Below are 72,089 nucleotides of genomic sequence, written 5' to 3'. Positions count from 1 at the left end.
ACACTAGGTCTGCTTCCCACAATTCATCAAAAGTGACATTTAAGTGTTTCTACCAGCTTGTAGCTACAGCAGCTTCTGTCCCACGAAACTTTATCTTATCTATGACGTTTTACGTTTACCTGTCTCTCCAGATTTTGGTCAGTGGTTTGCCAGTTTCCATCCCTGTGTTGGGAAGATCCCCTGAAGAAGGAAATGGCAACCCACTCTAGTATTCTTGCCTGGGAAATTCCATGGACAGAGGAGCCTGACAGGCTATAGTCCATGGGCTGCAGATCCACACATGACTACAACTAACACTTTCAATTTTCATTTTGCCCTGTAACCTCAATTCTTTGATAAGCCCACGATAAGTCACTGACTTTCAGATTTTTTCCCCATCATTTTTCTTATAAGGGTAAGAATGACAACTTCTAATTTCCTTACATGTCAGAGTTGAAACTGGAAATCTGAATACATCTTTAAATAAATATTTTTATTTTATAATATTAGTATCTCTTTTTCAGAATTTATCTCTTAATCCAAAACTAAAATGTCCCTAATATCAAATAAAGAGACATTTCTCAGAATGTCCCTTTTATCTTTTTCTTTTTTTGTTGTTTTTTGAGATTCAATCTCATCCAAAGGAAATACTATGTCTATACTTGATTCTTTCATATGTCTCTACTACAATTTCATATGACAATCTTCTCAATAATGCATATTTAAATTTAAAAGAACCTGGAGCTGTATTTTAAATCACATACAAAATTACTCCAATATTGGTTGCAGACTAAAATGTGAAAGCTAAAACAAACTAGCCTCGACGTTAATACAAAGCAAAATATATCATTGTAGTATAAAAATAACGAGATTTGTTAAAATTAAGAACTTCGGTTCACTAAAACAAATTATTAAGAGAATGAAAAATAAGACAAAACGGAGAGAAATAACCTCAATATACAGGTATCAACAAGCTCATATCCAGAACATATGAAGAATTCCTATTAAATGAGAAAGAGGTCATTCAACTGTTAATGTTAATACTTCCTAAAAGAGAGAATATCAAAGTGGCCAATAAATATAAATAAAAAGATCCTCAAAAAATTAGTTTTCAGAAGGTAGTGGGGCCGGGGCTGGGGCAGGTGTTGGGGGGTCCAGGCAGTGGCGGGCGGTGGCCATGAGGAGTCCCGAGTCCTCTGGGCTGAGAGTTCTCCTCTCTCCCCTGCCGCGGAGGCCGTGAGGGCGCCAGGACCCGAGCTGCGTAACATCGCGATGGCTGCCCAAGGAGAACCCCAAGTTCAGTTCAAACTTGTTTTGGTCGGTGATGGTGGTACTGGAAAAACTACATTCGTGAAGCATCATCTGACTGGTGAATTTGAGAAGAAGCATGTAGCTACCTTGGGTGTTGAGGTCCATCCTCTTGTGTTCCATACCAACAGAGGACCTATTAAGTTCAATGTATGGGACACAGCTGGTCAGGAGAAATTTGGTGGACTGAGAGATGGCTATCATATACAAGCTCATTGTGCCATTATAATGTTTGACGTAACATCAAGAGTTACTTACAAGAATGTGCCTAACTGGCATAGAGATCTGGTAGGAGTGTGTGAGAACATCCCAATTGTGTTATGTGGCAACAAAGTGGATATTAAGGACAGAAAGGTTAAGGCAAAGTCAATTGTCTTCCACCAAAAGAAGAATCTTCAGTACTATGACATTTCTGCCAAAAGTAACCACAACTTTGAAAAGCCCTTCCTCAGGTTTGCTAGAAAACTGACTGGAGTTTGTCGCCATGCCTGCTCTTGCCCCGCCAGAGGTGGTCATGGACCCAGTCTTGGCAGCACAGTACCAGCACGATTTAGAGGTTGCTCAGACAACTGCTCTCCCGGATGAAGATGATGACCTGTGAGAAAGTGAAGCTGGGGCCCAGCGTCAGAAGTCTAGTTTTATAGGCAACTGTCCTGTGATGTCAGTGGTGCAGCGTGTTTGCCACTTTATTATATAGCTAAGCAGAACATGTGCTTAATCTTTGGATGCTGAAGGAGATGGATGGGCTTTGGAGTGAATGTGGCAGTTTTAAATATCTAAAAAAAAAAATTAGTTTTCAGAGGACTACAAATTAAAACTACTCCATATCCACCAAAATAGGTAAATTTAAAAATATCAAAAGACAAGAGGGGAAGGTGTAGAGCAAATTGAACTTTTCCTGGTATTAGCTCTGGGAAAATATCTACCTTTTCCAACAAAAGCCAAACATCATCTTTCACCTACCAATTTCAATGAAAAACAACTTATTACTGATACACCCAACAACCTATATGAATCTAACAAACTTAATGTTGAGCCAGACACAAGAGTATGTGATGTATCAGCCTATTTACAGGAAGTTCAAAAAGAAACTAAAATGGTGGTAAAATCAGGATGGTGGTGTGTGTAGGGGGGAGAGCACTGTCTGGTTAGGGACAGGAGGGAATCTTCAAGGAAGACTATAATGTTTTGTATCTTGATTAGGGTAGTGGTTACATGAGTGAATCAATGTATAAAACTATATCAACTGTATCTTCACAATATGAGCACTTTATTTTGGGTAAATTACATCTCAATTTAAAAAAAAAACACATTCTCACTTCCAATCAACTGAAATCAATATAGGGTTGAGATCTTTGCTCCTCGAACAATCAATTTTTCTGTCCTGCTGCACAGACCAAATAGAAATATTATCTTCAAAATATAAAGCATATTTTTCTTTAAAGTTTAAATGTTAATATTTAAAGTTTAACTGCTAATATCATTTTCCATAATAATAACATTAAGGTTCCTTTTGATTGCTCATGTTGTAAAAAACTGAATCTACCTTCTGCCAAGTTATACAGAACCATCTACTCCATTTATTTATTTAATTACTTCATCAAATATTAAGAAGTGGCAGTGTGACACTAGTCAAAGATCTAAAGCAAACACATTTCTAGGTTGAATGGAAGTTTCTGCTGCAATGTAGTTCTCCAACTAAAATGTCTAATTTGGTGGTCCCTTCATTGACTAGTGACAAGTACTTTAATTATGAACAAAAGATCATAACTACCAGTTAACCCTTTGTATATAGTTTTCCTTAAGTTTTCAGAATATTTGCTTAGTACTAGTCAGTGAATTCCAGCTAAACAATTCAGCAATAATGTAGCAAACCAGGAATATAGAGATATTGAACAAAGGGAAGTTTACATTAGTTTAACAGAAATACAGTCTGTACACAATATCAATTTTCATCTTGGGCATTTGTATTAATAATGACGGATCAGCCATTTGGGAGTGATTATAGCAGAAAGCTCCTTCTATTAGGAATCTGGCACCAACACTATTTAATTACAGAGCACTGGCTGAAGCTTTTAACTTCCTTCTACATACAAAGTAAAGTGTTATTTCCAAAGTTATTCCATTCTATTGCTTAGAGAAAGTTCCACAATAACTTCTTAATGTACTATATAATGACTTCCCCATAGTAGTCACTTATATAGGTGCACTTATTAGAAATTTAATCAGCTTTTCATTTTATGCATGGATGAGTGCTTTGCTAACTATGAGGAAAAGAGAGCCATTTTGCTATATGTGGCAGTGGTGCAGTGACAAAGAATTCACCTGCCAATGCAGGAGATTCAAGAGGTGCAGGTTTGATCCTTGGGTTGGGAATATCTCCTAGAGTAGAAAATGGCAACCCACTTCAGTATTCTTGCATGGAAAATTCCATAGACAGAGGAGACTTGTGAGCTACAGTCCATGGGGTCACAAAGAGTTGGACATGACTGAGCATGCACGCACCCCCTACTTTGAGAAAACATCGTAGCTGCTGGGTGGGGCTTCTCCTTAAACTACTAGTGCAGCTCTGGAATCCTCATTACTTCTCTTTCATGTCCCTAGGCCTAGACTTGTATTAAATCACCAAATATTAGGGAGCAAGCTAGCCAGCCTTATAGTGGTCATAGATCACTGTTATAATTTACATAACAAATGAAAACCTCTTTAATAAAATGTGGTTTTCTGTTCCCCCATTCCCAGTAAAAGAAAGAAAAAGAAGACATCATGGTATGCATTAGATTTCTCCATTCTCTCTCCCCTTTTCATATATAGCATGAAAATATTTTATATTTTGATTAGCATAGAGACTGACTACATTATGCTCATTGCTTGGTGTCTGGTTATAAAACTCCTCATCTAAACCAGTAATTTCTTCTCTGCTGCTGCTGCTCCTAAGTCGCTTCAGCCGTGTCTGACTCTCAACCTCATGGACTGTAGCCTCCCAGGTTCCTCTGTCCATTGGATTCTCCAAGCAAGAATACTGGAGTGGGTTGCCATGCTCATCTCCAGGGGATATTCCCAATCTAAGGATGGAACCTACCTCTCTTATGTCTCCTGCACTGACAAGTAGGTTCTTTACCATTAGTTCCACCTGCAAAGCCCCCTAATTTCCTCTCAATCCTATACAAAAAACTGTACCGTGGAAAGTGGTGAGGGCTCTGTTACATAATTAGATCCAGCTTGTCCAAACATAAAAGATACAAAAAACAAAACTACAAACTGTTAAATAAAATATTTTCTACTTTTGTTAAAAAACAGATATAGCTTTACAACAAATTTTTTTCATGGGGTAAAGGAACAGGAAAATTAATAGCACAATTTCAAAATTGGTTTTATTGCTTGACAAATAGCATGATAAAGACAGGGAGCCTGGAAGTGAGCAGCACAACTCCACAGGCCCCCCAGAACACCGCCCCTGTCCCTGCTGAAGGGAACAATACGAAGCAGCTGGACTGTGGGCCTCTCAGGAGAGCTTGGCCTCCAGAGCTCAAGCTTGCACCTCTCTATTCTCTAATCAAAGCACAAAACTTTCGTTTGCTTTTGAATCACTCAGTCTTTTTCTACTGGCACAGTGATACCAGGCAGGAAGCCCCCACTTGGAGATCCTAAGCACCCATTCTGTCCTAAAGTTGCAGGGGATCACTCTGCGGGGTCATCATACTCAAGGGAAGAGGCTCTTGAGCCCCAGCCTTCACAGAAACAACCTGGGGCAACAGACTCCCCTTGAGTATGCATGTGAACCTCTCTCCGACCTGAAGCTTCTCTTCCAGAACAAAACCCAAGTGTGACCAGGGATACTCAGGCCACAGCAGTGAGTCTCAATGTCAGGGGACACTTGCCTACAGGTAAAAGACCTAGATACCTTCACTTTAAGGAAAATATGACATATGACCATTATTCTGTTATTATTTGGGCCATGTATCTTAAATTGTCTGATGTCCTTTGTCTCCAAAAGATAAGACAAAAAAGTGGTCGCTCAGGGATACAGTAAGTTCTGGCTGAGGCCTCGGGACCATCACACATATCTAAAGGCAGCTGGGGGAAAGTCGCGCCGCTCCACTGGGGTGATGACAACGTCTACACTCAACAGGAAGCACTTACAGAAAACAACCTGTGCCCCTCAGCGCCCCGCAAGAATGAGGAGCAGGGCAAAAGGCAGAAGGGGGATTTGTCACTAGGAAAGCCCATTAATAATACCCAGAAAATAAAAATAGAACGTGAGTGAGAAAATAAAGTCTAACCTTTTTCTCTCTTCCTGTTGGCTTAGTCTGGTTTCATTTGCTCACAGGAAGCCGTGTGCAGAGGCCTCGCACCCAGCACTTCAGATCAGAGTTCTCAGAGCGCAATGGCGACCCCTGACACCTCAGTTCAAGATGGCCGCAGTGGGCGGTGCTCAGAGGTGCTGCGCCTGCGCCGCCGGGAGCCTCGGCAGCCAATAGCACGCCCGGACCAATCTGCAGGAACTCCGCCCCTCCCTGCTAACAAGGCGATCACACCAGTCAGTCCTCAAGGAAATCAACCCTGAATGTTCTCTGGAAGGACTGAAGCTGAAGCTCCAATACTTTGGCCACCTGATGCTAAGTGTCGACTCATTAGAAAAGACCCTGATGCTGGGAAAGATTGAGCGCAGGAGGAGAAGGGATGAGGGGATGAGATGGTTGGATGGCATCACCCTGCTGACAAGACCCCTGTAAAGGATCCCCGCAGCAGCCTCTTAGGGAGAGCACATATTGTAAAGCAGGGGCTTGAGTCTCCATTCCTTGATCAAAAGAGGAAGCTTTCCTTTGTCTGGAAGAAAAGAAAGAGAGGAAGAAAGGCAGGAAGGGAGAAAAAAGAAAAGAAAAAGTAATATGTTTTCTCTTTATGCCACCTGCTGCCTGCATGCTAAGTCACTTCAGTCGTGTCAGACTCTTTGCTACCCTATGGATTGTAGCCTGCCAGGCTCCTCTGTGCATGGAGTTCTAAACTGAAGTGGATTGCTGTGCCCTTCTGACCCAGGGATCGAAACCGCATCTCTTGTATCTCCTGCATTGTCAGGTGGGTTCTTTACCACTAGCGCCACCTGAGAAGCCCATGCTATCAGGTACATTCTTGGACTTTTCTGCCCACATGATGAGCTCAGATCCTACCTCCAAGACTCTTTTTAAAAACTCTTGGAAGAAGTCTGAGTCTGAGGCAAGGTTTTAATTGAGACTTTTCAGAATTTTCTGTGTTCTACAACTGAATATGATGATGGCACGTCCCCTGCCTCCAGTTCTCCCCACTCCACCATCCAGTTTTCCCCCTTGGTTCTTCCCACCCCAGTATCACTTCACACTTGAGGGGTCTCCAATGCCCACAAGGCACCCTCACAGCTAGGATCCATAGACATCTCTGCTAACAGCTGTCTCTCTAACCCTAGGTTCTAGAGAGGAAGACGTCCACTGTAAGCAGGTCAACAGGAAGAGAGACTTCAGGAAAGAGCTCCCATAGGGATGAAGAATGGGCTCAGGGATTGTAGAACAGACAATCCAGAGTCCCAGGTACCATGGTATGGTTTAGAAGGTGGAACACCATCTCTGGGTGGTCACATCCCCTTGGCCCTATGGGCTGTGACACAGAAAATGGCAGCTTCTGCATTTGCTGGAGTAGACACCCCTCTTGTCCAACTCTAAGAGTTGTGTTGATCCCAGTACTACTGGACTGGGACTTCCCTGGTGGTCCAGGGGCTATGACTGTGCCCCCAGTGCAGGGAATCCAGATTCAGTCCCTGGTCAGGGACCTAGATCCCACATGCTGCCACTGAATTCACAGGCTGCAACTAAAAGTTCGCATGTTCCGACTAAAACTCCCACATTCTGCATCTAAAACCATCCTACTTGAGGTAGTTTAAGAAGATCCCACATGCCACAGCAAGGATAGAAGATCCTGAGTGCTGCAACTAAGACCCGGCACAGGCCAATAAGTAAATGCATACATAAACAAGAGAATGGCTATCTTAAAAACGTACTACTGGAATGACGAAATTTAGGAGGTTCAACAGGGTATTAGGATGTAAAAATACTAACTGTGTACAAAACATCAATGTTGTAAAGAAAAGGCAGAACATTGACAAGAATACTCAGTGAATAGAAAACAATCCTATGACCGATGCTTGCAGGCCATCACGTCTGGTCCTGGACAGAACACAAAGCATGCGGGTTTTGTATTAAGGTCCTCCTACCTCTCTTCGTCCCTTCTTCCCTCTCTCAGGATGAGGAACCTGTTCAAAACCTGGTGCAGTGTTGTCCTACTCAGAATTTCCTCAAAGAGGTAACCTTACTCTTTTTTCCTTTCCTCCTCACCCCTGGAAACACCCTGGGTCTTTAAAGAATGTGATGTCAGCTCAGTGAAAGGGAAAAGGCAAGGTACTCCCTTCCACAGCGTTCTCTCAGAGGAGTTTTTATAGACAATACTCACTGGAAGAAATGAGTCTTTTGTTGGTGGAGATCTGGTATTAGAGGAAAATTTGTTGAAGAGACTGTTTGGGTCAATGCATTTTGTGCATAGCTACCTCAGTGGAAGTTAGGGATAATATCAAAATCACAATGGTGCATTTTGGAAAATATGATGAAGATAATAGGACTGTGAAGATATATTTTTTAAACTAGGAATATTAAAAGTACTATCACGTTGCATAAATTATGCTGGTGATGGAGGAGAAGATGGAAAGACAGATGTATGAAAATAATGTGTACAATTTCTACTAGGAAATAAACAGAGAAAACATCATTATAATTTCTTCAGCGTGGAAAAAAACAACTAAAATCTTAGGTGTCTCCTTCCTAAGAAAAAAATAGCAAGTGTTTCTTCAGACTCTTTTCAGACATTTAAATCTTAAGGGTCTATTCCAGATTTTCATTTTTCTATTTTACAACCTAGGAATGACTTTTTAGAGATGCTATTAATGACTCCATTCTCTTTCACTAATATGAAATTATAATTATTTCATTGGAAATCACTACTATATATTATTTTATATTTTATTTCTTCCATAATTTTGTTCATATATTAGTCTCATACAGTACCTACCTTACAAGACATTATAAGATAGGAAATTACCAAGAGAGATTTAATGTAGAAATAACAATGGTATATGGTGTCCCTACCTATTCATTTGTGCTTACATAACTTTGGAGGTGCTCAAAGGGTTCCACAAATATTGAGTCATTAAAGCTTAGTACTCCTGTGAGGTGCACTTGGCTATTATCATTATAGTTTATTATTATTCAGACAAATCAAGTGTCCCCTGGAGTGCTGCTGAATGGCTCCTGCAGAAAGCGTTGGCTTTTTAATATTCAGTATCTGAGAGTTCACATTTCAGCTTTGTAAAATTAGCTCATTTTTCCTAGGATTGTCTCTTGTGAATTACTGGCCATTATCCACTTTGGATAGTGGAAAGTAGCATAGCAGAAATAGGGCTCACCCAGCTTTTAGCAAGCCTTCTAGGTGAAAGGCCATCTTGCTTCCTTCCAGAAATACTGGGTAGAGATGAAGTAGTTGAGAGATGCAAAGTAATCAGTGCATGGTTTGCTTCCCAACACCATTTCTCGTGAAGAGAGAAATAGAGCTAGTAGCACCTGGAGATAGTATCACCTGTTCTATGCAGCCCAGGCCACAGATCTGTGGTTTGCTTTTTGGGTTTTTTGTTTGTTTTTTGTCACCACATCCCTTGCCTTGATTTACTTTCTTCCTGTCTCCATACCCCTAAGAACTGAACGACATGCTCTGATTCATCTCTGTGTTCATTTCAAATGTACCTGGTGTTTGGCAGAGATGCTTTGCACTTGTCTTTGAGAGAGGAGTGCTTTCAGAGATATACGATGGTAAACCACCCTCAACCAGCCCTGATTTCTCTACAGTAATGCCTGGAGCCTGGAAGACCACAAAAGCCCTGGCTGCCCACAGCTGCCCCTGGAAATCCCCACACTTTCCCTAGAGCCCCGATTACCTGTCTGCCACTTACTGCTTAAAAGTTACCCACTTTCATCCATTCAGGAGAAGGTGTTTTTAAGAGCATGAGCTCCTCTTCTCCATTCTCTGATCATTGAATAAAAGCCTGTCTAGCTTGCATCAAACTCAGTTTTATTATTGACAATATGAACCTGAGGAGATTAGAACTCTCTGACCAAGCCAGAGGGCTTCAGTTCAGCTAGAACTCTAAGAGAGGGGCTGTCTAGTTTGGTAACAATAGGTCAGATCCCACAGGTTTGGGCTCAGTCCTGTAAGACCACCCCTACTTTAGACACCAATTGAAATCCAGGTTGTGATCTGTACTTCTGACTCATGGGCTTTAAACTGGTTCCCATGACTGCTTCCCTGAATTTAGTAATTTGCTAGAATGGCTCACGGAGCTCAGGGAAACATTTACCTATGTTTACCAGCTTATTTGGGCTTCCCAGGCTTCCCAGGTGGTGCTAGTGGTAAAGAACCCACAGGCAAATGCATGAGATGTAAGAGACGCAGGTTTGATCCCTGGGTTGGGAAGATCCCCTGGATCTTGGGAACCCACTGAGAATCCCCATGGACAGGGGATACTGGCAGGCTAGTCCATAGCATCACAGAGTTGGACCCAACTGAAGCACGCATGCACACATACTTTCCAAAAGCACAGCTCCTTGAGGGGGCAGAGTAAGTTCTAGACCTCTGGTCTTCTAACAACCAGCCCGATACCCTAACCCAATTTCCCAAAGTGTGATATGTTTGTGAACAGTGGAACAGGACAGTGTTTCTCTATACATCAGTAGATTTAAATTCAATGACTGTATAATTTTAAAACAATACGATTTCTCCACCAAACTGTGATATCATGGAAATTATTGGTTATGAGAAGGCTAGCACAGATAGAATCTGTGGCTGAGGGTCAGTGGTGTCAATAACAAGTTAATCAGTCAATTGAAGAAAGAAACAGAAAATTTTGAGACAAATTGAAGATTATAACTCGGGTAGCATCTCAGAAAGCTCTGAGAAGCTTATACCCATTAGAAGTTAAGGCACAGTTAAATAACTTTTTGAGGCAGAGGCTGCTGCTGCTAAGTCGCTTCAGTCATGTCTGACTCTGTGTGACCCCATAGACGGCAGCCCACCAGGCTCCACCATCCCTGGGATTCTCCAGGCAAGAATACTGGAGTGGGTTGCCATTGCCTTCTCCGTTTGAGGCAGAGAGCCCTACATTAAATGTTGTATTGACAATTTACACAATCCTGATCTGAGCTAAGCATCATCTTGGCCCCTCATAAGATCAAGAAGAAATGTTATCTTTTAAGGAATTGTCTTGATGGTGTTAGGAGAATGTTGCTCATTTTGGTGGGCAGACATTTCTGCTGATGAGGAGGTTCGGTTGATGCATAATGCACATGATGCAGAGTGGGAGAGAAGAGGCCAACGGGCAGAGAAAATTTTTTGTGTGTAGTTTTCTTGTCTTGCCATAAAATATGAATTCTATTTCATAGAGGGAACGAAGACAATTGTGTAAAGTTCAAGAGACCTACTGTGTACCATTTTCACAGGCTTTGTTTAAAGTGGGGGCTATGGTGTAAAGGACAGTTAGAGGAAAAGGATGAAGAGAAGAAGGAGTGGTAACTCTAGCTTTAATTTTTGGGTTTTTTACTTGCTTATTTCCTGATTTAAAAGTATTCATTTGTATAACTCACCATTTTCCTTTTCCAATGAAGTTATACTAATGCTAAAGGTAGAGTAGGAAATGATGAAAAAGTGCACTGCTTTGAAGATGATCTCCGTCTGGCAGGTTCCTTAACTGTGAGTCCCAAGATTTCTTATTCCAGGTATTGGTGTTCACTTCTTGCAAAACCCTTACAGAAGGTCTGCGGCATAATGGGCCTGGGTGTGGGGATTCACAAGTGAATTCCCAAGGGATACTCCCAACTCAGCACGGTCTTCAGCGACCTTTCCTTCTCTTGTGTGTGTTACTCACTCAGTCTTGTCCGAGAATGTAACCCATCAGGCTTATCAATCCATAGGATTCTGCAGGCAAGAATACTGGAGTGGGTTGCCATGTCCTTCTTCAGGGAATCTTCTTGACCCAGGGATTGAACCCAGGCCTCCTGCATTGCAGACAGATTCTTTACCATCTGAGCTACCAGGGAAGCCCCAAATGAAGGATCTATCCATTTCTAAAGTTCTTCCTTTCTTTATGTAGATCCAAGTTTTTGGCCCGTACCTTCTCTTTGAAGAAATCATTTGAACATTTCTTGCAAGGCAGTTCCTATCGGCAACAAATTCTCTCAGTGTGTGTTTGTTCGAGCAAGTCTTTATCTTTTGTTCATCACCTTCAAAGTTGATTTCTAATTCACGGTTACTTCATAATCTGAAAGAGCTCCTGTCATTTAGTCTGGGTTCCATGCAATAGAAAAGAGGAACTTATCCTTCAAAAACTACTCATGAATCTCATATACAGTGCTTCCACTTACATATTATTGACCTAGATTTAGTCATATGCCACATCTAGCCACGGCAGGCTGGTAAAGGCAGCATTCTTTCTACTTGTTGGCAAATGCAAGCTTGTATGCTCAGTCATGTCCGACTCTTTGCAGCTTCATGGACTGTAACCTGCCAGATTCCTCTGTCCATGGGATTTTCCAGTCAAGATTACTGGAGTGGGTTGTTATCTCCTCCTCCAGGGGATCTTCCCTACTCAGGGATCGAATCCACATCTCGTGTTTTTTTGCATTGCAGGTATATTCTTTATGGACTGAGACATTGGGGAAGCCTCACTTGTCAACAAGGGACTGACCTAAAACTCAGAGCTCTATAAAAGAGGAGAGTGGATATTCTGAGGCAACAAGATGTCTCCAACAGAGGAGAGTGACATTATTTCTGTTAGGAAATATGCCATTAGAATCATGAGTCCCAGTAGATAGATGACTAGTGCATAAGGAAGCCATTCACACAAAGGGCAGCTAATTTATTAGTACTTTAGCTGCTCTGTTCTTTGAGCACACATAAATCCAAGTACTATAATCACTTCTACTGTGTCAGCACGATTCACCTACATTATGCTGTTTGTATATAATTCATAAATGACATATTTGTTTCAGCAAGCATACTTCATATAAAGGTTGGCTAAACAGTATCAAGTTAATTTCCATAATCTTGAGTTATCTAGAAAGATTTTTGCTCCATGAAATTCACTACTATGGAAAATGAAACATTAAACTGTCTTCATTTAGAAAATAGATTTTATAACAGGTATGCTTTATGTTCTATATTGCACTGAATAAAATGAAAATGTAGAACCTAAGTTTAAGAGACATATTAAATATCTCTATTGCAAAGATAATATAGATTGTCTATATGGTACATTTTAATTTTCTCTCAAAGTAATCATTAGTGATTATAAAATTAAGTGTATATAGTTCTTCTTTTTTCTGTAATTAAATAGCATCAATTATATAATGAAAATAAGAAAGATAGTCACACAGTACGACTCAGAATTGTACCAGAGAAAGATATCTGAAGGGTTGGGAATATCCTCTAGAGAAGGGAAAGACTACCCACTCCAGTATTCTGGCCTAGAGAATTTCATGGACTGTATAGTCCATGGGGTCACAAAGAATTAGACGTGACTGAGTGACTTTCACTTCACTTCACTTCATAAATAAAGTTGAGGAGGAAGAAATTTTCCTCTACCCATCTAGGTTCTCTCGACTTAAAAAAAGTACACAATGTAGGCTTCCCTGGTGGTTCAGGGAATCCACCTGCCAATGCAGGATATGCAAGTTTGATCCCTGGTCTGGGAAGATCCCACATGCCAAGGAGCAGCTAAGCCCGTGTGCCACAACCACTGAGCCTGCAAGCTCTGGAGTCTGTGTTCTCCAGCAGGAGAAGCCACTGCAATGAGAAGCCTGCTTACCACAACTACAGAGTATCTCCCGCTTGCTGTAACTAGAGAAAAGCCCACACAAAACACAGACCAGTACAGCCAAAAAACAAAAACAAAACCCCAACACCCCCTCCCCCAAATCAATAAAACGTAACGTGCAGGTTGTGAGTTAAGTTTTATTGGGTGCATAATGAGGACTAAAGCCTGGGAAACAGCACCTCAGATAGCTCTGAGAAACTGCTCCAAAGAAGCAAGGGGGAAGGTCAGTATATATCAGATTTTGGTGATGGGGGAATACATGCAATCAAGCATGTATTTTTCCAGAAGATTTCTGCTAGTCTCATGAAGCTTTTGCAAGTAATGACAAACAGTTCTCACCATGAAAAGGGGTTTAGTACTTTTCTATATATTGGGGCAATAAAAGAATTAGACTCATAAATTAGCTCCTGAAAAAAAAAAATCTAACTATCTAAAGACCTGTTGTCAGTCCCCACCGCACCCCTTTCCCAAGCAGAGTTCCTCATTTCTGCTCTCCACTCTGAACTCCTTTCAGGGGTTGTGGAAAGTCAGCAGCTGCAGCAGCACATGATTTAATCATTGTGGAGGTAAATGGCAAGTGCCCGTGAGTGAGTGAGTGAAGTCGCTCAGTTGTGTCCGACTCTTTGTGACCCCATGGACAGTAGCCCACCAGAGCGGCTCCTCCACCCATGGAATTTTCTAGGCAAGAGTACTGGAGTGGGTTGCCATTTTCTTCTCCAGGCAAGTGCCCATGGCAAGTGCCAATTTATACTTAACAGTTCTTCTGGCTGGTCTAAGAAATTAAACTGACATGAGACAGATTAACAGGAGAAAATCAAACAAAATTTAGTAACATGTATACACAGGGGAGATGTAGAAAACTGAGTAACTCTGCAAAATGGCCACAGTCTTCACCTTAAATGCCATCCTCAATGAAAGACAAAAAATGAAGCTGAGTGTAGAGAGAATCAGCTATGGAAGGTTACCAGGAAAAGTATAGTAAACAGGTTAAGTTGGTTTTTTTTTCCCGATTTAAGTCATTGCCTTCTTCTGGGACAAAAGTTTCTAGAAGTTTCATCATCTTCTTTCAGGCACATAGAGGGAGACCCTCTTAAAAATGGAAATTTCTCTTAAAAATGTAAATCAATGTTTTTTAAAAAGGGTAATTCATGTTTAGTTTTCAGAGCCCCTCTTTTGTCTGCTGTTTCTCAGAAAATAACTAGTTTAAAACAATATGCTAAAGAGACCTATCTTAGGGTGGTAAAGTTCTGCTCCGCTCCAGTGTTGGTCCTTTATTGGACTGGAACCTGGTGGTCCGGGGTCGACGATAAGAAAGTGAAAGAAGGAAAGAGGCTAATATTCCCTGGGTTACGCAGCCGGCTTTTGTGCTCCAGGGAATCAGCCAGAAAGAGAGAGATAGAGAGAGAGAGAGAGAGAGAGACAGAGAGATAGACAGAGAAAGAAAGAAAGACACGGGGACCCAAGCTCTGATGGAGCAAAGGTGTTTTAATCAACATGGTGTGGGCATATATACTGTCTTACAAGGTAGTTATTCTCAGCAAAGATAAAGATTAAAATTTCAGACTTACAAAACACAAGGCGATCCCTGTTAAAGAGAGAAGAGGGTACTTATCACCATAATGAGAAACTAACAAAGGAAATGCCTGGATTCCTCAGCCCCGGAAAGGCAAAGGCGTGCCTCTCCTCTTAATTCCTGAATATTCAGGAATTAATAAGGGCCAAAGGTTTCCAGACAGATCCAAAATAGCACACAGGAAGCCTCCTGTTACATGCTTCCTGACACTCCAGGATCTAGAGCAGGTCTTCACTGCCTTAGGATTCTAGACTCCTAAGAGACTGCTAGAAACAGAACAACAACCTGTTTAGGACTTGAACATAAAGTGAGAAGTAAACTTTCATTTTATTGAAAAATTACTGATTTATTGGGATTATTTGACATAGCAGTTAGCTTACCATAACTAATTTGACTACTAGTAGTAAACCCAAAAGCCAGAATCCTATTTTTCTATTCCCTAAAAAAAAAAAAAGGAAAAAAAGCGCCTTTATGGTAATTCTTTAATGTCTAAATCAGGGATCAGACAAGTTTGTCTTAAAAGGCCAAAGAGTAAATATTTTAGGATTTGTAGTTCAAATGTTCCTTGTTGCATCACAATGGACTATGCTGTTGTGTGAAAGACAATTCATGAAGATATGGGCAAGGGTTTGTTCTAATAAAACTTTATTTACAATAACAGGCAGCCGGTCTATGGATTAACTTTTCTGACCCCTGATCTAGATCATTAAACTCTCTGGATTTATTTTGGTGAACAATGTGAGGCACGACTTTTAACTTTTTCCCCCCAAATGAACAGTAAACCACTGTGACACTATTTATTAGATAATATGTCTTTACCTACCAGTAGGTAAGGGACTTTGAGGTAAAGGACTTTTATGAACCTGTATTGAGTTCCTAAAAACAATTTTTCTAAGTCTGGGTCAATAATAGGCTGTTTTGATTTCTATAGTTTTAAAGTATGATCTGAAAGTTTGTATGGCAAGCTCACACTTTTTGCTTATTTTTCAAAAATTTCTTGGCTCCTGCTGCTGCTGCTAAGTTGCTTCAGCCATGTCCAACTCTGTGCAACCCCAGAGACGGCAGCCCACCAGGCTTCCCTGTCCCTGGGATTCTCTAGGCAAGAATACGGGAGTGGGTTACCATTTCCTTCTCCATTTCTTGGCTAGTCTTGACTGTCTATTCTTCCATCTGAGTCTTAATGTTAGCTTGTCAAGTTCCATGAAAACTTTTGTCAGGATTTTGGTTAGAATAATACAGATGAATATATATGTTATTTGTTCTAGTTAGAATTCCATTTAGTCCTGGATACAGCCAACTGGCCTGGCTAAACATCTGCAGTTCAACTGTAAACCTCTTAGAGTGAACTGTCCAAAAACTTAAATGTGTAGTTTGTTAAACAAGTCAAAGTGGTACTTTGCTGCTGGGATTTGGTCTACAGCTCTAGATAAACTAAATAAAAATGATTACCACTGAGAGCAAGTGTCCTTGAATATTGTATTTCTACAATTGGAAAGTGAAAAGAGGATTTGAACAAACCTATCAGCATTTAAAATCATGTTTCCTCAAAATGTGTGTGTTAGTCACTCAGTCATGTCCAAATCTTTGTGACCTCTATGGACTGTAGCCTGCCAAGGCTCCTCTACCCACGGGATTCTCCAGGCAAGAATACTGGAGATGGTAGCCATTCCCTTCCCCTGCAGATCATCCCAACTCAGGGATCAAACCCGGGTCTCCTGCATTGCAGGCAGATTCTTTACCATCTGAGCCCAGGAAGCCTCAAAACAAATGTTTTAAATGACTCATTGTATATATTCATTTTGAACTCCTTGTAAATCACTGTGTCTACATCCAGTACTGATGTATAAGAAGATTGTCCTCAAAAATCGTTTTTATCTTCATATTACTTAGAACTAAGATTTTATATATATACATATACTTATTTATATAATATCTATATCTTTCTCTTTAATAAGTCATAAAATGATAAAAGCAGATGTAAGTTGAAACCCAGAGTTGATTCAAGGGAAAATGTGAATACTACTATGGTCTATTCTAATGTCACATGCTTCCTGTCAGAGTTAATATGATTAACAAAGGTATTAGTTCATTCATCATTTCCTTCAAGTACAGGACTTCCCAACAGTTTCCCTCCACAGTGTTCTTAGGAAATATTTGCTCAGTTCATCAGGACAAGCTAACAAGAATGCTTACAACCTGGGGCAAGCAGCCCCAGGCCACTGGCTGCTAGTAAGCTGACACCTGTAACACATCTGCGGTGCACTGATTGGACAGCTATGCTTAGACTCTCCTGGTCTCCCTTACCCTGTACCCATCCTCCCAGTCCCCCAAAAGGCTATCGCTGTACTCCAACTCTCTTCTCAAACACAGTACTGAGTTAAACACTGAAGAACAGGAGGATGAAGTGTCCAAGAGATAAAGGCAGGGATCCACTGTATTCATGGCCACTAAACTGTCTTTCTTTGAAGTTGGCACTGTATTACTTTCATCTTTGTATCCCCTATAGTACCAAATTCAGTGACTTATATGTAGTTGTTGCTCAAAATCTACTGAATTAAAACTTTGGGTACCCACTACTACATCAGTTTTAGACTTCCAATGCTAAGCATCATACTTATGTCTTTAGACAGACTCTAAAATATATGGTAAATATTTTTGATAAAAAGGAAATTATGATACTATTAACACAATACATTTGCCTTTGATAAATCTTAAAATGATAAAAGTAGATATAACTGAAAACCAAGAGTAAAAGGCATCAAAAGCAATGCATTGCTTTCCTGACATTAATAAGTTATTTTCTGGGTGAAAGTTCAAGTCAAAATTAAAATACCAATTGATCTAAGTTTTGGTTTTCTTAACTGTAAAATGAAAAACAGCAATAATAGATGACATCATAAGGCTGTAGGAATTACATAAAATAATGCATAAAGAATGCTCATTAAGTGCATTGACAGAAATAGCTCTTAACATTTTAGCTATTTGAAGATCAACTTTACTTCATTAAACACATTGGCTCCTGAGGTAACTTTTCAGTCTATCACATTTATATTTCTTTACAAGTATTCAATCAACACAAACATTATGTTGCAGAAACCAGTACTTGAGAAGCCAAGCACCACACTTGGAGTTGGAGAACTCAGGTTTATTACACCGGCGGGCAAAGCTCCGAGCCCCGGACAAAGGGGTTACAGAGTTTTTATACACGGACAGGCATGATTAAGTGGGTTTGTGGGTTTGCAGGGGCTGGGTGATTGCAAAGAACAGGACAAGGGCAAGTGAGATAAGCTCCAGTTTCTAGTATTGTCAGGCCCCATTTTCTGAGACCTACATGATCCAGACTTTGCAAAGAGCAAGCTGCATTACAGAGGCAGAAGGAGCAAGAGGTTATGTAAAATTTTAACTTTTCCTCTTCAATTATAGAGTACCACTAATTAAAGAAAATGTCTGTAAATGTGTGACTTTTGTGTGTAAACTGCACAATTTTTCCCTAATGTAAATAAATAGCACAATATACTTTTTCCATTTTTTCTTCTGTAAGAGCCATAAGCTTTCTCTTTAAAATTCAAATAGTAAAAAAATAAAAAAATAAAATTCAAATAGTATCAAAATAAGACTATTTAAATGAGTCCATGTGGCCTTTCATACAACCTTCTTCATTCATTAAAATGACAGTTTGACTTACAGTAGAAGACTGTATGAAGAATAAACTGACTTTAATACCACAGCAAAGTTTGATGCCCTCTCTTGAGTCAAGTCACAGATAATGACACATACTATATATATGTTTTCAAACTATTACAAATGAAAGATCTTGAAAATATTAAAACTTAAAAAAATTCTGTAAAAATCTGTTATTTCAAGGTTTTCTTTCATTGGCAAGTATTTGAGTGCTAAGTAATTGGAGTGGTAGATGAATGAGTACTGCAGCAGTTAATATAATAGGCAAAAATACCTCTTCTCATTGTATGTATACAGACAATAAGCAAATCAGTAAATATGTATAGTATTTCACACAGAGATAGATGCTATGCAAGCAAGTAGAAGGCATGGAAAAAAGAATGGGAATTCCATGCTTCAGGGGTGTTGCAAGCGCCTCTACCTTTTTAAACCTATGCACAGCTTATCAAAGAGTCAGCTAGTATTTTAGGAAGGAAAAGATGTCGAAGAAGGCAATGCTTTTAACATTGTGATAAGCAACATGAATATTCAAAATGTAATTTTAGGAAATTCCATATTACTTAACTCAAAAAACACAAGATTATCCATAAGAACAAAATTAAAATTAACATATAAACAAGAGTGTAACTTAAAAAAATTATACTTTATATGTGAACAAATAACTTCTGGAATAAAAGACTCTATCTCAAATTCATGAAAGCTTACATTTGAGTGAAAAGTGAAAGTGTTGTCACTCAGTCCTGTCCGACACTTCGCAACCCGGTGGACTGTAGTTGGCCAGGCTCCTCTGTCCATGGGATTTTCTGGGCAAGAATACTGGAGTGGGTTGCCAATCCCTTCTCCAGGGGATCTTCCCAATCCAGGGATCAAACTCGGGTCTCCTGCATTGCAGAACGATTACCTTATTTAAAGAAATCTGACTTTAAGCTCATTCTTGACTTTTTATAGGTTTTTACAGATAGCATTTGTTTTTATTCTGAAGTTATTGACAAATTATTAAGACAAAAAGGTCAGTTTTATTTAGAGAGTGCACCCTTTAAGAATTAAATATCTGAAACAGATTTGGTATTAGAATTCTAGGTAGTTCTAATCTCTTTGTGGAAATTTAAAAAAAATGTTATTATCAATATATTCTATTAGAATCTGAAACTCATTAAATGAAAATAAATGTTCAACTGTTCATTACAAAATCACTTTAAGATACATTTCCCAAACTTTTAAAAAAAGTTTCCTTTGAAGACTAACCATTTGAAATATATTTTCCCTTGTCATTTTCAAAGCTATTTTTAAAATATAAACATAAATTTAAGGTTTTACTTGCCCAGTTATGAAATATATTTCAGTCATTAGCCAGAGCAGCTTTAAACTGCAGTTATCATTAAAGAAGTGACTGGACATCATACTCTAGACCAATGGTTTCAAGGTCCATTGTGGAAGATGGATAGTGAGGGATTGTGGGTCTTCCCCCAATAACATCAAAGTGGCTGTGTTTTACCATTTATTGGGGTTCTACATAAGACTTTGTATAAAAAAATAGGTTTTGTAACTTAAAAAAAAATTCTGAAAGTCACTGAACAAAAAACAGACATCTATCAGGGGTAAAAAAAAAAAAAAAGAAAAACACCTCATGAATTTGTTCTTCTTTCTTGAGAAATTGGCTAGGAAATGCACATGCACATAATAAATCTTTTTTTCACCAAGATACTACAGATCACATTTCATCTAACTTCAGATCATGCGACTTGATAAAAGACTTTTAAAACCTTTAGAAACACTAATTCTAAGCTAGCAAAATGCATTTGAATAATGATTAAAAGTTTAAAACAAGTTTTAAGTTCAGTTCAAAACAAAAAGTTAGAGTTCAAAAACAAAATAAAAAATATTCTTTGTGATTAGGCAATTCTTTTAAAAGTACACAAGTGGAAAAATGTCACCAAATATTTCATTAAGTTCTGATGAAAAGAAGGAGAGCAGGGTAGGACATCTGAGCAGGGTGTTGGAAAAGAAGTTTGGGAGACTAAAGAAATGGTTAATGTTCTAGAAAAAAAGAATGAGCAAAGTGTGGACAAAGGAAAGGAATGTTTCCAAGGAATGGGAAACATCTCAGTTTTCCATTGCCTAGGACATAAGGGAGGGGCAATGACAGGAAATAAAGACTGTGAATTGTAGGTTGTGGCCAGATTCTGAAGAAAGATTCCCAACACCACAGTTGGGACTAGGGCTTTATTCAGTAAAAAAAAATTAGGGACTAATAGCAACAGAGATTTCAACTACAAGACAGATTTCAGAGATATTAGTAGACTAGACAGTATTAAGCAACAAATTAGAAGGGAAGCAGATGAAAAAAATCAATTTCAAAAGCATAGCCAAGACACTTGACTGATACAAATTTTATTTTTCATGCTAAAATTTTTACAAATTTGATTTTGTCATACACAAGTACAAGAGGAACAGTTACAAGTGAATTAAAAAATGGTATTTGGGGGCACTTCTGTTCATTTTTCTGTCGTAAGTATGTTTTGTTACAGGTACAGCAACAATAGATAAAACTACAGAACTGCTCAACTTGGAAATTTAGTATGTTATAATGGAGGCTAATACCTAATATCAACAAATAGTAAGTGCCCAAACACAGTCTCACACTCTGTTATTATTTATTGCACAATTAAAATCACTGGTTAGAACCTACCCACCAATGCCAACAATTTCTGACCAAGCATGTCGAGTCAGAAAGCATTTTAAAATCATTTCCCAAAATCTTACTTAATTTAGTTCTATGAGGAAATATAAGACAAAACACACAAGACAAGCTTGCTGATATTATATGCCTAAATCATTATACAATGAAATTATGCATCTTGTGCAATGTGGCATTTCCCCCATCTCACACAGTAACAAAAGATGAATACAGCTTACAGCATTCAGTCAACCGCCGACAGCTGACATAGCATCTCCCAGACTTCTAGTTTCTAAAATTCTGGGGGCAGTGGGACAATTTGAACTGTAACAGTCTACAAGGTAGAAACATTACCTCTTGGCCATTGGCCCAATACTAACCCCTTTTGTTTTTTAGTATACAAAATATGCTGAAAACATTTCTCTTAAACACATTTCAATTAATGTAATTAAATAGAAGGCAATAACTTCCTTCTAGAAGAATTAGATTCAGCTATGAAAAACTTGCCATATATTTGTTTAATTTATGGAATACTTTTTGGGTCAATACAGACCACAGTGTATTTTTTAACTTAAAAGTCTATGCTAAACATGAGTAAAAGGAACTAAAAACATAATCACACTGGTAGTTTTTTAAAAGTGAAAATTACCATTTTTATCCCTATAGTATATAAATATATCACTTGCTTTCATCCTAATTAAAGGTCAATTTCAAGAAAAAAAAAATCCACTGTGAAATTTAAATTCTAAGCACAAAAATATACAAATATTGGTTCTAATCAGAAATTTCAGCTGACAAGTGAACATTTTTACTTTGAAATATGTAGATCTGGGATATAGTAGTGAATTTTTTGATTGAACACATCACAAATATATCTAGTTTTCATGTAAAAATAATTTTTTTTAAAGAAATAATGTTTAACAGTCTTTTTATCCCACCTCAAACATATTTTTTCCTTAAAATAGTTTAACATCTTATTTAAAATCTGATATTACAAAAAAAGAGAAAGAAATAAAATTAATTCTTAGATGTATTTGAGCCAAGTAGTTACTGTTTTCAGATGTTATGAGCTAAAAAATCATAAAATGATGAGTAACCTTTGGCTTACAATCTCACTAATGCCAACTGGGAAGCCCAATCAAGGAAGACATATGTACCTGTAAATTTAAAATTTTATCTCTTTTAGAAAGAAACCCTAACAGATAAGCATTAATAATTAAGATAAACATTTTATACTGAAGATTTATAAAATAATATAGTATCTTAATAGTATTCTTAAAAATACTATCAAAAGCCTCAGTCCTACATATTAAGTGCAATATCCAATACATTTTTATGAATAAAACATTTTTAAAGGCTAGAAAGAAAATATGCTTACTGTAAGAACAATGATGCTTGAGTAAAACAGACCTGTTGTGAATCTCTAATCTGCCACTTTAAAGCTTATGTATATTTCTTAATCTCTCTAAAACCCAAATTTCCTCAGAGATAAAATGGGGGAGGGGTAATGACAGTAACTACCTTAAAGGACTCTTCTGAGGGATAATAAGAAAAGTTAGTACAGTACAGTATGTGACACAGAAAGTAATCAATAAACATTAGCTATACTGAAAAGTGACTTACTCTGGGGTCAAGTATCTAACAAATCATTTTCTTAAATAAGACATAGCAATATACAAAACATTATTTATTTTAAAACTCAAAAAAAAAGTCAAATGGCATGAGAGAAAGTTGGGGACACGTACTCCAATTAAGCATCCAGAATTATATTGCAATAATAATAAGACTAAGAACCACAAAGATTCATCAGGCTGACGTCTGAAGTCTTTAAGTTACTTTCATTTTATTTTGGCGATCACTTCCTATCTATTTGAACACCACACTGTGTTGTTCCCAAACTATGATTCAGAAGATCTAAAGTGAATTTTATTTTCTTGTCATGAATTCTTCGAGAAAATAATTATGTCATTTGCCTAAACAAACAAAAAAGCATGGAAAAAATGCACACAAATAAAACCATGGTCATTTACATGTTACATGGTACAGTAAAGATGGCTATTTAGAAACTGCAAGCGGTTTACCTGGGTCTAATATTTTCAAACTTATTTCAAATCTTAAATCCATTAATCTCTTCTTTATAATTAGTCTCTCTCTTATCTTTACTGGAATAATCACAGATTTAACAGAAAATTAAGCTACTTAAAAAATTAACTTCTAGATTATGCTCCAAAATATCTTACAACTGTTCATTTCCCATTGAAAATATTTAAGGTACTAATTTCAAGATATCCAAAATCTTAGTTCATTAGTATTAATTGGACTGTCACTATGTTACCTATGTACCTATTTTCTCTGATTTTTACTTATACTAACCTGAGTCAACAGGGCTTTCCAATGGGTGATTGAATTGACCAAGCACAGATATGGCAGACAGAAAAATTCGGTCTGGCATCAGCTAAAGTATTTATTAAATATTCAGCAAGTCCCTCAACTTCTCCATGCCTCTTTTTCCTTTTCTAAAAGATGGGGCTCCTACCACCCTCCTTTTCTGACTCACAATCTGGCAAATGATATGACAAAACAAGAGTTCTGCAAAGGGCATGGTGCTATATAAATGTAATATCGAAACATGTAGGCTTGGTTAGAATGACCAGTCTATTAAAGGTGCAAGGAAGTTATTCTTGGAAGTATCAGAAGAAAAAAAAAAATTAACATTTTTACCATGTTTGTTGAATAAGGTCTGAGAATAGTTTTTAAAAAATCTTATTACCATGTAAGAGACTGCACTGGACAATGACCTAAGAAATGACCTCATCTGTTCTTTTCAGATTTTTTTTTAATGGCTATAAGTCTGCATTACTAGAATGTGCTTTTGTAATTGTATTAATTGACAGCCTACTTTGCTCTAGGGTTCTCTGGCAGTTACTTAACCCTCTGTGAAAATAGTCACAAGTGATCTTTATTTCTCTATTTTTTTTAACTTATTTTAAATTTCAGTTTCTTTCTGATTTGAATGCCAGAGAAAGCAGGAATAAAGAATTTTTAATTCAAAGAAGGAATAAATATTTAGAACTAAGTCAGTAAAAGCAAATGTTCTCTAACTTTCCTGACTTTTCAGCAGATGCTCTGCATCCACTCTACAAGGATATTAGTGCTACATATCAAAACAAAAGTCCACTAGTTTACACTATATAGTTTTCCAAGGTTAAAAGATACAAAGTAGCAAAATAATTTAGGATTGATTTTTGAAGAAGACATACCTGAAAGGATGATTTTGAACAAATGAGACAAAACAAAATATGGTTTTTTGTTTTTTTTAACATTTTTTGCTTTTACACAGTCACTGAAATACTTTTTTCTCTAAAAGCTGTCAGTCATTCAGTCGTGTCCAACTCTTTACCACCCCATGGACTACAGCCCGCCAGGTTCCTCTGTGCATGGAATTTTCCAAGCAAAAATACTGGAGTGTGTTGCCATTCCCTTCTCCAGGGGATCCTCCCAACACAGGGATCAAACCTGGGTCTCCTGCACTGCAGGCAGCTTCTTTAATGTCTGAGCTACTGGGGAAGTCTAACTCATTAGCTAAATGAGAAACTAGATAGGTTACTGGTCAGGGATGTAGAAACGGATCTGGATGTACTAACGGAGGTGATTGTTTAAGACACAGAAGTAGAAATTTTGAGGCAGAAGAGGGTCTGGATACCATTTATAATAACATCAGAAGATAGGAGATTGAGAAAAATGAAATGAGAACAATATGAAAAACACAAATAGAAGCCACACGGGAGTGAAGTGTGCAATTTCAAGGAGACAGGGGTGGTCAAAAAACATGGCAGAAAAAATATTAAAGATTGGGTTGGACCACAAAATCCATAATTAATTTAAAGGGGTGATTTTAGTTTAATAGTAATAAGGATGGATGAGTTAGCAATGGATTAAGGGGAGACTAAGTAGTTAAAAACAAAAAAAGAAGTTAGTACATTTCATCCATTAAAATGGTTCATTGAGGAAAACTTAGAAAAAAGGATATGAAAGCTAAGGGGAAACCTGAGTAGGTTTAAAGGCAGAAAGGAGGGCTTCATTAGCTCTAATTACTTATAATTAAATAAAGCTCATGTTTTATAGTTGAGAGAGTCAGACTTATAAATAAGAATGTTTCAGACCTAAGTTAGGCACTTTTCGGGTAGAGACAGGGGTAACCTGATTTGTCACTAAGGAACTGAAGGAAATTAATCTCAAGCCAACAACTGTTTTTGGTATCAATAGTCAGCCCCTATGCTCAGTAGCATGTATTTAAAAGGTACTCTGAACTTGGGAAGTGAAAAGGCCAAAAGCCCAAATGCAAAATGGTAGTAAAAATATAAAATAGTAAAGTAAGTCAATAATTTACACTTGAGAACAACTTTAAACAAAATCTAAACCAAAAGTAGAAAACTTAAAAAATGTAACTCCTAGAGGTCTGATATCCATGATGTGCAAAGTAATTAAATTTTAAAAAGCAGAGTGTAGGTTTTATTTTGCTATAGCCACCGTAATTTATAACAGGATTTCCTGGATAATTTTACCAAAATAATAATTTCACCTCTAAAACATTCACAAAATTGATGATCTGAGTACCTAACAGCTATGAAAAGTGTCTTCATAATTCTTTAGTATGAAAAGCAACATTAAAAAAAAGTGGATCACCAAAATATTTTATTTCAAATCTATGTTATACCTGATCAAATATGTATTTGGAAACATATTCACATTCTAGAGGTTTCTGAATTTCATTTTCCTGTTGGTTTTTTTTTTAATTTTTATGAGCAACTTACTAGATTTTAAATCTGTACCACTTTAACATTTATTACAACTATTTAGAATCCATGCATAATTTATTTACAATACTGTACATAAAATGGTTATACTTGCATATTACACAAAAGTTTCACACAACTGTAACATGGAAAGACATGTGAAACACATTATATAAGGGTTTTTAAAATTTTTCAGGTACAGAAATTTTGCAAAAATTATTTTGGTTTATAAGTGTTATGCAAACACTAGCTTGAAATAACACTGACAAAACCATGCAAATGAGTGGGATTTCAAAATGAAAAAGTAAAAATATTTAGCTAAAAGCTAAAATAGCACATAGTTTAAATACTACCAAGTAGCAATGGGAGTTTATAAAACAGGAAAAAAGAAAAGGTATTCTTTAAATGTCTTCATCAGTAATAGGCCCTCTGTAATTTTCTATAAAAACATTCAGAAATAAAGTTTCTCAAATTATGTTCATCACCAAAATTATGTTTTCAGTAGTGATTAGAGCTGTGAATTTTAAATACCATCTATTATCCTGAAGGAGAAGTCTTAGTTTTCCCCTTTGGGAAAGGAGCGAAGAACATCAATCAGTAAATTTAGGTTCAAATAAAGGATGCTGGTACAAATATCACAAACACAGAGTGGAGAGTTGTAATAAACTACAAGTCCACATATTCTTAGATGTACTCTTAAAACAGAAGTGTAAACTTTAGGTTGTTCAATTTAAGATCACGAAGTACCTCATCCTTCAGAGTTTGGAAAATATCAATAGGTATTTTTTTTCTCCAGGTGCATCTCTGAGTCTTCATTGTTGTGGCTGAAGTACATTTAAATATTCAGATTGCCCCAAATGATACGTGGTGTTTCTTCCACAATCAACATACTGGTACCTTTCCTGGGATATCTGTTCTGAATGTCCAAAGTAAGTTGTTGTTACAGTAACTCTAAAAATAAAATAAATGGAGAGAAGCACTGAATAGTTATATATTAAAAAAATCTTTCTAAAGTGGGAATACTTTATATATCAAAATTCTTTTCAGGGAGAGGTCATTTGATTAATGATAACTTAATGTTGCAGACATGGGTCTCTTAGGGAGTACTTCCCCAGTAGACAACAGGAATGCTGACTGAGCAAGCCCTATCCAAATAATTATATACAAAAAAATGTAATTTTTTTCAAAACACCTATCTTTGGCTAAAAATATATTTAGTTCATTGCACTCTTAAAAAAATTCACATAGTTCTCTCATCAGAGGAAAAGGGTTAATCAGGTGTTAGCTAACGGCCTAAAGACCCAACCTATAACTTACAATGTTCTCATGGCTTAGGAAAGCACCCAACTTGCAAACCAATAACATTGTTTCTCTTCACTACTGTTAGTGAAGGAATTGGCTGTTGAGCTCATCCTTCTGTCTGTATCAATTTCTAGCATTTCCCGAGTTCTCGGAAGGTCCAGATTCACTCCTTAGCAGCCATGTGGTTCTTCACTACTTCTCTGAGCTCCCATTTCCTCATGTGTAAAGTGGGAAACTGTTTACTTCACCTCACTGCACTCATGTAAGGCTTAAAATACAAATAAGACAGCATTTATAAAGATGTGTATACGCTAAGCTAATGTTATACATCTGAAGTTGAAACAAAGAAATTCTTTCCAAAAAAAATTCACACTTACTGCATCATGAGCACTATGTTATGTACTTTGATGGTTGCCAGTGTACAGAAATCACTGTTAAAGAAAAAAGCAATGTAAATACACACAAACTATGACATTATAAATTTATTAATAAAATAGTTAATTACAATTCCTCTCCCTATGTTAAAGCCAGTAGAAATACTATTAAGATATAATAAATAGCCATTAAATGGTTAAGCATTTTCTGTATCGCAAATGATTAATATTTTCAGGGCTTCTTATTCTACGCTTTCATACTACAGCAGATGTAGAGTTGTCTACTAACTACTTCTATTTTTTTTTACCTTTTGAAATTTTAGTAACCAGATTATTACCTACTCAGAAATTCTGTATCAGGCTGATATCAAAAGAGGATAAAAAAATTATCACATTTTTTTACTTAACAAGAGTTAATAATCATTTAGACCTAATTTAAAAGTTTCACAACTTCAAACCAGAATAGACTATTAAACATCATTAGCATTTGTAGTCCTCCTATACAAAAACAAAAAAATTATAGAATATGAGATTATGATTTTTATAACATAGTAAATAAAAAGTGACATGATATGCATGATCCTAAATGTGAAAAAAACTATGTGTACAGGTATATGTACATTAATGTTACACATTTTGAAAAGAGAGAACAGAGATGATCAAAGGCCAGAAGGAATATTCTAAAAATGTGGTCTTGTCTCTGCTAAAATGATGGAAAATTAAACACACATTTTCATTAAATATATATATTCACACATATATGTCAGACTCTTTGTGACCCCATGACCCCATGGACTGTATATGGAATTCTCAAGGCCAGAAACTGGAGTGGGTAGCCTTTCCCTTCTGCAGGGGATCTTCCCAACCCAAGGATTGAACCCAGGTCTCCCGCACTGCAGGCAGATTTTTTACCAGCTGTGTCACAAGGAAAGCCCAAGAATACTGGCATGGGTAGCCTATCCCTTCTTCAGTGAATCTTCTCAACCCAGGAATTGAATTGGGGCCTCCTGCATTGCGGGCGGATTCTTTACCAACTGAGCTATCAGGAAAGCCCTATATATTCACACATACACACACACACTTATTCTTTATAATTTAATGAGAGAAAATAATTAAAAATCAGAACTTACAACATATAACTCATTTCCTCTGCTATGACAGTAGGTACTGTATAATCAATCTGAAAGGCAAAAAATGAAAATAAACCAACAGAGAATGGTATCAAAATATCAATTATTTCAGACACATTTGAGAGTTTGGAAATCTCTCTTTTTATGGGTTTGATTCTATGACTTTCTTTTACATATGTATGGGATACATTTCAAAGTCTAATTTTTTAGGAAAACCCCCATCTCCTGAAAGTTAATATTATATACAAAGTTGAGATGCATTTAACTCCTCCAAAGTATTTTCTGAATGAAGCTTACTTGTTTCATATCCAGTGGACCAATACTGGTTATGTTGTTTAAGCGTGCCTTTCCAATAACTGTTTTTGAAAACTGAACTTGTGCAGTGATGTTTTCAACTTCAACAGAATAATAGTTATTGTTCGTTATATTTAGTGTATTCTGAAAAAGAAAGGAGGTAGAAAATGTGCAAGTTGTCTTAGAATAGGCATAATAAAGAAGTATTCAAAATTAATAGAGAAATGACTCCAGCTGTGGCTATGCTTCATTTACCAGGAGGAAGTAAATTGTCCCCCAAAACATCAAAGAACATTCAATGAACCAATTATTTGGATTTTGCATGAGTGCTATGTATATAAAATGCCTACAATGAACATACACTTTTAAAGAGTAGGCCCAGGAAATGTATAGTACCAGAACATAGAAAAATCAATGTTATAAAATGTATTTGTGGCCTTAGCAAAATTCAATAAAAGTTGTTGTTCAGTTGCTAAGTTCGTCCAACTCTTTGCAACCCCATAGACTGCAGCACGCCAGGTTTCCCTGTCCTTCACTATCTTCTAGAGTTTGCTCAAACTCATGTCTATTGAGTCAGTGATGCCATTTACCATCTCATCCTCTGTGGCCCTTTCTCCTCTCGCCATCAACCTTTCCCAGAATCAGGGTCTTTTCCAATGAGTCAGCTCTTGGCATCAGGTGACCAAAGTATTGGAGTTTCAGCATCACTCCTTTCAATGAATATTCTCAGTTGATTCCCTTTAGGATTGATTGGTTTGATCTCGTTGCTGTTCAAGGGACTCTCAAGAGTCTTCTATAGCACCACAGCTTGAAAGCATTAATTCTTCAGCGCTCAGCCTTCTTTATGGTCCAACCTTCACATCCATACATGACTACTGGAAAAACCATAGCTTTGAGTCTACGGACTTTTGTTGGCAAAGTGATGTGTCTGCTTTTTAATATGCTATCTAGGTCTGTCATAGCTTTTCTTCCAAGGAAAAAGTGTCTTTTAATTTCATGGCTGCAGTCACTGTCTGCAGTGATTTTGGAGCCCAGGAAAATAAAATCTGCCATCTTTTCCATTTATTCCCCCATCTATTTGCCAGGAAGTGATGGGACCAGATGCCATGATCTTAGTTTTCTGAATGTTGAGTTTTAAGTGAGCTTTTTCACTCTCCTCTTTCACCTTTATCAAGAAGTTCTTTAAGTCCTCTGCTTTCTGCCATAAGTCTGGTAACATCTGAGGTTTTTGATATTTCTCTGGGCAACCTCGATTCCAGCTTGGAATTCATTCAGCTCAGCATTTCATATGCTGTACTCTGTATGTAAGTTAAATAAGCAGGGTGACAATATACAGCCTTGAGGTACTCCTTTCCCCATTTTGAACCAGTCCATTGTTCCATGTCCAGTTCTAACTGTTGCTTCTTCACCTTCATACAGGTTTCTCAGCAGGCAGGTAAAGTGGTCTGGTATTCCCGTTTCTTTAAGAATTCCCCCACAGTCTGTTGTGATCCACAAAGGCTTTAGAGTGGTCAATAAAGCAGAGTAGATGTTTTTCTGGAATACCCTCACTTCTTCTATGATCCAACTGATGTCTGCAATTTGACCTCTGGTTCCTCTGCCTTTTCTAAATCCAGATTGTACATTTGGATAACCACAACATATTGGTTATCCAGTTTATTAAGAACTTTTTGTACAGTTCTTCTATGTATTCTTCTACCTCTTAATCTCTTCTGCTTTTGTTAGGTCCCTGCCATTTCTGTCCTTTATTGTGCCCATATTTGTATGAAATGTTTCCTTGGTATCTTCAATTTTCTTGAAGAAATCTCTAGTCTTTCCATGTTTTATTCTATTTCTTTGCATTGTTCACTCAAGAAGGTTTTCTTATCTCTCCGTGCTATTCTCTGGAACTCAGTCTTCAGTTGGGTATATCCTTCCCTTTCTCCTTTGCCTCCTGCTTCTCTTCTTGTCTCACCTATTTGTAAGACCCCTTCAGACAGCCATTTTGCCTTCTTTCATCTTTTTGGGGAATGGTTTTGGTCACTGCCTCCTATACAGTGTTATGAACCTCTGTTCATAGTTCTTCAGGTACTCTATCAGATCTAATCCCTTGAATCTGTTTGTAACTTTCACTGTATAAACGTAAGGAATTTGATTTAGGTCATATCTAAATGGCCTAGTGGTTTTCCCTCCTTTCCTGAGTCTGAATTTTACAATAAGGAGCTCATGATCCCAGCTACAGTCACTTCCAGGTCTTGTTTTTGCTGATGGAATAGAGCTTCCCCATCTTTGGCTGCAAAGAATATAATCAATCTGATTTTCATACTGACCATCTGGTGATGCCCACGTGGAGTCATCTCTTGCATTGTTGGAAGAGGTATTTGCTATGACCAGTGCATTCTCTTGGCAAAACTCGGTTAGCTTTTGCCCTGCTTCATTTTGTACTCCAAGGCCAAACTTGCCTGTTATTCCAGGTATCTCTTGACTTTCTACTTTTGCATTCCAATCCCCTATGATGAAAAGGACATCTGGTTTTGGTGTGTGTTCTAGGTCTTATAGGTCTTAACAGAATCGTTCAACTTCAGCTTCTTTGGCATTAGTGTTTGGGGACACAGACTTGAATTACTATGATGCTGAATGGTTGGCCTTGGAAACCAACAGAGACCATTCTGTGGTTTTTGAGACTGCATCCAAGTATGGCATTTCAGACTCTTTTGTTGACTATGATGGCTACTCCATTTCTCCTAAGGGATTCTTGCCCACAGTAGTAGATATAATGGTCATCTGAATTAAATTTGCCCATTTCCAGTTTTGTTCACTGGTTCCTAAAATATCGATGTTCACTCTCACCATCTACTGCCTGACCACTTCCAATTTACCTTGATTTATGGATCTAATATTCCAGGTTCCTGTGCAATACTGATCTTTACAGCATTGGACTTTACTTTCACCAGCAGACACATCCACAACTGGGTGTTATTTCTGCTTTGGCTCAGCCTCCTCATTCTTTCTGAAACTATTTCTCTACTCTTCCCCAGTAGCATACTGGACACATCAACCTGGGAAGCTCATCTTCTGGTGTCATATCTTTTTGTCTTTTCATACTCTTCATGGGTTCTCAAGGCAAGAACACTGAAGTGGTTTGCCATTCCCTTCTCCAGTGGACCACATTTTATCAGAGCTTTCCACCATGACCCATTCACCTTGGGTGGCCCTGCACGGCACAGCTCATAGCTTCACTGATTTACACAACAGTATGATCCATGTGATCATTTTGGTTAGTTTCCTGTGATTCTGGTTTTCTTTCTGGAGGCCATGGGGCTGTAGTTCTTGCTGCTTCTGTCTGCTCTCTGATGGATGAGAATAAGCGCATTGTGCAAGAATCCTGATGGGAAGGACTGGCTATGGGCAAAGCTAGGTCTTGCTCAGGTGGGCAGGGCTCACTAAATATTTAATCTAATTTTCTGCTGATGGGTGGGGCTGTGCTCCCTCCCTGTTAGCTGTCTGGCCTGAGCAGGCCAGTCCTGGAGTCTGCAGGCTCTGTGGTAGGGCTGGTGGCTCAGATGGTAAAGAATCTGCCTGCAATGCAGGAGACCCAAATTTAATCCCAGAGTGGGGAAGAACCCCTGGAGAAGGGACTGGCAACCCACTCCAGTATTCTTGCCTGGGAAATCCCATGAACAGAGAAGCCTGGTAGTCTACAGTCCGTGGGGTCACAAAGAGTCAGACACAACTAACTGACTAGACGCACAGGCTCTATGGTGGGGCTAATAGCTACCTCCTCCAAGAGGACTTACGCCAACATGCTATATGTCCCCAAGGAAAATTATTTTTTATTTTTCAATAAAAGTAATTCTAAAGTTCCATCCAAATTTTTCTAAATGTTAATATGTACATGTCTTCACAGGCTAAGTTATTTCTGATTCTACTGAATACAAAGACAACCTTTTAAAATGTTAAGCAAAACTTTAAATAAACTATTTAAAAAAAAACTATTTTAAAAAAACTAAATAAAAAATTTTAACTTATACATAAGTAGAGGTTTCCAACAGGTCACTTTTAAGAGGAATTGGGACAGATTCAAGACTTGATAAAAAGAAATACAGTTGCATCATTTCCACACTTAATTAACAGCTGGGCCGAACTTCTGCAATTCTAACTTAAACAACTGTTTGAAATTACTTTAGAAACAGTCAATGAAAAGAAAAACTGTTAAATCAGGAAATAACCAAACATCTAAAATAGTGCTAACAAAAGAAAAAATAAACAAAATCACGAGACATCAAATAATAAATCTTGAAGAAGTACTTGGAAGAGATAGTAATGGTTATCACCTATACTACGAGGCCTTACAAACTGGAAAAGACATAAAGCCTCCTATTAAAAAAAAATAAGAGCAAAGGATATGAGTAAAGAAATCAGAAGAGTACAAATATAAATGGCCAAGAAACACTATTTGTCAAATTAATTTATGGTCAGAGAAAAGTTGATTTAAATAAAAGTCGAATATTGTTTTATATCCATTAAACTAAAAGTTATAGAAAATGACGGATTCTATTTCTGGCAGGGATATGGGCAAAAGGGTGTATTTTTGCATTCCTGGAAAATATATGAAAGATTACAGCAATATTCATTGAAATTTAAATTATGTATTAACCTTTGACCTAGCAATTCTACTTCTGAGCAATTATTCCACAGAAATAAAAACATTAGGATATTAATGACAGTGTTATTTGTAGTGGCAAAAAAACAAAAAACACAAATCTTGAAAATAAAGTGAATGTTCAACATAAAGTAGAATGCTTGAAAAATAATATTATGTCATTACATGCAATAATATGCAGCCATTAAAAAGAATGAATGAACAGAAAATAAGCAGAAAATCAGGAGTGATTCCTGCAAAGTATTAACAACTGAGAAAACCAAGATGCATAAAAGTATATACAAAATATTATTTTTAAAACTAAATAATGATTTAAGAAAAGCTGAACATGTGAGTTTGTAAATTAATATGAATATGGAGAAAGATATGGAATGAGACAACATGGGATAAGTGAAAAGAAGATAGAAAATGGTCTTAGTATAAAAATGATTAAAAAAAAAATGTGCTAGCAACCAGCAATTTTATGATCACATTTATGCATTCATTTTGCTAAATGTAGAGAAATGTTTTAAAATTCCATAAAATAGTAGAAATAACCTGTCTCTAAATATATAAACATTTTCACCTACTTGGCTCTTAATACCAGTATCATTTTATTTCTAGCTGCTGCTGCTGCTAAGTCGCCTCAGTCGTGTCCGACTCTGTGCGACCCCATAGACGGCAGCCCACCAGGCTCCTCTGTCCCTTGGATTCTCCAGGCAAGAATACTGGAGTGGGTTGCCATGTCCTTCTCCATTTATTTCTAGACACTACAGTAAAAAATTGCAAATTTTAGGTCAATGGACCCTCTGATAAAGACCAAGGAATAGGATCCAGGAAAATTTTAGAGTCCTATTTAATACTGGTACACATTTTTTCTGATGAGGTGTCCATACTTTTCATTAGAATATTAAAGGGGTCAAAGATGCAAAACAGGCTGGAAACAGAAATACTTGTAAGAATTACAGAAAGATAAATTGGTAGTTAAAAAGATAACACAAAGATAAACATCAAGAGAGACAACAAAAAATAAGACAGGACAAAAAAGTTTAGTACAAAAAATAAAAAATTTTACTGCTGAAAACAGTGAGAATCCATTTAATTTATAAGGCAAGGAACTGCAGTCATAGGCTTTTAAATAATGATGATTTATTATCAAAGGCCTTAAACTATCTATGATCTTTAACTGCAAATTTACTTTCAGGAATTTATCCTTAAAAAATAACCTGAAATGGAAGCACAAAGTTTAATCACAAAGATGTTTTTGGAATAAATATTTGTAATATCAAAACTAAGCAACTATTAAGAAGGTTGAGTAAAAATTGTAATATGGCCATGTAAAACGCTACATGCAATCACATAATATGGGAAAATGCAGTGAGATAAATTAAGTGAAAACGTGCATGTATATACACTCACATATATGTGTGTACCCTTTATATATAATTCCATTTTAAAATGTGTAAATATATGCATGGAAATGCTTATACACAGAGTTAGCACATGTATGTTTAGTCATCTCTTGGTATCCATGGGGGATTGGTTTCAGGACCAACTATCCCATCTACTCAAGCTTCCATCATACCAAAACCTGCAGATGCTCAAGTCTCTGATATAAAACGGTGTATATTTGCATATAACCTACGCACATCCTCCACATAACATCTCTAAATTACTTCTAATATCTAATACAGTGTAAATGCTACATACATAGCTGTGAATACAACGTAAATGGTATGGAAATAGCTGACAGAGTATAGCTAATTCAAGTTTCTTCTTTAAAAAGAAGGATAAATGAATCCATGTGAATTCTTTTTTTCCAATAATTAAGTAGTAATTCTACCCAACACACATTTCCCTTTCAGTCCCTATCTCTCTCAACCCCCCTCCTCCCAACCAGCACCACAGGCACATCGACCTCAACCTCTAGCACAACAAACAACTCTTCAAGGAAAACGAATGAAGTCCAATATCACCCTTCCAAACAAATCACTGCCACACAGATGTACCTTAAAGCCAGAAGCAATGTATCCTCCTTATTGATAATACAGAGATTTGCAAACCATGCTTACATAAATGTAGAACAGGTACAAGACCTTCTCTGAGGTTTTTGGTTGCTTGTTTTCAGGTGTGGGAAGGCTGCAGAATCCTAAAAACTACTGTCCTGAGAAACAAAGATTTTCACACATACTAATTTACAAGAGAAGTCAATCACTTGTTCACTACCTTTGAAAACAAACGAATGGTCTGTTAAAGACAGCAAAAATTGTGTTTCACAAAACACAAGGACATGGAAATGTTACATGTGTAACATCTATTCAATCAACTATATTAACATCTTGCTAGGAGCAACTGAGAGTCTAATGTTGAAAAGTAAACAGATTGTAAAAATTTTTCTCCCAGTTAATTATTTAATTTTACCCTCCCAAAGGCATCTTCAAATGCTAAGGATTCTGAATACACAGAATTTGCCATTTTCAGCAGAATCAAAGATGATAGAAAAGGTCAATACATCAGACATAAAGAAAGAAAACTAAGTATTAAAGTGTTACCTTTCACGTTCTCTCAATAAGGACAAAGATGTTGCTTAACACGATAAAGGAATGACGTCTTCATGTTGATGTATGGCAGAAACAAGCACAATACTCTAAAGCAAATACCTCGCAATAAAAAAATTTTAAAAATAAAGGAATGAAGTCAAATATTAATATAAACATGTTCTTACCGTGATATTTAAATATATTGTGCGTTTTTGAACATCATAACTAACATATGCTGATTTGACGCCAATGTATTTCACGTCAATAGAACGAGGGAAAAGGAAAAACACAGCCAGTCCAGAAAGGAGCAGACAGACAAACACAGAAGCCATCACATACAGTTTTCTGGAAAAAAAAAGGAAAGTGAAATATTTAAACATGCATGCATCAAAAATTACATAATGAAACATTCAGAGAAGACATTTTCATTTTCAATTTTTCCTCTATTACATCAGCAGGAAAAGATGTATAATTTTTTTTTACCATCTTTTTACATTATAAAAGTATTGAACAGAGTAGGTTTGAATCTATTAAGCATTAAAATGTTCTTCTTAAAAGACATATTTATCTTTTTGGAGACTAAAATTTCAGGCTTATTATAGATAGAACAATTCCCAAAGCAGGCTGCTCATTAGAATCAAGCTGCGGAGTTTTATAAAAGTATAGATTTCAAGACTCCTTGATGAATTTACTGAAATGGAATTTTCACTTGTGTGTGAAAATCTGTGGTTATTTTATCAACTGGGTACACAGTTAGAATCAATTGTTTCAGTTTGTTTCAATTTTTAGGAACTGCTTTTTTTTACTTTTGATACAATCTTTTAAGTGATATTAAAAAAAGGACATGATCTAAAGTCTAAACAACAGAAATATATACATGTACACACAGATATCTAAATTGCTTACCTGCTGCCTCTTCAAAGTTCTGTCCCAAACTCTGAAGGTAATCAATTTTGTTAGTCTATAGTTTATCATTCTATTGTCTCTCTCTCCGTGTGCATGCCTGTGTGTGTTTTCAAAAAAAATGTTCTTTGGATATCATGCTTTAGTAAAATACAGTTCTTCCTCATTCCATTTTATCATATAGATCTAGTGTAACTTCTTCTACTAGTCCCTTACTAGTAGCCATTTACATTATTTATAGTTTTTGGTAAAATAAATACTGCCACAGTGAATAACGTGTGCAAATGCTATTCCCTGTATTTGACAGTAATCCTTAGAATAAATTTTTCAAAGTACAATTCCTGAGCCAAAAGGTAAATGTGTATAACTTTGACAGATAAGGCCAAATTTCGCCTTCAGCAGTAAGGCACAAGTGTGCTTGTTTTCACACAGTATTGCCAACAAAATAACACTGTCAAAATTTTGGACTTCTGCTCATCTAATACACAAGAAATGGTACCTCAGTATTGTTCTAATTTGCATTTCTCCTATGAGTGAGATTCACCATCTTTTCATGTTTAAAAGATACCTGCTTTTCTTCCTTGTGAACTGGCTATTCACAGATCTTACTTTTTGTATGGTTAGCCTTTTTCTTCTCAAACTGTGAAACTCTAGAGTAAGGATATTGGACCTCTACTAATAATTTGCAAATACCACTTCTTAGTTTGCTATTTGCATCCTGACTTGATCTGCATCTTGTTTTTGCTTTCATCTTTTAAAAGTTAACCTACACTTTTATTAACTTTTTAAATTTTATCCAAATTTATTAATCTATTCTTCTATTGCTGGATTCTAAACCATAGTTGGGAAAGCAGCTCCACTCTGAGGTTATTAAGAAATTAACTCTAAATTTCTTGGACATTCTTAATTATCTGCAAATTATATAATAAAGGGTCAGACTGACTGTGTATAAATCCTAGTTGCATTTTTCTTTCCATGAAGACTTGGTGTGCTGTTTTACTGCTTATGTGTTTAAAGCATTGTGGTCAAGAAGGAACATGCCAATCTGACTTTCAATCCCTTTTTTAAATTAATCAGTCCTTTGCTTGGGCGTTCAAAGGGGCTATTCAGTTTTTTGTTGTTACCTTTGAAGTCCAGCAATTTCACTAAGATGGGTTATTTCCAAAATTATGGTATGCCTTTTCAGTGTGTAGATTCATGTCTTGTTTCATTTCAAGGAAGTGATCTTGAGTTAAACGTTTTCTCTTTCTTCAGCTTGCCTCCTTTGATGTTCTTCAAGGGCTCCAGTTACATCTATGCTTGATCTCCTTGGCTTGTGTTCTGCACCACTTTCTCTCAAGTACTTTTCATTAATTTTTGTTTGTGTGTGTGCGCGCACGGGTGAATGTTTTGACTTCATCCTTTGTATCCACTCTGTCTTCTAAGCGCACTTTCCAAGGCATCTCTTTGTACTGTGTTCTTTCTGTTTGTCTTCATCTCCAAAATTATTTTTCTCTAATTCTTTCCAGGGCCCTGTAGACTCTCTTTTCATATCCTTCTATGGTTTAGTCACTGTATTTCTGAGTTCCTCAATTTTTGACTTTTTTGTTTTACTGGCATAGCCTCCATAGTTTCCTTAATCTCTTTCAGAACACGGAAGCATTAAGTTAAAGTTCTCATCTGCTTTTCTGATAATGTTTTATCATCTGTTAGTATTTTGATCAGTTCTTCTTTTATAAGTTTTACTACCTGTATGCAGGTCAGGAAACAACAGTTAGAACTGGACATGGAACAACAGACTGATTCCAAATAGGAAAAGGAGTACGTCAAGGCTGTATACTGTCAACCTGCTTATGTGACTTATATGCAGAGCACATCATGAGAAACTCAGGGCTGGAAGAAGCACAAGCTGGAATCAAGATTGTCGGGAGGAATATCAATAACCTCAGATATGGAGATGACACCACCCTTATGGCAGAAAGTGAAGAACTAAAGAGCCTCTTGATGAAAGTGAAAGAGGAGAGTGAAAAAGTTGGCTTAAAGCTCAACATTCAGAAAACTAAGATCATAGGATCCGGTCCCATCACTTCATGGCAAATAGATGGGGAAACAGTGGCTGACTTTATTTTTTTGGGCTCCAAAATCACTGCAGATAGTGATTGCAGTCATGAAATTGAAAGATGCTTACTCCTTGGAAGGAAAATTCTGATCAACCTAGACAGCATATTAAAAAGCAGAGACATTATTTCGTCAACAAAGGTCTGTCTAGTCAAGGCTATGGTTTTTCCAGTGGTCATGCATGGATGTGAGAGTTGGACTATAAAGAGGGGTGAGCGCAGAAGAATTGATGCTTTTGAACTGTGGTGTTGAGGACTCTTGAGAGTCTCTTGGACTGCAAGGAGATCCAACCAGTCCATCCTAAGGGAAATCGGTCCTGCGTGTTCATTGGAAGGACTGATGTTGAAGCTGAAACTCCAGTATTTTGGCCACCTGATGCGAAGAGCTGACTCGTTTGAAAAGACCCTGATGCTGGGAGGGATTGGGGGCGTGAGGAGAAGGGGATGACAGAGGATGAGGTGGTTGGATGGCATCACCGACTCGATGGACGTGGGTCTGCGTAAACTCTGGGAGTTGGTAATGGACAGGGAGGCCTGGCGTGCTGCGGTTCAGGGGGTCGCAAAGAGTCAGACACGACTGAGCGACTGAACTGAACTTTTGTATGATGCTTGATTGTGATTTTCTTTTTTTAATGCTCATATTTAAATTAGATACATTTTTGTACTTTTAAGAGAAGTTGCCATTTTGTGTGGTGAGGATGGGCCAGGATTGCTTTCATAGCTTCACTGTTCAAGGACTCCATGCTCTGTTGTTACACAAAGTATTAGATGGTCTCTACATATATCCACTTCTATAGTTTTGGGACTAACTGTATAGTTTCTGAACCTCTTCTCTCTTTTATCCCTACTCTTGTTCTATACAACCTGGATTCTACTGTCAGTAATTTTTTCCCTTAGGTTGTATCTTCCTTTTTGTAGGAGTTTCTATTGAGTTTCCTTAAGGTCTTTGAGGACTTAGGATGGCCCAGTTCCTTTAGATTTTCTCAAGGCCCCTCTGTGTATCTCTGTGGACTTTTGTGCACTCTCTCCAAGTTAAAGAGTTTTTAGATTTTCTATGTTAATAGGATATTCTCAGAGGAAATTCACTGGAAGTCTTCTGAGTGGGGGCCTCTTCTTTGGGATAAAGTATTTACTTTTTCCAAGAGCTCTTAGGAACTCTCCTTTTGCATTTCATCACAACTTCCACAAAGCTGCCAAGCACTTTTGGGTCCTTATGTCATCATGGTATGAATAACCATATTTATTCTGAAGTTAGTGGGAATACCTTAACACCTATTTTTGATGAAAATGTTGTCTCTGTGTAACTGAGACCTAATTGCTCTTTTAGGTCTATCTGTTTTAACAGATTTAAGATTTAGATACTACACTGCTTTCAAGAACTTATACAATCAGGAATCTTTTTTATTTTCTAATAACATAATGGATATGATGGCATAACTTAACCTGATTCTATTTTTCCTTTTAATAGTTTTAACTAAAATACTTATTTATACATATTTGAAAAGCAAAATTTTTTTTAAAAAATTGCCATTTTCTAATGATTACTTACGTTCTTCTTGGCCTTAATCTCTGATCACTGTATGGAATCAATGCCACCAGTTGGTTTTCTTGTCCTAAAAGAATTAGATTTAGAAATGTATTAACATGATTAATTTAAAGTATAATGGCTCCTCATCAACATCTGGTTTGGAAAGAACAGAAAACCATCTGGCTTTCATCTCATTCCTTTATTAAATTCTCTCAAGATCTTCAAAAATTATCCAGTAGCAGCTGAGCTCCAAAGCAGACACTGTTTTTTCATACGTGTATTTATAGCTAATCAAAATAGTATGAAGAATGAGAAAGAGTTATTCTTTTTTCCAGTGGGGGAAAAAAAATCACAAAGTCCAGGCTTTCAGATCTGAATTTGCCAGGCTTTCCTTCACCCAGTTTTCCATCAAGATTTCAACTGGGTTATCTGAATGAGCGCAGAAGCAGTATATTGTTACTGCTGTCTGAAAGCCCTGTAACTACAAAGGTTCTTGAACTATTCCCCCTGAAAACCAAAACTGACATGTATTAACTCTCAGGCTTCAAGAACCCAAACGTACACATAGCCTTCCGGGACTCTTTCAGTACTCTTTCAGGACTCTTCCAGGACACCTCTCTCTATATTAAGTTACTTCAAAATTCAATATTTCTTTCTTGGGTTGAGCATTATCCATTATCCACTCACTGGTGGACCAGACGATAAAGAATGTGCCTGCAATGCAGGAGACCTGGGTTCAATCCCTGATTTGGGATGACCCCCTGGAGAAGGGAATGGCTACCCACTCCAATATGCTTTCCTGGAGAATTCCATGAACAGAGGAGTCTGGCAGGCCACAGTCCATGGGGTCACCAAAGCGTCAAACACGACTGAGAGGCTAACACTTTCACTTAATGAATAAATGGACCTCTAAATGCCAATTTTCCAATCTTATGAAAACTTGATTCTTCATATTAACTATCAAAGGCCCACAGTCAAATTCTCTTTTAAAGCTTTCCATCATGCTTTTGTTATACCTCCCTGCCCCCTCCACAAGCCTCCCCTCATTCATACTTCCCCTACCGTATTCACATATAAACATGTATCTGTGTGTGTGTGTGTGCATATCCTATTTCGTGCTATTCATCTGTTTAAATGGCTACTGATTAAATAAAACTAACCCTTTAGCTACTATGCCTGTATCTACACAGCTAAAAGTAGATAGAGAAAAACAGTCTCATTTTAGATCACTAATCTCAAGTGGCCTTTAATAATGCCAACACTTACACTATATTTCCCGAGGTCATACTCTCAACCTGACTCTCCCCAACTACAATTTCGTAACTTCAACTTTCTCTTCAAACCTCCAATGTCGTCTCCCCTGTCCTTATGCTCAGTTCACGACGCGGCAAAGACAGAATTCCCACCAAGCTGCTACCAACACCACATCCACCCGCCCACCCGCTCGTGCACCCATGTCCTCTTCTGCCCCTCCTCTTGCTAGGAGTAAACTGGCCATGGTCCTCTGGAGGAGGAGCCTGTTGTGCCCGCACACTGTAATACTCCGTCACCTGCCTTAGCAGTGTTCTCTCTATGGCTCAGTCTCATCAGCAGACAAACACATTATCCATTCCATCTTCAAAGAATTCTCCTGACCTCACAGTCCCCTCTAGCTATCACCTGTTTCCTCTCCTCTCTTGCACAGCAAAACTAAAAAAAAAAAAGCTCTTTTCTGACGATATAACTTTGCGCCTCCTATGCACTCCTGATCCCACTCTACACACGTTTATGCATTTCTTTGCTACCAAAACTGCTCTTTTAAAAGGTCTCTGGCCTCTAAATTACCAAATCCCCAGGTCAGTGCTAAGTCCTCACATTATCTGATCAGGGGTATCTAACATAGTTGACCAACTTCTCCCCCACCAAGGAGTACATTTTTTTCATTTATTGTCAAGGATACCGCAGACAAAGGGATTTCCTGTTTCTGCTCGAGCTGCTCTTTTTAGAGTCCTTATGCTAATTCTTTCTCATGTCACCGACCTCAAAATGTTGCAATGCTCCGAGGTTCAGTGCTAAAGTCTCTTCTGTTTTCTATTCACACTGACAACCTTGGTGCTCTCATTCAATTCAGCTTTAGGTATCATCTCTACACCGACAGGACCCCAGCCTAGGCCTTGTATTTGAATTCCAGGCCGTTAGTATAACTAACTTCCTACTGAACAAATCTACTCAGATGTCAAAAGTGCAACTCCAGTTTTATATATCTAAAACTGAACTCCTGCTCTCTCCCCTGATACATATACTCAAACCTTTTCTCTATTTTTATAAGTGGCTACTCCATTCCTCCAGCTGCTCAGACAAACATATCTTCAAGATCATCCTTCACCTTACTATCCACAATGCACATCCAGGCAGCCAAAAATGCCTACTGGCTATACTTCGAAAATATATCTAGATTGCAAAACTGAGACTCCAGCCCTCCCCAGGCCCCCAGTCTGGTGTGTTAATCCTTTAACTACAATAATCCTTTAATTCTCAAATAGCTACTACCTCTGCAAAGGTATTGTCATTCTGGCCTCCCCTCAGCATCTCTCCAGGGTCAAATACTGACTTCAATCAAGCAGTAAATGAGAACAGTACAAGGTTTTTAAATTATTTCTCCTTACTTCCATTGCTACTAAAGTAACCTACAAACAGCACATGGGGATTACTCCCTACTGACTCCTCCTATGACAAGGCACAAACTGATTTTTTTCCTATATGGCTCATCTTCATGTATCATCCCTCTTCACGTAGTTCCTTTAAAAAAGAACTAATTAGCGCGTGACCAGCTTATTATTATTCTTTAAACAACAAATTAAAAATATTTGGTCACCACATTACTTATCCTAACACCCACTATAGCAAAGCAACTGTGACCTGATCTTTGTTGAAACCAAACGGGACTAAAACTTTACAGTCAAGACACGCTGCATATCTGCTATAATTTCAGGTGGGTAAGAAAAAAATATTGGAGGTAGAAGGGTGGTTTTCATTATTGCTTTAGGATCCCTAATTAAAATCTTTATGTTTGTGTCCTTTTGACAAAAGCTAACTGATAGGAAGTTTTAACTTTAATTCTGTCTTTTAAAACATAAACGGTTGTGCTTAGACCCATCAGTTTTAAAGTAATTGTGAAAATTCCTGGAATTATTCTTTAATGGAGAAACAGCGCAATAACACATACCCCTAGGAATTCTTCCTGTTCCTTGACAAGTGGGGCAAGTGACACTATCTCTTCCTGTAAATTCCACATATGGAAACTGAGAGACATCTCCACTTCTTCCATCTTCATTATGGACTTCACCATTAACCAATCCATTCCTCATATTTTCAGTCGATGTAATGCCATCATAACCATCTTCTTTATTTGAATGTAAAGGCAAATGAGAAAAAGACTTTCCCATGTCTAAGAAAAAGAAAAAATCTTACAGTAAACTTCAGTTTAAAAAGAAGTATACTTAAAAACATTACAGGATATTTATACTCATCAAATTAATTAAAATAATCTTTAAGGGAGTATTCAAACTACCATTTGGGTTGGAATTATATTCAATCAAAATAATGTCTGAAATAAAGGAGCCATTTACTAGAGTCCAAAAGTGCTTTTCTAACAAAATATTATGAAATGATATCATATCAAACTTGTGATGACAAAGGGCTTTCAAATAGCATTAAAATTTGACAGAAGCCTACACTTTCTTAAGAGTTCTCTGAAAAGAAACACATGGGCTTCACTTTTCTTAGAATAAAACAAAAACATGTTCTACCTTTAAAACAGCAGCAAAGCAAAAGTTGCTTTGGGCAGATTAAAGCTAGGTATCACCAGGTAATGTCAAAGTAGTATTTTTCACCTTTTAAAATTCATGCCCTTATGTGATAGACAAAATCCACAATCTTTCTCACACTCACATTTCTAGCTTTAAACATTTGCAACAACAAAAAAATGCAAAAAAAAAAACCTTCAGATTTTTTTCTTTCATTCAACAGTTAGTGAAAGTTAAAATTAAGAAATTAATATTCCAAAATATTGACTATAATTCACCAATACAAAGCAGCAAAATTTTGAATATTAATTTCAAATTTTTAGGATAACAGTATCAAAAATGCAGGTGGGAAATTAAATATAAATTTAAAGACAAATAAAAATAGGAAGAGCTAGTGCCTATATCAAAAGAACATCCACAGGTAAGTAATGCAGTAAAACTGCAGTTGAAGTCACACAAGTTTTAGGATTAAAAAAAATTTTTTTTAAGCCATATATTTTAATCTGTTGATATTCTGAGCACAAATTAACAAAGGGCAAAAGCAGAATTTAAAAGCAATCCACTTCTGTTTCTAAACGTGACCATAAATTTTTTATCACTTCCTAAAACAGATTACTAAAGGCATTCATATAAAAAGATGTGTCTTTAAAAATGCTCATTGCTTTGAATAAGAAAAAACTGACCCTCAAAATAATTCAACTTATCTTATTCTATGAAGAAAAGTCTACTTTTTAAAACTTGTATGTGATCTATGTGTTGGGGTCACTCAAACCCAGGGTAAACAGCAGGATAAAAAATTATATAACTAGTAGACGAACTTAAAATTTCAGAGTGATGAACAAAATGCTTGTTTTCAGTATTAAAAAAAATCTAGGTACACACTGCCCATTAAGTTCAAAAACATAAATAACTTATGACTTCTAAAAATGCATATATTTCTCTGGATTTTGCCCAAAGACATTTAATGCAAGCCAAACCAATACTTGCCAGTCACAGGTAGTTCAGGGGTGAATTAACATCACTGACCGCACACACTTTGACCTTGGGCTTATGTGCAATACTAGATGACCTGGGATCAGGGCGCCAAACGCACCCTTTTAGGATCTGTTAACACACCAGAGGTACAGGGTGCCTCCCACTGTAATGACTTAAAGGGAAAAGACACAGAAGGCAAAAAAACAACAAGAGGCTCTGAGTCGGAGTCTGTTTTCTATCCTTATGTAACAGCTGCCTTAGAGTCGGCGTGGGACTGGTGTTTGTTTCATCAAGGTTAATGGACAAGTGCCAGGCTTTGTCAGGCACTGCCCATTCCTGCCCTCCCTACTGGATTTTCCTCAAAGCGCTGCTAAGTTTAACCACTTTTATTCCTGGAGACTTATAAAGAGGTACTAGGCCCCTGTGCTCAATATTTGTTTTTTATTTTTTTTAATCAAAATCCCTTCATTTACTTAAGAGCAACACGAATCTTAGGCTTATTATGGAAGGGGGGGGGGGCGAAGTACAGGACTCCATCCAATTTAAATAGGTCGTGAGCTTCTAAACGAAAGAAGTCGGGGCCTTTCGTAAGCTACATCAAACCCAGGATGCAGCCTGCCGACTCTGGAAAGGTGAAAGATGAAACACAGGCAGTCGGACAAGAATACTGAAAAACAGCAGAACTAAGGGCTACCGGCCGCTCAAGGCGTGGGGGCCTGGTATCTTCCCCGTGCGCCGGGCTTGCACCGAAGCCCGGAGCCCCCCTGGCAGAAGGCTGGGCCGGGGGAAGAGGAGCTGACACACCTCCATCGCCCGGCCCGGAGCGCCTCTCTGCCCCGCAGCCTCCCCTCCGCCACCTCCTCCTCCGGCTCGGCTCTTCCCGGGGCGCCCGCTCGGCCCCCGCCGGTGAAGGGGACCTGGGGGCTGCGCGTCCCGGGTCGCTCACCGGCACACGGGGTGCTGCGCAGTCCCGAGCTGCTCCGGCTCGGACAGGCCCGAGGGCAGGGTCACGGAGTCCGCAGTCCCGGGCGCTGGGGCGGGAGCGACGGGTCTGCAGCGCTGGGTCGCCGCGGGGTCGGGGTGGGGGTGGGGCACCACCACGGCATCAGCCGAGGCCCTGCGCGGTCGCTGCAACCTGCGCCCGCGCCTGCGCAGAGCGCTCCCGGTGGGGCCGCGGTGGGGGAGGGGCAGTGTGTGTGCGCCGGGGCCCGGAAACGTGCACCACGCCTGCGTCCTTCCTCCGCCTTCTTAAAGCTCTGAAGGGCTGCTGCGGTTCTTGTCTGCGGTCTCCCGGTTTCATTTCCTTGGTGTTCCAAGAACTAGCGGTAAAATGTGACCGCTCTGGCCCCGGAAGATTTGAAAATAGTAGTAGTCCCTCCGTTTTCCCCGGTCAGGCTGTTTCCCTTTGCAAAGGGGAAAGACTCTCTGAGCTGAGCAGCCTCTCGTCCGAGCTCTTCAAGAGCTCCCTGACACTCGCCACGCTGGGAGTGACAGAAACTGGTTGGTAGACGCGTGTCTGGTAGCTGAGAAGTCACATCTGTTTTAATTTAGAACCTCTTAATTATAGAAAGGAATAGTAAGTGGGTGGGAACTGGATTTGGTTTTGTTGTTTTTGCACGTTTTGTCTCCCTCCTCCCCATAAGTGCTTAGTTACAAGAGGGTGAGATTCCCGCCCAAATACCCGTGTTTCAACTCATCCCTGTGACTTGGGGCTGTTCTCCCCATATCTCAAAGGGTAGATTATCTCATGTGAAAAATGAGAATAACCATACAGAGTTGTTTTGAGAGTTAAATGAGGTATTGGCAATGCCTATCAACCACGGACTGGACTCTGTCTGCAGAGAACTTCACGTTTAATGAATGAAAGCTACTTTTATAATCACGGTCACAAGGTACCTCATAACCAAGGAAGTAAGTGATAGTAATTTATTGTATTTTTGTGTCCTGACAGGCCAATAGAATATGAAGATATGTAAAAGTAAGAAATGCAAATAAAAAACATACAATTTAATATCTTAAATTCCTATTTACACGTGTAAGATAATGAGTCTGCTCACACAATGTTGGTAAAGATATAAACTCATAAATATCCTGGCAAGGAGTTAGACAATATGGAGCAAGAGTATTAAAACTAAATTTTCACATCCTTTAGCCCCACAGACCCACCTTTTGGAATTTATCCTAAACCTAAGGGCTTCCTTTGTGGCTCAGCTGGTAATGAATCCGCCTGCAATGCAGGAGACCTGGATTCGATCGCTGGGCTAGGAAGATCCCTGGAGAAGGAACAGCTACCCACTCCAGTATTCTGGCCTCAGTCCGTGGGGTCGCAAAGAATCGGAAACACCTGAGCAACTTTCACTTTCGAGGAGAACTCTAATAAGATTTCAGTACAAAGTGCATGGATGCTAAGTTGATTCAGTCTTGTCCGGCTTTTTGTGACCCCATGAACTGTAGTCTTCCAGGCTCCTCTGCCCATGGGATTCTCCAGGCAAAAATACTGGAGTGGGTTGCCATTTCCTTCTCCAGGGGATCTTTCTAACCCAGTAATCGAACCCAGGTCTCCTGCATTGCAGGCAGATTCTTTACCGACTGAACTAGGAGGGAAGCCCTCAAAGTGATAATTGTTCAGTTGTGTCCGATTCTGTGACCCTATGGACTATGCAATATGGAATTCTCCAGGCCAGTATACTGGAGTGGGTAGCCTTTCCCTTCCCCAGGGGATCTTCCCAACCCAGGGATAAAACCCAGGTTTCCCTCATTGCCAGCGGATTCTTTACCAGCTGAACTAGTAGGGAAGACCAAGAATGCTGGAGTGGGTTGTTATTCCCTTCTCCAGGGGATCTTAGCCACCCAGAAATCCAACCTAGTATTGGCAGATGGGTTCTTTACCACTAGCACCACCTGGGAAGCCCTCACTTAACCTAAATGTCCAACAATGTGAGGTTAGTTAAATCATTCCTCACCTCCCCTTTTAGCCCATATCTTCCCTTGGAAGCATTGATTAAATTGTTTAAGCTCTCATATTTAGCCCAGGCCTTCCAAAGGTGAGGAGAAGGGTGAGCATCTTTCACTAACATTGTTTGAAATTTCAAAATAAATATTATGGCTAAAAGAAATCAGAATCATGAAGGAAAAAAAATAACTTGCAAATCTATTGTAATGGCCTACCTGTATGACCCTACACTTATAGAATTAAAGGGTTACCTAAATATAGAATAGCCATGCAATTAGATCTTATAAAATTTGTGAAAATTATGTTGTAAATGTTTTATTACATGTGAAGTGATGATAATATACCACTATATAAAAGCAATATGCAATAGATAGTGTATAAAATATTATAAAGGCTGTAAAGTCTGTTCACGTTTAGAACATATGGGTATAAATGGAAGGAACTATACAAAGTAAGCAATCATTTGTAGTTTGAGGCTATGCTTTTTTTTTTAGTTTTGGGAAGTGAGGCATCTGTTTATTTATTTTAATTTGATTGGCTGTGTTGCATGGCACATGGGATCTTAGTTTCCTGACCAGGGATCGAATGGACCCCTCTTGCATTGGAAGCAGAGTCTTAACCACTGGACCACCAGGGAATTACCTCATTTTTGAATTAGCAAATGTTTCTTTAATTTAACATATACTGCTTTTCAGTTAAAAGGTATTATTTTTTAATTCTCAAGGCAATACTTAGTCATTATTCTATCAACTGTTCATGGGAGTGTAACTTAGTTCAGCCACTGTGAAAAACATTATGGAGGTTCCTTCAAAAGTTAAAACTAGAATTACCATATGACCCAGCAATCGCACTTCCATAGTATATATCTGAAGGAGATGAACATAAGGTCTTGGGATATCTGCACTTCCATGTTCATTGTAGCATGGTTCACAGTAGCCAAAATGTTGAAACAAAGTAAGAGTCAGTTCAGTTCAGTTGCTCAGTCGTGTCCGACTCTTTGCGACCCCATGAACCACAGCACACCAGGCCTTCCTGTCCATCACCATCTCCCGGAGTCCACCCAAACCCATGTCCATCAAGTCGATGATGCCATCCAACCATCTCATCTTCTGTTGTCCCCTTCTCCTCCTGCCTTCAATCTTTCCCAGCATCAGGGTCTTTTCAAATGAGTCAGCTCTTTGCATCATGTGGCCAAAGTACTGGAGCTTCAGCTTCAACATCAGTCCTTCCAATGAACACCCAGGACTGATCTCCTTTAGGATGAACTGGTTGGATCTCTTTGCAGTCCAAGGGATTCTCAAGAGTCTTCTCCAACACCACAGTCAGTAGATGAATCAATAAACAAGATGTGCATATATATTGATATATACATATGTATATATACATATATACATATGTATGTACAGACACACATACACAAACACATAGGAATATTATTTGCCAGTGTGAAAGAAGGACATCCAGTTATTTGTGGCAACATAGATAGAATTTGAGGGCATTGTACTAAGTGAAGAAAGCCAAGCAGGGAAAGAAATACCATATGATAGAGTTTATACATGGAATTTTACAAAGCTGACCTCATAAAAACAGAAGCCAGGATTGTGGATAAAAAAGGAGTGGGAGAAAAAGGAAATGTTGTACAAACTTCCAGTTACAAGATTAATAAGTTCTGGGGACTCTAATGTACAGCATAGTGACTATAACTAACAATACAGTATCATACACTTGCAAAACTAGATGGTAAATGTTCTAACTGCCAAAAGAAATGGTAATTATGTGACATGATGCAGGTCTTAGATAACGAATGCTATGGAGGCATCATTTTGCAATATATGAGTATCAAATCAACATGTTGTACTCCTTAAGCTTACACAATGTTATACGTCAATTATATGTCAGTAAAGCTGGAAAACAGTAAAAATAATGAAAACTAGTTTGTGACTTGAATTATCTGAAATTTTTTACAGGATCTTAATAATTTCTAATGAGAATAATTCTAAGAGTTTGAGAAAGCTGTGCTGAATGAATGAATTTATTGTACCAGGCATTCTTTATATCACCTCATTTAAATGTAATAGGTTCTGTTATTATCCCACATCTTTTTTTTAAAATAGAAGAAGTAGAGAATTTGAGGTATTATGACTTATTCATAACCACAGAACTAGCAAATAGCAGAACTGGAACTCAAATATTCTGGTTTCAAAGGCTAAAGTATTATCCGCCATAGCAGAGGTGTCTGTATTTAATTTTAAAGATGAATTTTTGCCTGAAAAAAAAAAGGTTAAAATATTTGAAGATTGAAAAATATATGCTAATATAAAAAGTAATTCTTAAACTTCATAGCAGAGACTGTGAAGGGAATGAAACTGCTCTGGGTTTTCGTGGAAGAGAATGCTGAAAGCAGCAACAAGAATAATTTTTTTTTTTAGATTTGTTGGACTATAAAGAAAGCTGAGTGCTGAAGAATTGATGCTTTTGAACTATGGTATTGGAGAAGACTCTTCAGAGGCCCTTGCACTGCAAGGAGATCCAACCAGTCCATCCTAAAGGAAATCAGTCCTGAATAGTCATTGGAAGGACTGATGTTGAAGCTAAAACTAAGTATTGGAGTTTCAGCTTCAACAATACTTTGGCCACCTGATGCAAAGAACTGACTCATTGGAAAAGACCCTGATGCTGGGAAAGATTGAAGGTGGAAGAAGAAGGGGACGACAGAGGATGAGATAGTTGGATGGCATCACCGACTCAATGGACAGGAGTTTGAATAAACTCTGGGAGTTGTGATGGACAGGGAGGCCTTGCATGCTGCAGTTCATGGGGTCGCAAAGAGTTGGACACGACTGAGCGACTTTACTGAACTGATAGAGGTAGGATCTTAAATATGCTTTTAAATTTTTTTCAGATATTCTTCCCCAATAGAGTTTTACTACTCTTTGCTACTCTTTGTGTTTTCAAATTTAGTCTAATACTTACATATGAGATGATAATTTTCTTCTGTTTTTGTTTCTTTGTTTGTTTTTGCCACACATGCAGCTTGTAAGATCTTAGTTTCCTGACCATGGATCGAACCAAGGGCCTCATGAAAATGCCAAGTGCTAACCACAATCCCCACAATAGGTTTTCTTTAAGAGATAACAGGATTCATTAAATCAAAGTTTATTTATTTATTTGACTTGCTGTGTCTTAGTTGTGGCACACAAGATCTTTGATCTTTGTTCCAGCATGTGGGATCATTTCATTGTGGCATGTGGGATCTAGTTCCCTGACCCGGGATTGAACCTGGGCCCCCTGCATTGGGAGTGTGGAGTCTTAGTCACTGGACCACCAGGGAAATCACCTAGAGTTCACTTAAAAGACATTCCAAATCAGTGCTTATTAAATTATTTTCATAAATCTCTTTAGTAATCTTAAATATGATATGAAACTACTCTCCCAAGGTGGGAGAAAAGAAACAAAAACATTTTGTGTACATTCTCAAGGGAGTCACAGATTTCTCTGATGTCTGGCCATGTGGGCCAGATTAAAAACCCTTGCTGTAACATCATTAAGGATTAATGTGGCAAGAAAATGGATTATAAAACCCAGTTAGATAAAGATGGCTCTATTTAGACTTCAGTCATTACAACAATGGTGCTATATTTGCTAGCCATTATTTGTTCTAATTTTCAAAAGGGGCTTTGGGAAATAGTAATTATGAATTAGATATAGAGACAGGATTCCACCGTGGCATATCAGCACTAGGTGACCCCACATTTCTTTTCAAAATACCCTGAAAAGATTCATCTTTCTTCTTCTTTTTTTTCTTTACAGTTATTCTACTTTCAGTATTGCCATACTTTAAATTGCAGTTTAACCTTAAAAAGGGGTAAGTTTTAGTTTTTATTTATAAGTGGGACATAGCTTGGACACCCTGGATTCTGGCTATGTGTTCTTCAAATTTGCCTCAGTGATCACCATGGTACTAATTATCTAAGTAGACTCATTGTTTTATGTATTGTCATTTTAAAATAGCCTGGTCATATGGAAATGTTACACGTTCTATGAATACCCTAATCATAGAATTAATATTCAAAAACATAATAAATTTAAGTTAAGAGTGAATTAGTAAGAATCAAATTAATTAAAACTTTAAAGTCTTAAGGGAGCTTCTAAATATTGAGATCTTACCACTTTGACACCTAGTATCCCCCAAGCTCAAAATGATGTTTTAAAAATCTAGTTAGAGCTTGTAATTAAATGAATTGTTCTTTCTCATTAAATATTAAATCTAAAATAGGAAGTGAAAGTAGATGAGAAACTGGAAATATCTGAATAGAGATTTCATATGTATAAACTATTCATTGTGTCTTCCTAGTTCTTCAGTCTTCCAGAGTCACCCTTTCTATTAGTAGGCAAATAAAACTCCATGAACCCTCTGTCCTAGAGGCATGTGTTGTTGTTGTAGTGTGTTGTTGTTGTATTTGACTCTTTGCAACCCCGTGGACTGAAGTACGCCAGGCTTCCCTGTCCTTCACCATCTCCTGGGGTTTACTCAAGCTCATGTCCATTGAGTCAGTGATGCCATCCAGCCATCTCGTCCTCTGGCCCCTTCTCCTCCTGCCTGGGGCATGTACTCCCCAGTTTTTCTAAAAATATCTGTGAAGGAAGGCTTAAAGCATTTTGCTGAAAGTTGACTGTCTTTATTTTCCATGCTTTGCTCCTGGCTGGAGTCTTGATCACTTTATGGTGTCTTATCACTACTTCTGGATTCTTTATTGAACTCTCTGCATCCTTTTGCCATGCATTTAAACATGGTTCCTTTCTGTCAGACCACAAGTCATCATGAACAGAAAGCTGTATGTATAACAGCTAAAGTGGTTTAAGCATACAAAAAGCAAACAACTTAAAACTGTATCAACATTAATTTTTATTAAAGTTCAAAGTTCATTTTCTGCCACGAGTCATATTGTACTGATGCTCCATGCGCCTGAGCCCAGTCCATCAGTTACCCAGGAGCCCATTCTGATTCTCCAGCAAGATTTTTCCCAAATGCTTTCCTGTCAGTCCGGGGGCCCAGACTCTCCTTTTCTCAAGATACTACAGTGAAAATAGAAAATTACTCTTATACAGTTTGGCTGTACCTTTACCTTAATGTCTGTTTTAAGACTAGCCTTGAGACTTATTTTCTTATGACCAAAATGCCCCCTTATGTTTGTTCTCAAACACAGCAGTGTCCTCCCAGCTTCTTTAGAATGTAGTGACATTTATATTAAAATTTTGAAATCCTTTCTTCTTTTGTTCCTTTATTGAAATAGAATGACTACAATGTAAAAGGACTAACCTGTAGGTATGAAAATTCTTCCTCTGAAATGCCAGTTATCAGTTCAGGTGTTGGATGAAAGTGTTTATTCTCTATAAACAGTTCTGTTCAACAAAAGTACAATTGAGCAACAAATGCAAACCATGTATGTAATTTCAAATTTTCTAGTAGTCGTATTAGAAAAAGTAAAAAGAAATGGGTGAAATTAATCTTAATGATCAGTCAGTATGTCTAAGTCATTATTATTTCAACATAAATATAAAATATAAAGATAAAAAATTAATGAGATATTTTAAATACTGTTTTTCATATGAAGTTAAAAATTTATGCATTTCAATTCAGAGTAGCCACATTTCAGGTGCTCAATAGCTATATGAGGCTATTAGTTTATTTATTTTATAAGTTTATAAATAAATTTATATTTATATACATAATATATTTTATCTATTTGTAAGTGAATAAGCTTGTTCTTTTATTTATTTCTTTATTTTTGGCTTTGTGGGTCTTTGTTGTTGTGTTCAGACTTCACCAGCTGCCGTGAGCAGGGCTTGTGGTGCTCGGGCTACTCATTGCAGTGGCTTCTCTTGTCGTGGAGCACGGGCTGTCAGGGCGCAGGCTCAGTCCTTGTGCCACGTGGGCCTAGTTGCTACAAGGCATGGGGACGAAGCATGTGGGGTCTTCCCGGACCAGGGATCAAATTCACGTCCCCTGCATTGGCAGGAGGATTCTTAACCACTGGACCACCAGGGAAGTCCAGGATGTATTCTTTTAGTAACAGAATTCCATGCAGTAACACAACATAACCAATAGAGTTCTTAGTTGTTGCTTTTTTAAATTTATTATTATATAACTAGAAAATTTTAGTTTAAGGGAGGAAAGAATACCACTTACTGCTCATCTCTTTTTTCTTTTTAAGTTAATTTTTGTTGGAGTATAGTTGCTTTCCATTGTTACGTTAGTTTCTGTTGGACAGCAGAGTGAACCAGCCGTAATATACAGGTATCCCTTCCCTTTTGGATGTCCTTCCTACTCGGGTCTCCACAGGGCATTAAGTAGAGTTCCCTGTGCTATACAGCATGTTTTCATTAGATATCTATTTTATATACAGTATCAACAGTATATGTTTGTCTATCCCAATCTCCCAATTCATCCCACCCCCATTTACCTCTCATCTTAATGCCTGTTTAGACTTTTGTGCTAACTCTAAAATTTCCTTTAATTTCCATTATATTTGTTCTCTTTTCCTGTTGACTAGAAAATATATTCATAGCCTAAAAGTTGAGAGTTATGTTTTATTTAGCAGGAATTTTTAGGACTTCAGGCTCAGGAGTCAGCATCTCAAGTAACCCTGAGGGAACTGCTCCCAAGAGGTAGGCGGAGAGAGGCCAAGATACATAGGAGTTTTGTAACAAAGGGCAGGTAGCCTGAACTTCAAAAGATTATTGTTAATTAAAGAAAACTAGATATGGGAAGTTTAGACAGTTAGTGCGTTTCTATGTATGGGAAGACACAAGAGTCTGGGTTCATTGAAATCATTCCTTTGATATGCGCCTTAGCTATCTGGGTCCAGTATCCTGTGTTTTCATATTCAGGTGTTCTTTCTCTCCTGAGTTCCCTCAGAGCTCATCAGCTCACCACAGACTGTGGTGCAATCGTTGATGACTGTGACAATCTTTCTTTACTGATATGGCAGGAAATATTCCATTTCTCATTCCTAAACACTGTTTGGCTTTCAAAAGCTCTTCCATACTCCAACTCCTAATTATGGCAGTTGGATACAGCCTAGCCTATTAGCATTATTATCTTTTATGTTTCCCAACATGTAACCCCTAATGAAGTTTCCCCTGAGTGACAGATATGCATAGGAATATCAGGTAGTTTTAGATTTAAAACAGAAGAGCCAAATGGAAGCTGGCATATCTGCATGGTGTGTGTTAAAGTATATGTATTAAACCTGATTTCAGCTTTTCAAAATTATTAAGTATCACTGTGAAGATGTTCAGTTCTTCTCAGATTAGTCTTCAAATTTCAGTCATTAATAATTTATAATGATGGTGTTTGACAACAAATATTAGTATATAGGCATAGACCTTTGGCATATGGAGAAAAATTGTTGCCTGCCATTTTGGTAAACAGAATGTTGCCCCACCATCAAGGCATTAACCACTGTAGCTGCCTCTGAGGGGCATTCAGGATGGAGAAAAGCAGGGTATTGGCCCTAGGTAGTTAAGATGCATATCTAGGAAATAATTGCAGTGAGCCCAGACTCTTGGATCTTCTCATACAAAGGGAAGCACAAAAATCATTAACTTGAGATGTCTGTGTTTAGCAGACAATCAGATTGTCAGTAATCTTTATTAGCTAATCTAAGATTAGCAGTAATCTTTTGATGTATGACTACATTTTTTTTTTTTTTTCAGCAAAACTTCTGTATATCCTGGCTCCTGTTTTACCTCCTTGGAGCAGTTCCTCACAACTATCTTAATAGCTCAGAGCTATTTCTCAGAGCTATGGCTGTCTCCCAGGCAATAGGCCTCGGTAAGATCCCCAAGTAAAGCATAACTTGCAACTGTTAGGTTGTGCATTTTTCTTCGGTCAACAGGTATCAGTAGAGGGCAATGTCCATTCAAGTCACTATTCTACTTTGAACAGAACCAATGTGCATTTTCAGAGAGGGTGTGTCTTATCTCTAAGAAATCACTCTCAGAAATAAATCCCCCTTTATACTGCTTAAAATCTAGTGAAGTAGAAAAGTAAATCAAGGAAAACAATGAAATATGATAAGGTATATAAATGATAGAAGTAGGCATAAAAGAATGCTATCTACTAGTATCTGGAAATAAAGATTGAAGATGATTCCTTGGAGAATTGAGGAATGTGTAGATTTTTTTTTTTTAATTTCATTAAAATTTTCCTGTGGTATAATTGGCATACCATTAGCTATACATGTTTAAAGTACACAATTTGAGAAATTTGGACATATGAATATACTCGTAAAACCAAAACTGTGATAGAAATAATGGACATATTCACACCCACAAAAATTGCTTTGTGTCCCTTTGTAACCTCATTCTTGCTACTCTTCTGCTGATATACTTTGTCATTATAGATTAACTTGCATCTTCTAGAATTTTACATTAATGAAATCAAACATTATGTACTGTTCTTTGTCTGGCATTTTTCATTCAGTCTACTTGATTCATCCATCTTGTAAGTATTCATAGTCCATCCCTTTTTACTGTTGAGGAGTTTTCTCTCATAAGGAAAGACCATATGGATGTGGGTCATGGTCCTGTAGCACAATCTATATTGTCTGTATGGTTTTACACCTAATCCTGAATATATAAATGGAACCACATGGGGGAAAAAACTTGATATGGTCATTCTTTTTAATTTTAGCCATTAAATGGATGAGTAGTGGCTTCCTCCTGTGGTTTTAATCAGCATTTCCCTAATAGTTACTGATGTTGAACGTTTGTTCAAATCCGTATTTGCCACTCTCATAGACTATTTGGTGAAGTGTCTCTTCAAGATTTTGCCTAGTTTTTCTTATTATTTTGTTTTCTTTTTATAGAGTTTTGGGAGAGTTTTAAAAATATATTCTGGATACAAGCATTTATCAGATATATATGATGTGCAGAATTTTTTCTCTTCAATCTCATTCTTTTAACTTTGTCTTTCGAAGAGCAGAAGTTCTTAATTTTGATAAATTTGAATTTATCAACATTACCTAAAGCCAAGTAGGTAAGAGAGTTAAGTAAATCAACAATTACAATATAATGTGATAAGTCATATGATAAGGATTTGCACAGGATGCATGAAGAGATGGTGTTTGACTCATACTTAAGATTAATAAAGACTTTGTGAAGGAGGAGATACCTGATAAGAAGCTAGTTGAGCAAAGCTGGAAATGGAGTTGCAGGCAAGATAAAAACATGGGCACAGTCTGTGAAAGAGAATGATATTTTTAACTATGAAATCTGTATAAGTAGAGCATAGTATACATATGAGGGCAAAATAGAAAATGAAATTAGGCTGAAAACTGAGAAAATAGTCATGAAGGATCCTGTGCATTAAGGGGTTATGACTTTATGCTAATAATTGTGGTCATAAGTGCATTTTTAAACGATCTTTCAGTAGTTGTTGCCGAAAATGCACGGGGAATGGATGGGATGAATATTGGGGGCTGAGAGACCAAATAAGAAGTGTGAGAAGGACCCAGGACAAAAGTAATGATGCCTGGGGGACAGAGAAGCTTCAGTTCAGTCGTTCAGTCGTGTCCAACTCTTTGTGAACCCATGGACTGCAGCACACCAGGCCTCCCTGTACATCACCAACTCCCGGAGTTTACTCAAACTCATGTCCATTGAGTCAGTGATGCCATCCAGCCATCTCATCCTCTGTTATCTCTTTCTCCTCCTGCCTTCAATCTTTCCCAGCATCAGGGTCTTTTCAAAAGAGTCAGTTCTTTGCATCAAGTGGCCAAAGTATTGGAGATTCAGCTTCAGCATCAGTCCTTCCATTGACTATTCAGGACTGATCTCCTTTAGGATGGACTGGTTGGATCTCCTTGCAGTCCAAGGGACTCTCAAGAGTCTTCTCCAACACCACAGTTCAAGAGCATCAATTCTTTGGTGCTCAGCTTTCTTCACAGTCCAGCTCTCACATCCATACATGACTACTGGAAAAACCACAGCTTTGACTAGATGAATCCTTGTTGGCAAAGGAATGTCTTTGCTTTTTAATATGCTGTCTAGCTTGGTCATAACTTTTCTTCCAAGGAGCAAGTGTCTTTTAATTTCCTGGCTAGAGTTACCATCTGTAGTGATTTTGGAGCCCCCCAAAATGAAGTGTGTCACTGTTTCCACTGTTTCCCCATCTATTTGCCATGAAGTGATGGGACCAGATGCTGTGATCTTAGTTTTCTGAATGTTGAGTTTTAAGCCAGAGAAGATGGACAACTATAAATAGTTGGAAAATAGACTAAGAAAGATTTGACCATCACTGAATATTTCCTGTGAGACTGTGGAAGGAGTTAAATATGAAATATGGAAAGAACATTTTTAAGCATAAATGACCTAAATGGTGTAGCCAAGAAACGGAGATGCATAATTTGAAATTTCATTATTTGTTTTATATATTTTGTTCTCTGAGGACCTAGTGGAATGGAATTGATGAGATGGCTGGTAGATCAACATGGTCATTAGATTAGTAATGGACACTAGTACTCAAGGAATAGGAGAAGGCAATGGCACCCCACTCCAGTACTCTTGCCTGGGAAATCCCATGAACGGAGGAGCCTGGTGGGCTGCAGTCCATGGGGTTGCTAAGAGTCGGACACGACTGAGCGACTTCACTTTCACTTTTCACTTTCACATATTGGAGAAGGAAATGGCAACCCACTCCAGTGTTCTTGCCTTGAGAATCCCAGGGACGGGGGAGCCTGGTGGGCTGCCATCTATGGGGCCGCACAGAGTCGGACACGACTGAAGCGACTTACAGCAACAGCAGTCAAGGAATAGGTGGAGCTACATACTCAAGGGCTTCCCTGGTGACTCAGAGATATAAGGAATCTGCCTGTAGTGCAGTAGCCTCAGAAGACATGGGTTCAATCCCTGGGTGGGGAACATCCCCTGGAGGAAGGCATGGCAACCCACTCCAGTATTCTTGCCTGGAGAATCCCATGGACAGAGGAGACTGGCAGGCTTCAATCTGTAGGGTTGCAAAGAGTTGGACATGGCTGAAGCGACTTAGCACACACATACTATACTCAAAATACATCCCCATATGTTTTGCAAATTGAAGATTATTTGGGATTCAAATCTTTATTGGAGAATAATCAAATCTTTCCAGGGGAATAATATATCATAATTAATACCTCCTGTGTTTGTATTTTAAGATTAATTATTAAATAATCAGAGCAGTCTCAGGTGAGACAACAAATTTGCTAAGTGACTTGGGAGACAAACTATTCAGGTTGGAGTTCAAGTGAACAACAGGAAGTGAAACTGATGGTTTTTTTTTTTTTTCTGTTCATGTTTGTAACTATAGAGATCAGTGAAGTCAGAGAATGATAGGCAAGTTTTATGTGTTTAGTTGGGCAACTGATCAAATCCAAAAGGTCAGCCCAGCTTGGAAGTAGTACTTTCCCTTACCAGGCTAAGACAAGTTGGTTAGTATTAAAGAAATAAGAGCTTTCAGGATAAGGCTATTCTCATACAGTGTGAGAACCCTGAGCAAAGAGCCAACCAATGCAAATTAATGATTCAGGCAAAATATCTGAGCAGTGATACATCTGTGGTGGAAACCAAGCTAAGAATATAGCTTAATAGTAAACCAAGGTCTGTGGCTTCCCTGGTGACTCAGTGATAAAGGATCAGCCTGCCAGTTCTGATCCAGGAAGATCCCACATGCCGTGGAACAACTAAGCCTGAGAGCCGCAACTATTGAGTCTGTGCTTTAGAGCCCAGGAGCACAACTACTGAGCCCATATGCCTCAACTACTGAAGCCCACACTCCCTGGAGCCCATGCTCCGCAACAGAAGAAGCCACTACAATGAGAAGCCCGCACACTGCAATGAAGAATAACCCCCTGTTGCTGCAACTAGAGAAAAGCCCACACAGCAATGAAGACCCAGCACAGTCAAAAATAAAAAAATAAAACCCTAGAAAACCAAGATCTGAATTGTTCTCAACGTACTGGAAGGTCCAACAATGCACAGGTAGAGAAGGAAATATGACTGGAGTCAGAGACTCAGGGAATGAGAAACATGGTCAGGTAACAGTCATAGGGGATCAAGTACTTTCTAACTACATGAACAAGTACAGTTAAGTGGTTAGGAAAGAAAGAAGGAAGTGTTTCACTTTTACTAGTGATCATCACTCCTGCTGAAAAGAGAACTCTTGAGGCAGTGTTTTGAAAGTGTTGTAAAATAGAAATACAGAATCCAATCAAGTTACAAAGTGGTTGAGAATCTGCCTGCAAATGCAGGGTACACAGATTTAAACCCCAGTTCAGGAGGATCCCACATGCCTTGGGGCAACTGAGCCCATGTGCCACAACTCCCAACTTGTGCTCTGGAGCCCACGAGCTGCAACTACCAAGCCCACATGTTGCAATTACTCGAGTCCAAGCTCCTGGAGTCCATGCTTCACAACAAGAGAAGCCACCACGGTACATCTGAGCACTGCATTGAAGAGTAGCCGCTTCTCACTAAAGCTAGAGAAAAGCCTATGCAGCAGCAAAGACCTAGTGCAGCCAGAAATAAAGGCCAGTGTATTAGGAAAAAAATATGAAGAACTAAAAGATTTATTCCACTTCACAAAAATTCAGTTATGTACCATAAACTTATGCTTCCCCCCAAAAAGCACAAGCCAGAGAAAATTAAAAACAAACAAAAAAGTTTAAAAAAAATAAAAAACAACTTAGAGAGCTGAGGACACAGGTAAACCTTAATAAACTTAAATCCAAAAGGTAATGACTTCCTGAGAGAGAATGACAACTGCTTTCATTTCTTACAGAACAGTTAATGGTGTTTATGTGCCTCAAGTATCTTTTTACTACATGAGTGCACTAAAACAAGAGTAAAGGGAGACCAGCCAAATGTTTAATGGCTGTGTGTGGGCTGCAATGATATAATAGATTATAATCTCATGGCACTTCAATCATCAGGGGAGTCTGTGCCCAGCCTCTAACTCATTCCCAAGGCCTGAACTAAGTACTCAAAAGTAATATGTGAAAGGCCTTGAGTAAGGTGGAAAAAATCCCTTTAAGCATGCCAGGCTGTCTTCAAATGCATTGCAGCAATGCTCTGAAGACTAGGGGCAGGCAGCAGGATGGAGGGAGTTCTGCTCAGGCACCAAAAGGCAGGCGAGACTGGATAATAAAGAGAACAACCCACAGACATACTGGAAGCTAAGCTTCTGATCCAAGAGAGTTAGCAATTCAGTGGATCGACTGTCAGGTACAAAGTCATCTCTAGAGCTTCGCCAGTGCTTAACACCCAAGCACTTTTAAAGGACATGGTGAGCTGAATCTAATTAATTTCAAGAAAACCCAGACTCAGCAAATTTAAAAATTCAGTTTATGCAGGCTTCCGAATAAGAAGCCTAGTAAAAAAAAGTGTGGTAAGATACTTTTTAGGGTAAATGTTACTTATTGTTCTGTTTTACATAATATCTAGCACATAATAATTGTGAAATATGTGAAGGCACAAGAAAATGTGAGCCATGGTCAAAAGAGAAAATAGTTAAGAGAGGCAAACACAGAAATGGCCCACATATTATAATTATCTGAAAGGGAAAGGGACTTTAAAATCACCGTATTTATTTAAAAAAATAAATGTTATAGAATCTATAGGAAAAGTGAGCAACATGAATGGACAGGATATTATGATGAAATGAAGGGAACTTTAAAAAAGCAAAGAAAATGATAGAAATAAAATAGATAAAATATCAGGCATAAAAAGTCCATTTGGTAGGATTATGAGGTAGGATACAGCAGAAGAAAGAATTCATAAATTTGAGACAGTTAAATAGAAATACAAAACAAATATTTATATTTATATGTTTATATAAATATAAATTTATATTATAAAATGGGGTGGAGGGGGACAGATGGAAGTGTCTGACATTTGCATGATAGTATCAAATGGTCTAGCATACATGTACTTAGAATTCAAGGAGAAGAAAAAAGAGGACAGAAGTAGTATATGAAGAGAGAAAAACTAAGACATCTTCAAAACAACTGAAGATATCAATCCAGAAAGCTCAGTGAATCCTAAAAAGCATAAAATTGAAAGAAAGGCAAACTTACAAGATGATAGCAAAAAAAATTTAAAACAGAAAAATGATACACAATACATGCAGGGAAAAATGTTTTAAAAAATATTAGTGATTTTTTATGTCAAAAACAACAAACGCCATAGAAAATGGAATGGAATTTTTGAACTGTCTTAATACTATAAAAAACATATATCAATTTAAACTTTATGTCTAGCTAAAAAAGCCCAAGTATTTCAGCCAAAATAAAGGTATTTTTAGACAGACAAAAGCTGAGCAAATTCATCTCCAGAACATTTCCAGCAGAAATTCCAGAAGTTCTTTAGGCTAATGTGAAATGATATCAGATGAAAGCTTTGATATATAAATAAATATATAGAGAAATTTTCTTTTTCTAAAGCTATACATACCTTTAAAAGATTATTGACTAATACTAGAACACTTTCTAACACCATACACAAAAATAAATTCAAAATGGATTAAAGATCTAAATGTAAGACCAGAAACTATAAAACTCCTAGAGGAGAACAGAGGCAAAACACTCTCTGACATAAATCTCAGCAGGATCCTCTATGACCCACCTCCCAGAATATTGGAAATAAAAGCAAATATAAACAACTTGGACCTAATGAAACTTAAAAGCTTTTGCACAACAAAGGAAACTATAAGCAAGGTGAAAAGACAGCCCTCAGATTGGGAGAAAATAATAGCAAATGAAGCAACAGACAAAGGATTAGTCAAAAATATACAAGCAACTCCTGCAGCTCAATTCCAGAAAAATAAATGGCCCAATCAAAAAATGGGCCAAAGATCTAAACAGACATTTCTCCAAAGAAGACATACAGATGGCTAACAAACACATGAAAAGATGCTCAACATCACTCATTATCAGAGAAATGCAAATCAAAGCCTCAATGAGGTACCATTACACGCCAGTCAGGATGGCTGCTATCCAAAAGTCTACAAGCAATAAATGCTGGAGAGGGTGTGGAGAAAAGGGAACCCTCTTACACTGTTGGTGGGAATGCAAACTAGTACAGCCACTATGGAGAACAGTGTGGAGATTTCTTAAAAAACTGGAAATAGAACTGCCATATGACCCAGCAATCCCACTTCTGGGCATACACACTGAGGAAACCAGATCTGAAAGAGACACGTGTACCCCAATGTTCATCACAGCACTGTTTATAATAGCCAGGACATGGAAACAACCTAGACGCCCATCAGCAGACGAATGGATAAGGAAGCTGTGGTACATATACACCATGGAATATTACTCAGCCACTAAAAGAATACATTTGAATCAGTCCTAATGAGATGGATGAAACTGGAGCCCATTATACAGAGTGAAGTAAGCCAGAAAGATAAACACCAATACATTATACAGTATACTAACGCATATATATGGAATTTAGAAAGATGGTAACGATAACCCTATATGCAAGACAGAAAAAGACACAGAGGTACAGAACAGACTTTTGGACTCTATGTGAGAAGGCGAGGGTGGGATGATCCGAGAGAACAGCATCGAAGCATGTATATTATCAAGTGTGAAACAGATCACCAGCCCAGGTTGGATGCATGAGACAAGTGCTCAGGGCTGGTGCACTGGGATGACCCAGAGGGATGGGATGGGGAGGGAGGTGGGAGGGGGCTTCAGGATGGGGAATACATGTAAATCCATGGCTGATTCATGTCAATGTATGGCAAAAACCACTACAATATTGTAATTAGCCTCCAACTAATAAAAATAATTGGGGGAAAATAAATAAAGTTAATACAAAATAATGGCTATAAAACAAACAAAACAACAACAACAAAAAACTTTTGGGATGCAACAAAAGCAGTCCTAAGAGGGAAAAGAAAGAAAAATGAAGTCGCTCAGTCGTGTCAGACTCTTTGCGACCCCATGGACTGCATGGTCTACCAGGTTTCTCTGTCCATGGGATTTTCCAGGCAAGAATACTGGGATGGGTTGCCATTTCCTTCTCCAGTTTAATACCATCCTACCTTAAGAAATAAGAAAAACATTGAATACACAACCTAACTTTTCACCTAAAGCAACTGGAAAAAGAAGAACAAAAAACCCTCAAAATTAGTAGAAGGAAAGAAATCATAAAGATCCAAGCAGAAATAAATGAAAAAGAAATTAAAGAAACAATAGTAAAGATAAATAAAACTAAAAGCTAGTTCTTTGAAAAGATAAGCAATATTGAAAAGCCTTTAGCCAGACTCATCAAGAAAAAAAGAGAGAAGAATCAAATCAACAAAATTAGAAGTCAAAAAGGAGAGGTTACAACAGTGCAAAAATTCAAAGATTATGTGACTATTATGAACAACTATATGGCAATAAAATGGATAACCTGGAAGAAATGGACAGATTCTTAGAAAAATTCAATCTTCCAAGTCCACCAGGCTCCTCTCTCCATGGGATTTTCCAGGCAAGAATACTGGAGTGGCTTGCCATTTTCTTCTCCAGGGGATCTTCCCAACCCAGGGATCAAACCTGGATCTCCTGCATTGCAGGCAGATTCTTTACCATCTGAGCCATTATGGAAGTTCCACCTGCCCCCCTCCCCCCGAAAAGGAAAAGGTAGTGAAAATTTAGTCATTTGGTAATGCAAATCAAAACTGTTTCCCATCCATTTGAAGGGCTGAAATGTAAAACAAAAGCAAAAAACCCTAAGAATATGAAATGTATCAATATTAGTTCATTAATGGTAACAAGTTTACCTTACTCATATCAGTTCAGTTCAGTCGTTTAGTCGTGTCTGACTCTTTGCGACCCCATGAATCACAGCACGCCAGGCCTCCCTGTCCATCACAAACTCCTGGAGTTTACTCAAACTCATGTCCATCGAGTCAGAGATGCCATCCAGCCATCTCATCCTCTGTCGTCCCCTTCTCTTCCTGCCCCCAATCTCTCCCAGCATCAGGGTCTTTTCCAATGAGTCATCTCTTGGCATCAGGTGGCCAAAGTATTGGAGTTTCAGCTTCAACATCAGTCCTTCCAATGAACACCCAGGACTGATCTCCTTTAGGATGGACTGGTTGGGTCTCCTTGCAGTCCAAGGGACTCTCAAGAGTCTTCTCCAACACACAGTTCAAAAGCATCAATTCTTCGGCACTCAGCTTTCTTCAGAGTCCAGCTCTCACAACCATACATGACCACTGGAAAAACCATAGCATTGACCAGACGGACCTTTGTACCTTACTCATAAAAGCTGTTGCTATTGTGTAAACTGTTGTACATAGGACTCTGTCTTATGGTGAACATGTTAAACAACTAAAATGCTCGTAAATTGCTAAAGGGAATTGAAAAGTAAATTCTTTGGAGAACTATCTGGCAGTTTCTTATTAAGTTAAACATACATCCATCCTATGACCCAGGTACCTAAAGGAATATCAAACATGCCCATAAAAAGACTTATACAGGAATATTCATGACAGTCTTATTCTTCCTACATCAAAACTTGAAGAAAAACCCCAACAAATATCCATCAACAGGGTCAAGCAAATGATATACATTTGTACATTCATTTAATAGATTACTACTCATTAATTTTTTAAAAAGAACAAGTTACTGATACAAACAGCATAGAAGAATCCCAAGAATATTTTGATGTGCAAAATAATCTAGATTTTTTTTTTTTTGAACCTGTCATAAATGGCTTTTATTAGGTTGAGGAGGGTCTCCTCTACACTGACTCTGATGAAAGGTTCTATCATAAATAGATGTTGAATTTTGCCAAAAGTTATTCTTTTGTCCTCTTAACTTGTGATTTATTATTTTTAGTGTTGTGTTTGGAATTTCTTTTTTTTAATTAATTTATTTTTTAATTGAAGGATAACTGCTTTACTGAACCTTGTTGTTTTCTGTCAAACCTCAGCATGAATCAGCCATCAGTATATATATATATATCCCCTCCCTTTTGAACCTCCCTCACATCTCCCTCCCCATCCCACCCCTCTCGGTTGATACAGAGCCCCTGTTTGAGTTTCCTGAGCCATATGGCAAATTCCCATTGGCTACCTATTTTAGATATGGTAGTGCAAATTTTCATGTTACTGTTTCCATACATCTCACCCTCTCCTCCCCTCTCCCCATATCCATAAACTTGTTCTCTATATCTGTTTCTCAATTGCTGCCCTTTAAATAAATTCTTTGGCACCATTTTTCTAGATTCCATATATATGTGTTAGAATATGACATTTATCTTTCTCTTTCTGACTTACTTCACTCTGTATAATAGGTTCTAGGTTCATCCACCTCATTAGAACTGACTCAGATCCATTCCTTTTTATGGCTTAGTAATACTCCATTGAGTATATGTACCACAACTTCTTTAGCCAATCATCTGTTGTGAACATCTAGGTTGCTTCCATGTTCTAGCTATTGAAAATAGTGCAGCAATTAACAATGGGATACATGTGTCTTTTTCAATTTTGGTTTCCTCAGGGTATATGCTTAGGAGTGGGATTGCTGGGTCACATGGTGGTTTTATTCCTAGTTTTTTTCAAGGAATCTCCATACCATCTTCCATAGTGGCTGTATCAATTTACATTCCCACCAATAGTGCAAGAGCATTCCCTGTTCCCCACACCCTCTCCAGCATGTATTGTTTGTAGAGTTTTTGATGATGGCCATTCTGACCCATGTGAGGTGATATCTCATTGTAGTTTTAACTTGCGTTTCTCTAACAGTGAGCAGTGTTGAGCATCTTTTCATGTGTTTGTTCATCATCTATACGTCTTCTTTAGATAAATGTCTGTTTAGGTCGTTTCCCAGTTTTTGATTGGGTTGTTTGTTTTTCTGGCATTGAGTTGTATGAGCTGCTTGTATATTTTGGAAATTAATCCTTTGTCAGTTGTTTCATTTGCTATTATTTTCTCCCATTCTGAAGGTTGTCTTATCACATTGCTTATGGTGTCCTTTGCTGTGCAAAAGCTTTTAAGTTTAAACAGGTCCCACTTGTTTCCTTTTGTTTTTATTTCCATTACTCTAGGAGGTGGGTCATAGAGGATCTTGCTTTGATTTACATCATCGAGTGTTCTGCCTAGGTTTTCCTCTAAGAGTCTTATAGTTTCTGGTCTTACATTTAGGTCTTTAATCCATTTTGAGTTTATCTTTGTGTATGGTGTCAGGAAGTGTTCTAATTTCATTCTTTTACATGAAGCTGTTCAGCTTGCCCAGCATAATTTATTAAAAAGGCTGTCTTTGCCCCCAGTGTATATTTGCCTCCTTTGTCAAAAATAAGGTACACTTAGGTGCATAGGTGTATTTCTGGGCTTTCTATCTTGTTCCATTGGTCTATATTTCTGTTTTTCTGCCAGTACCATACTGTCTTGATGACTGTAACTCTGTAGCATAATCTGAAGTCGGGAAGGTTGATTCCTCCAGCTCCATTCTTCTTACTCAAGACTGCTTTGGCTATTCGGGGTCTTTTGTGTTTCCAAATGAGTTGTGAAATTTTTTGTTTTAGTTCTGTGAAAAATGCCGTTGGTAATTTAATAGGGATTGCATTGAATCTGTAGATTGTGTTTGATAGTATAGTCATTTTCACAATATTGATTCTTCCTACCCAGGGACATGGACTATCTCTCATCTGTTTATGTCATCTTTGCTTTCTTTCATCAGTGTCTTATAATTTTCTGTGTACAGTTCTTTTGTCTCCTTAGGTAAGTTAATTCCTAGATATTTAATTCTTTTTCTTGCAATGGTGAATGGGATTGATTCCTTAATTCCTGTTTCTAATTTTTCAGTTAGTGTGTAGAAATGCATGTGATTTCTGTGTATTGATTTGTATTCTGTATTCTGCAACTTTGCTAAATTCACTGATTAGCTCTAGCAATTTTCTGATACTATCTTTAGGGTCTTCTATGTACAGTTTCATGTCATCTGCAAACAGTAAGCACTTTACTTATTTTCTGATCTGGATGCCTTTTATTTCTTTTTCTTCTCTGATTGCTATAGCTAGGACTTCCAGAAGTATGTTGAATAATAGTGGTGAAAGTGGACACCCTTGTCTTGTTCCTGATCTTAGGGGGAAGGCTTTCAGTTTTTCACCATTGAGAATAATGTTTGTTGTAGTCTTATCATATATGGCTATTACTATGTTGAGGTAGGTTCCTTCTATGACCACTTTCTGAAGAGTTTTAATCATAAATGGGTGCTGAATTTTGTCAAAGTCTTTTTCTGCATCTACTGAGATGATCATATGGTTTTTATCTTTCAGTTTGTTAATATGTTGTATCACATTGATTGATTTGCATATATTGAAGAATCCTTTCATTCCTGGAATAAGTCCAACTTGATCATGGTGTATGAGCTTTTTGATGTGTTGCTGAATTCTGTTTGCTAAAATTTTGTTGAGGATTTTTGCATCTGTGTTCATCAGTGACATTGGCCTGTAGTTTTCTTTTATTGTGTTGTCTTTGTCTAGTTTTGGTATCAGGGTGATGGTGGTCTTGTAGAATGAGTTTGGAAGTGTTCCTTCCTCTGCAATTTTTTAAAGGAGTTTTAGAAGGATAGGCATTAGTTATTCTCTAAATGTTTGATAGAATTCTCCCGTGAAGCCATCTGGTCCTGGGCTTTTGTTTTTTGGGAGCTTTTTGATCACAGCTTCAATTTCAGTGCTTGTAATTGGGTTGTTCGTTTCTGTTCTTCCTGGTTCAGACTTGGCAGATTGAATTTTTCTAAGAATCTGTGCATTTCTTTCAGGTTATCCATTTTATTGCCATATAGTTGTTCATCATAGTCTCTTATAATCCTTTGTATTTCTGCATTGTCTGTTGTAACCTCTCCTTTTTTTGATTTCTAATTTTGTTGATTTGATTCTTCTCTTTTTTCTTGATGAGTCTGGCTAAAGGCTTGTCAATATTGTTTATCTTTTCAAAGAACTAGTTTTTAGTTTTATTTATTGTTACTATTGTTTCTTTAATTTCTTTTTCATTTATTTCTGCTCGGATCTTTATGATTTCTTTCCTTCTACTAATTTTGGGGGTTTTTTTGTTCTTCTTTTTCCAGTTGCTTTAGGTGTAAAGTTAGGTTGTCTATTCGATGTTTTTCGTATTTCTTGTGGTAGGATTGTATTACTATAAACTTCCCTCTTAGAATTGCTTTTGCTGTATCACATAGGTTTTGAGTTGTGTGTTTTCATTGTCATGTGTTTCTAGAAATTTTTTGATTTACCTTTTTATTTCTTCAGTAAGCTGTTAGTTATTTTGAAACATGTTGTTTAATCTCTATGTCCTTGCGTTTCTTACAGTTTTTTTTTTCTTCTTGTTATTGATATCTAGTCTCATAGTGTTGTGGTCGCAGAAGATGCTTGGTGTGATTTCAGTTTTCTTAAATTTACTGAGGTTTGATTTGTGACCCAAGATGTGGTCTATCCTGGACAATGTTCCATGTGCACTTGAGAAGAAGGTGTCTTCTGCATTTATATGGAATGTCCTGAAGATATCAATGAAATCCATCTCATCTAATGTATCATTTAAGACTTGTGTTTCCTTATTCATTTTCTGTTTTGATGATCTGTCCATTGGTGTGAGTGGGGTGTTATCGGCTTCTACTATTATTGTGTTACTGTCAGTTTCTCCTTTTATGTCTGTCAGTGTTTGTCTTATGTATTGAGGTGCTCCTATGTTGGGTGCATAGATACTTACAATTGTTATATCTTCCTCTTGGATTGATCCCTTTATCATTATGTAGTGTCCTTCCTTATCTCTTGTAATCTTCTTTATTTTCAGGTCTCTTTGGTTTGATATGAGGATTGCTACTCCAGGTTTCTTTTGCTTCCTATTTGCATGGAATATATTTTTCCATCCTCTCACTTTCAGCCTATATGTGTTTTTAGGTCTAAAGTGGGTTTTTTTGTAGACAGCATGTATATGGATCTTGGTTTTGTATCCATTCAGCCAGTCTGTGTCTTTTGGTTGGATCATTTAATCCATGTACATTTAAAGTAATTATTGATATATATGTTCCTATTGCCATGTTCTTAGTTGTTTGGGGTTGATTTTTCCTAATTGTTTGGGGTAGATCTTTTTCTTCTCTTGTATTTCTTGACTATGTAAGTCCCTATAACATTTGTTGTAAAGCTGGTTTGATGGTTCTGAGTTGCCTTAACTTTTGCTTGTCTGAAAAGCTTTTTATTTCTCCATCAACTTTGGATGAGATCCTTGCCAGGTAGTGTAATCTTAGTTGCAGATTTTTTTCTTTCAATACTTTAAGTATATCTGCCATTCCCTTCTGGTCTGCAGAGTTTCTGCTGAAAGATCAGCTGTTAAGCATATGGGGTTTCCCTTGTATGTTACCTGTTGCTTCTCCCATGCTGCTTTTAGTATTCTTTATTGTGTTCAGTCTTTGTTATTGTGTTCAGTCTTTGTTAGTGTGATTAGTATGTGTCTTGCCATGTTTCTCCTTGGGTTTACCCTGTATTGGACTCTTTGTGCCTCTGAACTTGATTGACTTTTTTCCTTTTCCATCTTGGGGAAATTTTCAACTATAATCTCTTCAAAAATTTTCTCATACCCTTTCTTTTTCTCTTCTCTTGGGACCTCTATAATTCGAGTGTTTGTGCATTTGATATTGTCCCAGTAGTCTCTGAGACTGTCCTCAGTTTTTTTCATTCTTTTTATTTTATTCTACTCTTCAGATGTTATTTCCCCCATTTTTTCTTCTAGCTCACTGTTTCATTCTTCTGCTTTAGATATTCTGCTATTGATTCCTTCTACAGTATTTTTAAATTTCAGTAATTGTGTTGTTTGTCTCTGTATGTTTATTCCTTAATTCTTCTAGGTATTTGTTAATTGATTCTTGCATTTTCTCCGTTTTATTTTCAAGGGTTTTGATCATCTTTACTATCATTATTCTGAATTCTTCTTCAGGTAGTTTTCCTGTTTCCTCTTCGTTTATTTGGACATCTGTGTTTCTAATTTGTTCCTTCATTTATATGGTATTTCTCTGCCTTTTCATTGTTATTTTTTTTAACTCATTGGGTTTGAGGTCTCCTTTTCCCAGTCTTCAAGGTTGAATTCTTTCTTTGTTTTGATTTCTGCCCTCCACTCCAGTATTCTTGCCTGGAGAATCCCAGGGACAGAGGAGCCTAGTGGGCTGCCGTCTATGGGGTCGCACAGAGTTGGACACGGCTGAAGCGACTTAGCAGCAGCAGCAGCAAGGTTGGTCCAGTGGTTTGTTTAACCTTCGTATAGGGTGAGATTTGTGCTGAGTTTTTGTTTGTTTGTTTGTTTTTCCTCTGATGGACAAGGCTGAGTGAGGTGGTAATTCTGTCTGTTGATAATTGGGTTTGTATTTTTGTTTTTCGTTTAGATGAGGCTTCCTGCACGGGGTACTACTGGTGTTTGGGTGATGCCAGGTCTTGTATTCAGTAAGCTTCCTCTGTGTGAGTTCTCACTTTCTGATACTCCCTAGGGCTAGTTCTCTGGCAGTCTAGGGTCTTGAGGTCAATGCTCCCACTCCAAAAGTTCAGAACTTGGTCTCTGCACCACCGTGCACCAGCCCGGCTCCCAGATCCCAGTCCTGGCCAAAATA

At 37.8% G+C, this 72,089-nt stretch overlaps 1 protein-coding gene and 1 pseudogene across 2 annotated transcripts; one reads left to right on the top strand and one right to left on the bottom strand.

The window, feature by feature from the left end:
• The first annotated feature begins 1,251 nt into the window (after window positions 1-1,251).
• On the top strand, window positions 1,252-2,056 carry LOC122437748 (annotated as a pseudogene).
• An 18,801-nt stretch (window positions 2,057-20,857) lies between these two features.
• On the bottom strand, window positions 20,858-46,675 carry TMEM106B (transmembrane protein 106B). 2 transcript variants are annotated; one of them, XM_043462736.1, is made up of 8 exons: window positions 46,450-46,675; window positions 43,949-44,170; window positions 40,765-40,828; window positions 36,402-36,561; window positions 29,059-29,199; window positions 28,762-28,811; window positions 27,635-27,688; window positions 20,858-26,906 (listed from the first exon to the last, which is right to left on the bottom strand). In XM_043462736.1, the coding sequence occupies exons 2-8, from the start codon at window positions 44,166-44,168 to the stop codon at window positions 26,768-26,770; spliced, it is 828 nt and encodes a 275-aa protein (XP_043318671.1). In that variant the 5' UTR covers window positions 44,169-44,170; window positions 46,450-46,675; the 3' UTR covers window positions 20,858-26,767. The 2 variants fall into 2 exon arrangements, with proteins under 2 accessions (XP_043318671.1, XP_043318672.1); XM_043462737.1 differs by lacking the exon at window positions 46,450-46,675 and adding an exon at window positions 45,516-45,683.
• Between the last annotated feature and the right edge of the window lie 25,414 nt (window positions 46,676-72,089).

Source organism: Cervus canadensis, chromosome 3, assembly GCF_019320065.1.
Source record: "Cervus canadensis isolate Bull #8, Minnesota chromosome 3, ASM1932006v1, whole genome shotgun sequence".
NCBI classification, from domain to species: Eukaryota; Metazoa; Chordata; class Mammalia; order Artiodactyla; family Cervidae; genus Cervus; species Cervus canadensis.
Note: the sequence above shows the minus strand (reverse complement) of the source record. Positions and strands in the feature narration are given on the sequence as shown.

Excerpts from the sequence above, each read along its gene's own strand:
- TMEM106B (XM_043462736.1), bottom strand. The coding sequence starts at position 44,168 with ATGGGAAAGTCTTTTTCTCATTTGCCTTTACATTCAAATAAAGAAGAT. Across the intron at positions 40,829-43,948 it reads AACAGGAAGAATTCCTAGGG|GACAAGAAAACCAACTGGTG; the intron begins GTATGTGTTATT and ends TAATTCTTTTAG. Across the intron at positions 26,907-27,634 it reads AACATAGTGCTCATGATGCA|AGTTACTGTAACAACAACTT; the intron begins GTAAGTGTGAAT and ends TTTTATTTTTAG.